The 72,089-nt window shown below is 36.3% G+C and overlaps 1 long non-coding RNA gene across 1 annotated transcript; it reads left to right on the top strand.

Annotated features, from left to right (window-relative positions):
* The first annotated feature begins 33,717 nt into the window (after positions 1 to 33,717).
* LOC122201668 lies at positions 33,718 to 47,322 on the top strand. The gene is made up of 3 exons (XR_006194290.1): positions 33,718 to 33,804; positions 42,827 to 42,915; positions 46,946 to 47,322. It is a non-coding gene; the product is annotated as an uncharacterized LOC122201668 (long non-coding RNA).
* The last annotated feature ends 24,767 nt before the right edge of the window (positions 47,323 to 72,089 follow it).

Below are 72,089 nucleotides of genomic sequence, written 5' to 3'. Positions count from 1 at the left end.
TTTGTAAATCCTAGTCTAAAAAATCTTGTATGGGTGTTCCATATAGGGAATTGTTCTTTTCAAGTCTACATAATAATGTGAGCAAGCACTTAAAGAAATAAATTCAGGTGGATTGAAAATAGAATGGACTTTCTAAAACATTTTATATCTGTAAGAACTTACAATCATATTACTGTAGTGTTTATGCATGTGAGAAGACTTATAAATTGTATGGTAGATAAATGCTGTTTTGATTTTTTTAACCTTAAAAATAAAAATAACAGTTATTTCACTAGCAAAGCATGGGCTATTTGGGAATAAAAGGGAATTTCAGGGCACCTGGATGGCTCAGTTGGTTAGGCATCTGACTCTTGATTTCAGTTCAGGTCATAATCTCACAGTGAGATTGAGCCCTTGTGGTGCATAGAGCTCTGGGCATAGAGCCTGCTTGAGATGCTCTCTCTCCCTCTCTCCTTACCATCCCACACTTGTTCTCTCTCTCTCTCTCTCAATAATAAATAAATAAATAAACTTAAAAAGAGAGAGAAAGTTGCAATTTGGGACAAACAAGCTATGCAAAACCATACGCATGTCCCAGGAACAAAGGAGAGGCATGTTTTTTAAAAAGGGTAAGTTGGCTTTGTAGCCACACGGATGGAACTGGAGAGTGTTATGCTAAGTGAAATAAGCCACACAGAGAAAGACAGACACCATATGGTTTCACTCTTATGTGGATCCTGAGAAACTTAACAGAAACCCATGGGGGAGGGGAAGGGGAAAAAAAAAGGAGGTTACAGTGGGAGAGAGCCAAAGCATAAGAGACTCCTAAAAACTGAGAACAAACTGAGGATTGATGGGGGGTGGGAGGGAGGGGAAGGTGTGTGATGGGATTGAGGAGGGAGGGCACCTTTTGGGATGAGCACTGGGTGTTGTATGGAAACCAATTTGACAATAAACTTCATATATTGAAAAAAAATAAAATAAAAACAAAAAAAAAGACAAAAAAAATAAGAAATAAAAAGGGGTAATTTGGGAAGGCTGTTATAAACTAAAAGTCCATTGGAATAAACTGGGGGTTTGAAGTATGGTGGCTTCTCATTGGCTGAGCTGTTTTCCAGGTGGATAAGCCAAGTGTTTCTTCCTCAGGCTAGACTAATAGAGTAGTATCTGATGCAAGGTCAAGTCCCTGTGAGGTCAAACCCATCTCTTCCTATTGGGTCTGCAATGACTACAAGTAAGAGTGTGAGACCTCCTCCTGCTGAATCCTGACTCCATTTCAGTGAGATTTCCCATGACTCACATGCACAATTTCAGATCAGCTGTTTTATTTTCTCCCCCATCTTCCCCCATTCTCAAAACTATGCTCAGATGAAGAGTTGGTATAACTATTTTCAGTTCAAATATCTGGTGGTCATTTAAATGGAGAGTAAATCAGCTGAGAACAAAAAGTAACTGTGAGATTCTTGTAGAACAAAGATTGAAATGCCAGTTGTCTTCACATATGCAATATGGTGTGTGCGTGTGCACCTAAGGGTGCATGTTAGGAGATAGCCCTTCCTGTCGATGAGAGCTTGCCTTTAGGAGTATGGAATCAGCAGATTTGGATCGTCATCTTCACTTATTTTTGCCCCAATTTAAGTCTGTGTGATATAAGAATTATATCAAGTGCTGAAGTTTCATTGGGAGTTTTCTCCCTCAATTATATCTTCCTTCATAAAATCTTATGGCTCAAAATGTATATGTGAATTTCCTCTCTGATGTTGGAAGAAATTCAGACTTATTCTAACCCTTACTAATAATGCAAGTTGAGATGGTGCCTTTCACACAAGGAACCAAAGGTTCTTATTCAAATTCTAATATATTTTCATAAAATTCCATTGGTAAAGAATAAGCATTTTTCCCAATATAAATTTAAGATCTACTGAGGTATGAGAAGATCAATGGTTGGCTATGAGTTCAAAATAAATTATGAAAAGAGCTGGATTTAAGCCTTAGCATTACCTATCTTGGTGCAATCATGTCATTCTTTAAGGTCATTTGGATGTGCGGAAACCTATTTTGTAGTTTAGAAGGACATGTAAAAGTAAAGAAAAATGAATTTAACTTTGTATGATCTTTAATAATTTCTAAGATCCTTGATTGCCCTCCCACTGGACAAAAATTCACAGTGGAATCCACTTAAAAAGGAGCAAGGGATAGTAATTCATAATTAAATATGACTATTTTCAAGGTTAATTAATATTACTGAGGTTAATTCCATTATAATTTAAGTAGTCAATTAAATAAATTAAACATTTAATAGGCTGAGGGAAATGACAATTTGGGGATGTTAAGGCGTCTTAATATGCATCAGGATGCAGCAATGAATATTGCCATTTATATACAAAATCTCTAAGATGATCTGAATTACTATTCTTATATCATTATTATAGTTAACTGAATTATTGTTTAATGATGTCAAAACTTCACTAAGAGGATTCTGGGAGGAAGATGGTGGCAAAGGAGGATGCTGGGGTCACTGCGTCCTGCTGATCACTTAGATTCCACCCACACCTGCCTAAATAACCCAGAAAACCCCAAGAAGACTAGCAGAATAGATTCTCCAGAGCCAAGCGTAGAGAAGAGGCCCACTGAAGAGGGTAAGAAGGGCAGAGAGGCGGTGTGTGCTACACGGACTGGCGTGAGGGAGCAGGGGTGGAGGCTCAGCCCGCCGGCCAAGCAGAGCCCCCAAGTCGGGCTTGCAAAAGCGGAAGGGCCAGACGGAGTGTGTTGGACAGCTAGCAGGACTTAACATTTGGAAGGTGATAAGCTAATAGCTCTGCTCGGAGAGCAGGAAGGCTGGAGGAAAACGGGAGGGAGAGTTGTTGAGCCCCAGACGACAGAGCGCAGCTTGGCGGGGAACAAAGGCACTAGCCAGCGCCATCTCTCTCGCCCATCCCCCAGCCAAAATCCCAAAGGGAACCAGTTCCTACCAGGGAACTTGCTTGCACCGTGCAAACACCCAACACTGTGCTTCTGCAGATCCGTCCCTCCGGTGGTGTGTCTGACTCCCTCCGGGTGCCGCAGGGCCCCTCCTGAAGCAGATCACCCAAGGAAAAGCGAGCTGAGCCTGCCCCTCCCGCCCCTGTGCACCTTGCCGATCCACCCCAGCTAATACACCAGATTCCCAGCACCACAAGCCTGGCAGTGTGCAAGTAACCCAGATGGGCCACGCCACCCCAGTGAATCCCGCCCCTAGGAGAGGGGAAGAGAAGGTACACAACAGTCTGACTGTGGCCCCAGCAGTGGGCTGGGGGCAGACATCGGGTCTGACTGCGCCCCGCCCACCAAGGCAAGTTATTCAAGACAGCACAGGGGAAGTGCCCTGCAGTTCCGCACCACTCCAGGGAGTATCCAAAATGACCAAACAGAAGAATTCCCCTCAAAAGAATCTCCAGGAAATAACGACAGCTAATGAACTGACCAAAAAGGATTTAAACAATATAACAGAAAGTGAATTTAGAATAACAGTCATAAAATTAATCATTGGGCTTGGAAACAGTATACAGGACAGCAGAGAATCTATTGCTACAGAGATCAAGGGACTCAGGAACAGCCAGGAGGAGCTAAAAAAAATGGTATAAATGAGCTGCAAAATAAAACAGAGACAACCACAGCTCGGATTGAAGAGGCAGAGGAGAGAATAGGTGAACTGGAAGATAAAATTATGGAAAAAGAGGAAGCTGAGAAAAAGAGAGATAAAAAAAATCCAGGAGTATGAGGGGAAAATTAGAGAACTAAGTGAGGCACTAAAGAGAAATAATCTACGTATAATTGGTATTTCAGAGGAGGAAAAGAGAGGGAAAGGTGCTGAAGGTGTACTTGAAGAAATAGCTGAGAACGTCCCTGATCTGGGGAAGGAAAAAGGCATTGAAATCCAAGAGGCACAGAGAACTCCCTTCAGACCTAACTTGAATCCATCTTCTGCACGACGTATCATAGTGAAACTGGCAAAAATACGAGGATAAAGAGAAAATTCTGAAAGCAGCTAGGAATAAAGGTACTCTAACATATAAAGGGAGACCGATAAGACTCTTGAAGCATCTCTCTACTGAAACTTGGCAGGCCAGAAAGGAATGGCAAGAAATCTTCAATGTGATGAACAGAAAAAATATGCAGCCGAGAATCCTTTATCCAGCAAATCTGTCATTTAGAAAAGAAGGAGAGATAAAGGTCTTCCCAAACAAACAAAAACTGAAAGAATTCATCACCACTAAACCAGCCCTACAAGAGATCCTAAGGTCTCCCTAAGGGGGATCCTGTGAGACAAAGTACCAGAGACATCGCTACAAGCATGAAAACTACAGACATCACAATGACTCTAAACTTATATCTTTCTATAATAACACTGAATGTAAATGGACTAAATGCACCAACCAAAAGAGATAGGGTATCAGAATGGATAAAAAAAACAAGACCCATCTATTTGCTGTCTACAAGAGTCTCATTTTAGACCTGAGGACACCTTCAGATTGAAAGTGAGGGGATAGAGAACTATTTATCATGCTACTGGAAGTCAAAAGAGAGCTGGAGTAGCCATACTTATGTCAGACAAACTAGACTTTAAATTAAAGGCTGTAACAAGAGATGAAGAAGGACATTACATAATAATTACAGGGTCTATCCATCAGGAAGAGCTAACAATTATAAATGTCTATGCACCGAATACAGAAGCCCCCAAATATATAAAACAATTACACACATAAGCAACCTTATTGATAAGAATGTGGTAATTGCAGGGGACTTTATACCCCACTTACAACAATGGATAGATCATCTAGACACATGGTCAATAAAGAAACAAGGGCCCTGAATGATACATTGGATCAGATGGACTTGACAGATATATTTAGAGCTCTGCATCCCAAAGCAACAGAATATACTTTCTTCTCGAGTGCACATGGGACATTCTCCAAGATAGATCACACACTGGGTCACAAAATAGCCCTTCATAAGTATACAAGAATTGAGATCATACGATGCATACTTTCAGACCACAATGCTATGAAGCTTGAAATCAACCACAGGAAAAAGTCTGGAAAACCTCCAAAAGCATAGAGGTTAAAGAACACCGTACTAACGAATGAGTGGGTCAACCAGGCAATTAGAGAAGAAATTTAAAAATATATGGAAACAAATGAAAATGAAAATACAACAATCCAAACGCTTTGGGATGCAGCGAAGGCAGTCCTGAGAGGAAAATACATTGCAATCCAGGCCTATCTCAAGAAACAAGAAAAATCCCAAATACAAAATCTAACAGCACACCTCAAGGAAATAGAAGCAGAACAGCAAAGACACCCTAGACCCAGCATAAGAAGAGGAATAATAAAGATTAGAGCAGAAATAAACAATATAGAATCTAAAAAAAAAACTGTAGAGCAGATCAATGAAACCAAGAGTTGGTTTTTTGAAAAAATAAACAAAATTGATAAACCTCTAGCCAGGCTTCTCAAAAAGAAAAGGGAGATGACCCAAATAGATAAAATCATGAATGAAAATGGAATTATTACAACCAATCCCTCAGAAATTCAAGCAATTATCAGGGAATACTATGAAAAACTATATGCCAACAAACTGGACAACCTGGAAGAAATGAACAAATTCCTAAACACCCACGCACTTCCAAAACTCAATCAGGAGGAAATAGAAAGCTTGAACAGACCCATAACCAGTGAAGAAATTGAATCAGTTATCAAAAATCTCCCAAGAAGTAAGAGTCCAGGACCAGATGGCTTCCGAGGGGAGTTCTACCAGACATTTAAAGCAGAGATAATACCTACCCTTCTCAAGCTATTCCAAAAAATAGAAAGGGAAGGAAAACTTCCAGACTCATTCTATGAAGCCAGTATTACTTTGATTCCTAAATCATACAGAGACCCAGTAAAAAAAGAGAACTACAGGCCAATTATCCCTGATGAATATGGATGTAAAAACCTCAATAAGATACTAGCAAATCGAATCAACAACATATAAAAAGAATGATTGACCATGATCAAGTGGGATTCATTCCTGGGATGCAGGGCTGGTTCAACATTCGCAAATCAATCAATGTGATACATCACATTAATAAAAGAAAAGATAAGAACCATATGATCCTGTCAATCGATGCAGAAAAAGCATTTGACAAAATTCAGCATCCTTTCTTAATAAAAACCCTCGAGAAAGTCGGGATAGAAGGAACATACTTAAACATCATAAAAGCCATTTATGAAAAGCCCACAGCTAACATCATCCTCAATGGGGAAAAACTGAGATCTTTTTCCCTGAGATCAGGAACACAACAGGGATGTCCACTCTCACCACTGTTGTTTAACATAGTGTTGGAAGTGCTAGCATCAACAATCAGATAACAAAAGGAAATCAAAGGCATCAAAATTCCCAATGATGAAGTCAAGCTTTCACTTTTTGCAGATGACATGATATTATACATGGAAAATCCGAGAGACTCCACCAAAAGTCTGCTAGAACTGATACATGAATTCAGCAAAGTCGCAGGATACAAAATGAATGTACAGAAATCAGGTGCATTCCTATACACTAATAATGAAGCAACAGAAAGACAAATAAAGAAAATGATCCCATTCACAATTGCACCGAGAATCATAAAATACCTAGGAATAACTCTAACTAAAGATGTAAAAGATCTGTATGCTGAAAACTATAGAAAGCTTATGAAGGAAATTGAAGAAGATATAAAGAAATGGAAAGACATTCCATGCTCATGGGTTGGAAGAATAAATATTGTCAAAATGTCAATACTACCCAAAGCTATATACACATTGAATGCAATCCCAATCAAAATTGCACCAGCATTCTTCTCGAAACTAGAACAAGCAATCCTAAAATACATATGGAACCACAAAAGGCCCCGAATAGCCAAGTAAATTTGAAGAAGAAGACCAAAGCAGGAGGCATCACAATCCCAGACTTTAGCCTCTGCTACAAAGCTGTCATCATCAAGACAGCATGGTATGGGCACAAAAACAGACACATAGACCAATGGAATAGAATAGAAACCCCAGAACTAGACCCACAAAAGTATGGCCAGCTAATCTTTGACAAAGCAGGAAAGAATATCCAATGGAAAAAAGACAGTCTCTTTAATAAATGATGCTGGGAGAACTGGACAGCAACATGCAGAAGGTTCAAACTAGGCCACTTTCTCACACCATTCACAAAAATAAACTCAAAATGGATAAAGGACCTGAAAGTGAGACAGGAAACCATCAAAACCCTAGAGGAGAAAGCAGGAAAAGACCTCTCTGACCTCAGCCGTAGCAATTTCTTACTTGACACATCCCCAAAGGCAAGGGAATTGAAAGCAAAAATGAACTATTGGAACCTCATGAATATAAAAAGCTTCTGCACAGCAAAGGAAACAATCAACAAAACTAAAAGGCAACCAACGGAATGGGAAAAGATATTTGCAAATGACATATCGGACAAAAGGCTAGTATCCAAAATCTATAAAGAGCTCACCAAACTCCACACCTGAAAAACAAATAATCCAGTAAAGAAATGGGAAGAAAACATGAATAGACACTTCTCTGAAGAAGACATCCGGATGGCCAACAGGTACATGAAAAGATGCTCAACGTCGCTCCTCATCAGGGAAATACAAATCAAAACCACACTCAGATACCACCTCACGCCAGTCAGAGTGGCCAAAATGAACAAATCAGGAGACTATAGATGCTGGAGAGGATGTGGAGAAACGGGAGCCCTCTTGCACTGTTGGTAGGAATGCAAACTGTTGCAGCCACTCTGGAAAACAGTGTGGAGGTTCCTCAAAAACTTAAAAATAGACCTACCCTATGACCCAGCAATAGCGCTGCTAGGAATTTACCCAAGGGATACAGGAGTACTGATGCATAGGGGCACTTGTACCCCAATGTTGATAGCAGCACTCTCAACAATAGCCAAATTATGGAAAGAGCCTAAATGTCCATCAACTGATGAATGGATAAAGAAATTGTGGTTTATATATACAATGGAATACTACGTGGCAATGAGAAAGAATGAAATATGGCCCTTTGTAGCAATGTGGTTGGAACTGGAGAGTGTTATGCTAAGTGAAATAAGCCATACAGAGAAAGACAGATACCATATGTTTTCACTCTTATGTGGATCCTGAGAAACTTAACAGGAACCCATGGGGGAGGGGAAGGGGAAAAAAAAAAGAGGTTAGAGTGGGAGAGAGTCAAAGCATAAGAGACTCTTAAAAACTGAGAGCAAACTGAGGGCTGATGGGGGGTGGGGAGGGGGAGGGTGGGTAATGGGTATTGAGGAGGGCACCTGTTGGGATGAGCACTTGGTGTTGTATGGAAACCTATTTGACAACATATTTCATATATTTTTTTAAAAATTGCAGTATAATCATACAGTGGAATTCTCAACAGAATCAGAGTAAACCAAATATACACTAAACCTTGATGTAGCTCACAAATGGTAAATGAAATATATCATTGCAAACTGAAAAAAAAAACTTCACTAAGAAATATGTACAGATAAAAATATACCTTTGAATTGGTCAGAATGCTAGAACATGGCTCTCAAAAACACCAGTTCATTCGATCCCTATGAGTATTTAAAGAAAGTTTTTCAACTTTATCTTTAAATAAAATTTTTTTAATGTTTATTTATTTTTAAGAGAGAGAAAGACAGTGTAAACAGGGAAGAGGCATGAGAAAGGGAGACACAGAATCTGAAGCAGACTCCAGGCTCTGAAATGTCAGCACGGAACTCGACACAGGGCTCAAACTCGTGAACAGTGAGATCATGACCTCAGCTGAAGTTGGATGCTTAACCGATTGAGCCACCCAGGTGCCCCCGCCTTGATCTTAATCTTTAGATATAATCCCTGAGTTATATGTAGCGTACATATAGAGTCCATATATATAGGTGTAGCCTGACTTTTATAAGTGTTATTTCAAAAACATGAAAGCAATCAGAGTGCTATTCTGTATGTTTCAACTCAGGATATATCTCTTAAAGCAAGACATATGATTGGATTCATCCGAAGTTTATAGTCTTTTAAAAGTCATGGTATAGTCAAATGAGTTACTTTCCATGCCCATGTGTAGTCTATTCCTTCACTGATTTTGGGTTTGGCCATGGGACTTCGGGTAATGGTAAATGAGCAGATGTGACACAGGTGGAAACTTGATTGAGCTTATGCAGTCTTGACCTCTCAAAATACTTCCATAAGACCACTATTTAAAGAACTCCCATCTCACCTACTGGAAGATGAGCATTCACCAGGAGAATTGAGGTACTCTATCCAATAGCCAGAAAAAAAAGCCAGTGGCAGGCATGAGCATGATTCTGGATGAAAAGAACTGCTTAGCGAATTCCATCCTGATTGCTGGTTCTCAGAATCACAGGCTAGTAAATGAGTGTTACTTAAAGGCAGTACATTTTGCAGTGATTTGCTGAACCTCAACAGATAACTTATGTAGACTCATACTTTCCTAACTTAACTTGTATCTTTTACATCAATCACTCTAGTTGGATGGTCTGGCTATACAGCTCATTTCCTTTCTTGGATCATAATGGGAAAGAGATTTAAGGCACATATATTGGGAAAGAGAAGATATACTATAAGTAGCAGTATGACAAAAAGTCTGAGTCATACACAGCTTAATAAACTCAGAGATGTTTCAGGATCAGGCAATGAGTTGTAAAGGAAATAAATCTAAGAATCCATGGAGCACAAATCCTGTGTGTCTCTCACTCCATCACCTTAGCTATGAACCTTTTCCTTTATCTATAAATGAGTAAATGATTTTAACCCCCTTTCACTCCCACTTAAGCGATTTTATTTTGTGGAATCACACCATGTATTCTTACTGATTTCTGCTTCATGCTTCAAATTTAATTTGTTATTTGAATGTGAAAATTGATTTTGCATAGATATAGTAAACCATATCTGCTTATAGTGATAAATTTCAAGAAATAATCATCTTAAAACAATCTCCCACAGTCAATTTTCATCTTCTATCACTGCATATTGTAGACATATTATCAAACTGAATCAGCCATAACCAGGCAGTATTTACAATTCAGCCAATTCATCGGCATATAGTTTATGAGATCAGGTAGCTTTGTGTGGGCTTTTTTGCATGATTTAGTAAGGAATGAATGTGACTACATAGAGGCATCACAAAACCTCTGAAAATATTTTAAACTGTCAAAAGAAATTAGAGCTGCCTTTTCTCCCTCATCCTTTCCTACAAGTTCAATATATTCCCTTTACAACTACTAGTAGGAATGGGTAGAAATATACCAATTAATTGGCTTCAGATGAATGAAAAAAAAATCACCCTTAGCTTAGTTTCTGAGTCTCTTGACTAATTCCAGCAATTGATCACCCAGTCAGTGTGGTTTTGGGATCTGGAAGGAAGGATGACTAAGCCAGGTGTCAAGAGGTTTTGATGCATATTAATTTATTCATTCTACAAATCTTTTTGAATCTCGATTATATCTCAGCACTGTCCTATCATCCTGAGATACAAAATTGCCCAAAATGGGTAAAAATTCGAATCTTTCAGAGTTTATATACTATTTATATTCCAAACAATAAGTTGTCTTACAGCTGCCCCACAGAAAACAGGATTAATAACCCACCAACCCTAAATTGGTTCAATGATGATCCCACACATTCACCAAGAGACATAAAAGATTACTCATATATTGAGACCCTCTGGTTACAGCATGGCAGGCATCCAAGTTGGTACAAATGGTTTCAATGAAGGGAGAAAGATGTGTGGTTGCAGTTAGGGGATGCAGCTGGAGTGAGGGTGCCCCCTATCACCAGGGATGGTGTTTTTATAGTTTCAACTTGCCCAAGCCCAGGAAAGGCACACATGGACTTTCTTATTGGCTTTCCCAGATGTGGGGCAAGGAAAAGGGGAGCAATGGGGTCTGAAATCTATCAGGGGTCAAACATCAAAAATGGAGTCAGATTCTATTAAAATTCATCTGTGGGGCGACTGGGTGACTCAATCAGTTAAGAGTCCAACTTTTGATTTAGGTTCAGGTCATGATCTCACAGTTGTGGGATCTAGCCCTGCTTTGGGCTCTGTGCTGGGCATAAAGCCAGCTTGAGATTCTCTCTCCCCTTCTCTGTCTGTCCCTCTCCCCCACTTGCTCTCACTATCTCAAAAAATAACAAAATAAAATACAATTCATCTGTGATATTAGACTGATAACTAAAATGTGTGATATTTTTTTTTTAATTTTTTTTTTTTCAACGTTTATTTTATTTTTGGGACAGAGAGAGACAGAGCATGAATGGGGGAGGGACAGAGAGAGAGGGAGACACAGAATCGGAAACAGGCTCCAGGCTCTGAGCCATCAGCCCAGAGCCCGACGCGGGGCTCGAACTCACGGACCGTGAGATCGTGACCTGGCTGAAGTCGGACGCTTAACCGACTGCGCCACCCAGGCGCCCCTAAAATGTGTGATATTTAATTTAATTATGTTTGAATTCACTTATGTAAGCCAATATGGTGCTCTAAGAAGCCCATAGCCTAAAGCTGATAAGGGAGGTGAAAATTCTATTCAGTGCTTTCTTCAAGAGCCCATATTGTGCCTTGAGTATTTTGAGAAGGGAAATGAGTATCTTGGTCACTATCAATAATGTCTGGAACTTCAAAAGAATTAAGAAGTATCTATTGAAGCATTGAATTGTGGCTTTGGTATGCACAGAGATAAATGTGACTTTGATTTAGTTTTTGGTATTTATGATGATATTACCAAAGTTCTTTATCTTGAAGGGGGTAAAGAATTGCTTTGACTGGTTGGACCAGACAGTGAGACCATAAGCAATGGCTCAAGAGTCCAGGAAAATGTGAACATGAAAGGTGTATTGTACTGAGGTATCATACGGGCATTGTATTGAGATATCATATGGGCAGCCAGGTAAGGATGTATTGTACTGAGATATCATATGGGTATTATAGTCAGATGTCATATGGGTAGTCAGCTAAAGGTGTATCGTACTGAGATATCATTATCTCAGACAAACTGGTTGAGAAGCTACTGACATAGGCACTAAATGAAACATATTACTCAAATCTATAGAAAACTAAATATTTTCTACTTGATGATTGTATGGAACCAGTGATTTCAATAATGGAGGATATGAGAAGCTTTAATTGAAGAAACTATAGTATTAAGGATATGATAATCCACTGTTAGATACCATTCATTTTTAAATTAATTTTTTTTTAATTTTAGAGAAAGATCACACAAGAGCAGGGTAGAGGGGCAGAGAGAGAGAGAGAGAGAATCTTAATCTCCACACTCATCGTAGAGCACAATGCTGGGCTTGATTCCACAACCCTGGGATCAGACTGAGCCACCTACGTGCCCAAGATACCATTCATTTTTATTAGGTTTGATCACCGGCAACACTGGCTCATTCAATGATTACTAGGGGAAATGGTGCTTGCCTTATGTAGTTCTATGTGATGGGTGGGTTTTGTATTTATTGCAGGTGTTGGTTTTTGTTTTAATCTATGTTCAGGCATATTTAACTAATTCATCCTAGTTTCTAAAAAAAATGTTTGACACTGAATATACCCAAACTACTCAGCTGGTAGCATATTTTTTGGCAATAAAATAAGGACAGTTTTCATATTTCATGTGCCCCACGTGATTGTTCTGTTTCAAAGAGGAATGAAGTTGGAGAGAAAGTATAAAAATAATAAAATTGGGGGGTAATAAATGGAAAAGATGGACAAATCAAATATGATCAGGAAGCTATAAAGAGGCATGTGAATGACAGAACAGTTGATAGTACATTTCTTTATTTGACATGTTTAAGGAGAACATGGCAGTGATGCGGTGGTAAGATATCTCAAAGTAGTCTTGTTTCTGCAAACTGGAAACTCGTAGTTGAGGACATCATTTAAGCCCTCACAGGGATCTAAATATTAGGCCTCACTACTTGTATGACTCAGCACTAGTAATTAAGAAATGGCACTGGGGAGCCTGGGGGGCTCAGTCAGTTAAGCATCCGACCTCAGCTCAGGTCATGATCTCTTGGTCTGTGAGTTTGAAGCCCCACATCAGGCTCTGTGCTGACATCTTAGAACCTGGAGCCTACTTCGGATCCTATGTCTCCCTCCCTCTCTGCCCCACCTCTGTTCATGCTTTCTCTCTCTGTCTTTCAAAATTGAATAAATGTTTAAAAAATAAGAAAAAAAGAAATGGCATAAATGTCTTAATATTTCTCTTTGATCTTTCACCACCAAGAAAACAAAGAAAAAGTTATAATTTCTTATTTTCTATTCCCGTCCCCATGTCATAAAGGGCTTCTATTGTTAATAGAGTGCAAAAAATTTAATATTAGCACGTGCCAAATTTAATTACTTCCTAACCTCATTAATTAACTTTGAAAAGCCTTGGTTTTCTTCAGTGTGCTTCTTTTACCTCTAAATTCAGAGAGATGAAATGTTTTATGGAGTTGTCAGTACTGATAAATCTCTGCATTCCTTTATTGTAAAAACTATGAAGACATATGGTCCTCATTCTTCTCATGAGTCATAAGCCTCCCTGAGAAGAAAATCTGAGTATGGACCTACTGTGATTCAAACATTGAACAAGACATAAAAAAAAAAAAAAATTAAATGTAAGCACTACAGGACACCTTTTGTATGATCAGTAAATCAAGATTCAAAGAACTTTGTTACTTAGGACAGGAAGTGCAGCTAGGAGTGGGGATATAGGCTTTGGGGGCATACATTTGAATGATCCCTCATCACCTCTTTTTTCCTCTCCAAAGTGCTACCTCCACTTAGTGACTCACTCTTTGTCGTATTGCCAACAGATAATAACAGAAGTTCACTAATAGCATACAGAGTAATCTGTCAAATTATTTGGAGTTTTATTTTACCATCATAATTACTCATACTCTGAGCTATGTCAGGAGATGTAATATAAATATAACTAAGGAATAGTCAGAAAAGATCCGCATTGCAAAAGCAATTGTCTTGGAATCAAGATACATAAAGTCCTGGCTACACCACTAGCTTCATGACCTTGTCCAACTTATAAGATCCCTCTGGAATTTAGGTTTCTAAAGTCACTTCCTGTCCTAAAATTTTGAGTTCTTGTCTGAAATTTACTAGACTTATCTATGATTACTCAGCAATGAAGTAAACTTAAAAGCTAGCTCAACTGAATATTTTTGAATAATATTCAATAATTTGTTTTTATAAATATCCAGTAAACACATTTTCAGTAAACACATTTTTTTCCCCAGGTGGAAAAAAATGGCCCAAACCTAGAAGATACTTTCAAGTCAGTTTCCTATCTCTGTGTTAAGTTCTCTTTGAGATACTTGTTTGTCATATTGTCAGATAAAGACAAGGAATGCTTTGGAAATTATAATGCTCCTCAAGGGTGAAGCCACAAAATTTAGATATAGGTCAGAAATGCCATGTTCTGAAGTTCAACAGACTAAATATAAAATGAATGAAAAATAACTCATAGCAGATTTCTTCCAATGAGATAAAATAAAGTGGTGAATCATAAATGTAGCTGAAGATAATGAATTCAAAAAGATTAATATTTACAAAAATAAATGGACAATAATATTAATTTTAAATATTGAAATCACACTAATTTTAAGAGGCACAATTCAAAGTAACTTGTGAGTGCAAAAACTTTTGATTATTAATAAGTTAAAAATATCCACTAAAGGTTTCTAACATAGAATACATTTTTACATGCGATTAGCGAATTTTGTTTTTTTTTTAAAGTTTATTTTTATTTATTTTGAAAGAGAGATAGAGAGCAAGCAAGGAAGGAGCAGAGAGAGGGGAGACAGAATCCTAAACAGGCTTTGCAATGTCAGCACAGAGCCCAACACGGGGCTTGAACCCACGAACCATGAGATCATGACTGAGCTTAACTGACTGAGCCCCCCAGGCACCCCCAATTGTGTTTTTAAGAACTGAAGGGTGTTGCAATCATGGTTGGTAACAACACAAGTTAGGCATGTTTGGCTCTTAATTAAGTTTTTATGGCAGATATTGATCAAACTACTATAATAATTTTTAACACCATTCCTTAAGAGCACTAACGTTCTGTTATTTGTATGTTTTATTATCAAAGGTTTTCCTCACATCAAGTTGGACCCTAATTAGATTTTTTTTTATTAGATGGTGAGCATGCTGATTAGCTAACGTAGCAAACCCCTTGACAGAACTCTAAGAATAAATTGACAAAATAAGACAATGGCTCCTCATTCAGTAGTAATTAACCCTCCAGTATTTTTCCAGTCTAGGTACACAAATAAAAGTATACTCACCTTCAATTTATGATGATATCCCCAAATCACCGGCACCCATGATACTCTCTCAGAAACAATCTGTTAGCTTCCTTCTACAAGTGCAAATCTTTCAAGGCTTAGAATGAGAATATGAGAAGTCTGTGATTTTTTTTTTTCTTCATATTCTCTGCTCTTTGCCTTCCGCTCACAGTTTATATTCTCCCACCTAGGGGAAAGCTGTGTGAGGAACTTGATGAGTTCATTTTACAAATCTACAAATTAATTGTTGTCCAAGTATCTAGTGACAGGATGATGGAAGCAAAGTGGTTCCCTAAGACATTTTATGATTCAAATGGTCAGGACTGTTTAACGTGTCTTGAATTTTATTTGTTAGAACAAAAGCACTCTCTCAATTAGCTGAACTTTAAAAATGACTGTCACTGTGACAACTGAGTGGGTAAAGCAACAATTCTATAGTAATCGTCCTTTAAGGAAGACGTAGAAAATATTTGATTAGGTAGCTTAGCCATTGTTTAAACGGGAGTTGTAATTAGGCAACCTTTACTTATTCAATATGTCATCATTAATTATAATCAGACATATTTGTTGTTGTTTGTCTCTTACAAGAGGGGGAAAAATCTAATTACTTTCTAATGCAATATTTACATATATATCTGCCTAAGACCAGATGAAGTGTTACTCTAATGAAATAGCAATCTTCCCGACATCCTGATAATGAAATGACCCAATATCGATTGACTTTTGATACACAAAGCTGTTGTTGATGCATTTTTGCATAGTGATCATGTTACGTTAAATTGCAAGTCGCTTTTCTGTTGCCGTATACTGAGAAAGACTATGCTCAGATGAGCTGTTTTGAATTCAGAATTAAAGATTCCATTTCTATATTTGACTCGAGACAAAATTATCATAGGTACAGTAAGACAGCACTTAAGTGGGAGAACATTTAGGCAAATCATAACCTATAGTAATAATTTCTGTACTAAGATATGTTAACCAGTAGCAATATGCTCATAAAATAGTCAATTGAACGTAAATTTTTAAATTATTTTTTATATTGTGGTATACTTGGCATGTAACATTATATTAGTTTCAGGTGTGCAACATAATGATTCAATATTGGTGTTTATTAAGGAATGATCGCTACTATCCGAAGTAGGCTCCAGGTTCTAAGATGTCAGCACAGAGCCTGATGTGGGGCTTCAAACTCACAGACCAAGAGATCATGACCTGAGCTGAGGTCGGATGCTTAACTGACTGAGCCCCCCAGGCGCCCCAATCCCATTTCAGTAACAAGTATTCTTGTTACTGAAATTGAGCATAACGCTTGTTGTGTGTGAGGAGACATTTTTTAACGTTAAAATTTAGAGTCTTCTCTAGTGGCCCACCACTAGTGCTAATACCAAGAATAAAATACCTATTTTCATATTTAGAAGGAATGTTCATTGTTCACTTAAATTGGAAGAAGATATTCCTTTTAGGATAAAACATAATTGTTTTGAGGTTGGAGAGATCGTAGGGCATGCACACACACACACACACACACACCCACGCACACACACACATTAAATGTTTCAGCTTCATTACTATCAAATAATCTTTGTAATTTGGATCCCCTCCTAGTCCAAGATTCATATCTCAAACCTGGCACCAACCCTGTCCAGGAGCCTAATTCTGTATTTCATAGTCTTCTAGTTCCCTGACCTTCTACACCTTCCCTGACTGTGCCCTGTCGATCCATGAGTCTTACCTGTCTTCCTTTTGCCCCTGGAAACTGACGTAGAGAGATGATGTTTAAGAAATGAATTGTGCACCTGAAACTAATATAACACTATACGCTAACTTTTCTGAAATTAAAGTAAATGGATTGTGGGGTGCTACTTATTTAGAGACAGCAAGGAAAGAACTTTGGAAGTGTGATGATTTGTTCTGTAGGGGCACAAGAGACTGGCCCAACTGGGAGAACTAATGCAGCTAAGGAAGAAAACACACATCTGAGCATTTGGGGAGAAGGATTTGACAGGAATTAATCCCTTATTATTGATGATGTATAGATGGGGTGAGAGAGAAATTATTTCTATTGTTAGCACTGATAGTAATAAAATTGCTAACGTGTATTGGTGCTTCCTGTGTGCCAAGCAGTGTGCTAAGCAACATACTTGCCCTGTTTCATTCAAACTTCACAAAGCACACAAAAGCCCATGAGTTCAGGAACCAAATTACCTGGGTCCAACCCAGCCTTCCTACTTAATAAATACGTGACCTTGATCTATTGTTTAATCTCTTTTTACTTCCATTTTCCTTCTCTAAATCTTTAGCCTGCCTCATATATTTTTAGTAAAAGTGAAATGAATTAATATAGAGTTAGTTGTTACAAAATAAAAACTCCTCTCATTAAAACGCCAAAAATGATTGAGCACCTAATATGCGGCAGGTACTATGCGAAGCACTTAAAATGTGTTGTTAAGCAAGTGGAAACCAATTCCTGACCATGTGATTGCGTTCATGAGAGTAACACTCGGTGTGCCCACTACCGTTATCGTTGCTGCTATTAAATTCATTTCCCAGATGACACTGAAGCTTAGACATACTTTGAAGGAGGAGAGCTTGTCTTCTGAGTATGAGGAAATTTTAGCAGAGTCATGGAGTTTTGAAATAGTCATGGTAGAAAATAGGAAAGATAATGGACTTGAGATATGAAGAAGCAGTTGTGCCCAGTTAAGGGTGAAGACCATGGATGCATTCTAATATGTATAAAATGATCTTCATGGTTCTATAATTCTTCCAGTCATGTAGGTCCAAACCTTGGAGCTCTCCTTGACTCTTACCTGCATCTCATATTTCACATGTAATCCATCAGCACATTCTGTTCGTTGTTAATTTAAATATGTCTACAATTTGACTATGTCTTCTAAAGTCCACATCCACCAGCTAATCTGAATTTACGATGACTCCCCTGTATGTTATTGTAACAGCCCTTCGCTCCTGCCGTCCTACCACATTCCCTACAGATGGAAGTTATATCATGGCCCCCAATGCTCACATCTTTCTCAGAATAAAATAATACATTCCCTACCATGGCCTACACATCTCTCCACAAACTCTCCCTCTTATTTTAGCTTTTATCATTGTAAATCCACTCTGCTCTTTTCTTCCAACACACCAAGCGTATTCGCACCACAAAATTTATCCACTTGCTAGGAATGCCCTCTTTTATGTACCCCTATGGATCCATCACTGCATTTAGCTGTCAAATACCACTGAAATTCTTTGCCTTTCACTCTATTTGTTTTTTCTTTTTGTCACTTGCTTTGGACTGACAGCTTTCTGTATTTAACTGTTTCCTTGTGAATTCCCTTTATCCTACTAGGGTATAGAGTCCTTCAAAGCCTTCAGGGACCTTGCTTTCTTCAGTGACATTTCCTTTCCTCAACATCAGTACCACGCCTAATCTGTAGATCTTCAATCAAAACTTCATGAAGAAGTGAATGCATGAATGAACGAATGAATGAATAATAAATGGAAATAATTTTCTTTAGCAGTATGTGGTGTGGTAAGTGTGAGAGCACAGAAGCAGATTGAGTCAGGGTTTTTTCCTGTTTATTCAAATGTATACAATAAAGGACCAAAAAGCTTGATATTAAGGGTGGTATTAAGGGTACTGGTAATTTGAAGAGATGAATCATTTGCAGAAAGTTAATAAAACTGAAGACAGAATGGGATTGACAGTTCAGAGGAAATAGGTAAGCCTCAATGAGATGGAAAATACTTTGTAGGAAGGCACTAAGAGTTTAATGGCAAAAAAAAATTGTTCTGAATTAGGTGAAGAAAAAAGTATTCATATTAACACATGTGCCATATGGACTAGAAATTATTTATGTGGAGTTCACGTTCAAAATTCTAAACTTATTAGCTCCAAAAGTTATCTAAATATAAAAACATAATTTCTATAAACAAGGTTTCTTGAATTAAGCTAAGTGTATTTAGAAATGTTAATTGATTAGTATTGTTAATTGATCGGCACCAATGTGTCACTGAATATAGGAGGAAGTGGGTGACAGATGCCCAGGTTCCTTTTGCTCTGCAGAGAGCTCTACATGCTCCCTGTGATTGTAGACTTTGGATGAGTTAATGTGCTCCAGATCTGAGTGCAAGGTCTAGTACTGTGATGGCCGCCAGTCATATATGGCTATTTAAATTAAAATTCACATTAATTAAAATTAATAAAATTTAAAAATTGCACTCCTCACTCAGGATAGCTACATCTTAAGTGCTCAAAAGCCACATATGACTAGTGGTTACCATACTTGGTTGTACAGATATAGAATGTCTCATTTACTTCATGGTGCCTGGGTGGCTCCGTTGGTTAAGTGTCTGACTCTTGATCTCATGGATCATGGTATCAAGCCCCAGGATGGGCTCTGCACTGACAACACAGAACCTGCTTGGGATTCTCTCTCTCTCTTTCTCTCTATCTCTCTCTCAATAAACAAACAAACGAAAAGAATTCCCATTTGTCTCTAAAATGCTATTAAAGAGTACTGGTCTAGTAGTCCATCACCAAGGCACTTGGGGAGCTCAGGAGAGCTGCTGAAGATTTTATTTCTATAGCTATACTTAAAACTATAAATAACCTGTTAGTTTGCTATTGTTAACACACTAGTAGGTTGTTTATTTACATGACATATAATGAACTATCTCTCTTTTCAAAAAGTGGCAATTTTTTCTGGAAAGAATTCATAGTTTTTCAGATAAGATATGGTAATTATTAGAGATATGGAAGACTTCTGGAAGCCCACATGGAGAGATATATTTCCCTGAAATCCACTAACCAGTGAACTAAAAAAAAAAATGTTGACAAGATTCTCTTCATGAAAGAAAAATACACCTTGTATTTGGGCATTTCATATTAGAAATGGGACATAGCAAACAATGCCATATGTATCTTACTTTTAGTTAAACAACATTTGTTTTATTTTTGCCATTTCAGAAGTGTTTAGAATAAAATGGGATATCAAAGGAATATATCAGAGAATAGGATGTACAAATATTGACATTCTTAGACATAGATGAATTTATTACACAAGGTGGTTATGCTCAGCAGGAAGAGTTTGGGTCACAAAAGTATGAATTAATCTGTGTATCAAATTCAGTGGTTATGGGATTTCCCACTTACACCTCAATTTATGCTGCCTTTTCATTCCTGACGTATGCTTCAAGACCAAAGAATTAGTCTACCTGTTTTATTTGATTGGTAAGGCAATTAGTAAGCAATGGACCAAAAAGGAGAAAGTGTATGAGAAAAGGTAGAGTCATAGGCTCATGTCTAGAGATGCTTGAAGAAGAGCCACTTTTAGAGAAATTCCATAAGACATAATTGAGGGTGTACCACCTAAGTACCTAGGTACCCACATGCCTTTATTGCAGAAATGGCTGATTTCATTAGGGAACACTTCATTAGTCAGTAAAAATAGTTAAATATTGGGATTCTAACTGATCATTCATAAGGTATTACTAGGACTTATACTTCCTAGACGGGGGTGTGAGGACAGGGGCCATGGCTCTGTCAGATCTACAATTCTGTGGGTCACCCGAGGATGTGGAGAATGATTAATAAAAGGACCAGAAGCACAAGAAGCATACACTTGAAATAGTATTTGAAAGTAGGGAAAGAAGTTGACATTTTTCTCTGATCAATAATTATTTTAGAATGAATTTCTGAAACTTTGACCACATTGATGTTTAGTGCTCCTGCAAGGCCTGTTAGGAACGTTAATGACAACTGATGGCTCCCCAATATGGAGCCATTAGTCCCTGTTGCCACTGAGTACTTGGAACATGGCTAGTCTGAAGGTGCTCTAAAAATAAAATGCATATCAGAATCCAAAAATTTAGTAGGGTAAAATTATGTAAAATATCTCATGAATAACATTATATTGGTTACTTGTCAACATGATCTTTTAGATATGTGGATGTGTTGTATTGAGGGGGTGATCTGATCAATAATTTATTTTATATCCCATTGGATCAATGCCTACCCTAATCTGCCTCCCTGAAAAATGTGCAATTGATGATATTACTACTGGTCAATAAAAAATGTCCAGCACTATTCAGTGTGCCAAGATCTAGCTAAAATCCAATAGGCTTTCTTTTCCTTTATACCAGTGACATTATTGTAATAAGGCATCATAAAGATTAATGCTTTTAGATAAAGATTGGATAATAATTTATATACAGAAATGTGAGTGGGAAATTAACCCCTAAAGTATAAATTTCCACCTCCTGGAAAAGAAATTCTGGGGGGCAGAATCCAGCATTCTGTGCATTAACAAGCTTTCCAGGCTTTCCAGGCAATCCGTGCATTAACAAGCGTTCTCTGAGGGCTACTAGCCTTTGAGAATTTCTGCTCTCAAAGTAATTTCAAATCATTTCTCCTGGAGGAACGATGTCAACCTTTTGGATATGGCTAGATAATCGTACAATTGTTTCACCAGAGATTTCCATCTCAGGAAAGTTTCTTTTTAACCAAATTCCACACTGGTCATCATAAGAAGGAGAGGTTAAGGGAATTATATTCGTAATTATAAATTTTCTCAAACCAGTTATGAGTATATTCATATGTCTATCACTAAGTTGTGGGAGGGAACGAGGTAGTCACTGCAGGGCTCAATGGCAAGGAGAGAAATCCTAGAGATCGGAGAAGAGGAATATCTTGGGCTTGTCCATCAAATTCTTTTCCTCATCTAGCTTTGCGCTACAGGTATTTGTGGGTGAGGTAAGTATTATTGCCCTGAATGATTAATAGCAAGGTGATCTATAGCTCTATCATCAAGGTGGGTAGTACTTGTAATTGAAAACAAGATATTGGATAACCAAACTTCTAATATTCCCTGAAAAACTATTGTTTGTAAATGACTACATCAGAATAATGTAAAAATCAGTTGTCTTTAGTTGAATGCTGTTACTAAGCCAATCATGCTGAGATGTTGCATTAGGACAATTATCTGACAATCACACGTAGGGAAGTGCATCTGAAGCTTCAAAGTTCCTACCAATCACCTGAGGAATTTGCTAAGTTGCAGATTCTGATCTAGTAGATCTGAGTTTCTGCATTTCTAAAAGGATCCTAGCTAATGCTTGTCCACCAACTGAACTTTGAATAATGAAACAGCTTCACACCAGACTTTTGGAATCTAAATCTGCGTTTTCAAAAAAGTTTATTTATTTTGAGAAAGAGAGTGAGAGTGTGCACACGCACACGCACGTGAGCAGAGGAGGGGTAGAGAGAGGGAGAGAGAATCCCAAGCAGGCTTCGTGCTGTCAGTGTGGAGTCTGATGCAGGGTTCAATCGCACAAACTGTGTAATCACGATATAAGCTGAAATCAAAAGTTGGACACTTAATTGACTGAGCCACCCAGGTCCCCCTAAATCTGCATTTTTAACAAGCTTTATGGGTGATTCTTAGGGCACACTCAATTTGAGATACTCCGATAGCAATGATGCAGTGATTCACGACTCTGGTTCTGCCTTATAATCACCTAGGAAGTTTGCATAAATCTGATTCCTTGGGTCTAATCTGGAACAAATAAATTAGAAATTGTAGGATATAACCTAAGTAATTGTACTTTGAGAAGTTCCCATGGGTGGTAGGCAAAACAATAGCCCTTCAAAGATGTTCATGTCCTAATGCTTAGTACCTGTGATTATCTTACATGGAGAAAGTGACTTTGCAGACGTGATTAATGTTAAAAGAGTCTTGATTATCGTGGTGGACCCAATGTAAATACAAGAGTTCTTAAAGCAGAAAATGTGTCCCATGTCAGAGAGATATGATCACAGAAGGAAGAGAGATACACAAGAAAAGGACTCTCTTCACCCCTACTTTGCTGGCTTTGGAAATGGATGAATGGGGCCATCAGCCAAGGAATGAAGGTGGCCAAAGATGCTGGAGAAGGCAAGAAATGGATTCTTTCTTACAGTCTCCAGAAAAGAACTCAGCTATGCCAATACTCTGATTTTTATCTCTGGGAGACACATATCAGACTTCTGGCTACAGAACTATAAGATAATACGTTTCAAGACACTGTGCCTGTGATAATTTGTTGCAGCAGGAATAGGAAACCAATACCAGGTGATATGAATTTGCAGTCACTGCTCTACGAGTCTGTAGGAAGAAGCCAGCAGATGGTGTCTGGAGTTCCCTATACAGAACAAGGATTCCTTATGTCTGAGTGTTACTCCGCTTCAAAGAATTTCCTGACCAGCCTAGCCACCCAGTTCAGTGTCTGCCATATGGGGATCCCTGAAAAAACTGGGGAACCACTTTGTACCTATAACCTTGAAACTAAGTACAATTTTTCTAGTGTTGTTATATTGTCCCCTGAATCATTTGTGTGTAGTGTGCTACATAGATCACTTATCCATGTGTGTGAGTATACACACATACATACACACACATTCATGTTTACACACACATATGTATGGATTGTATATATTCCTGTATTCTTAAAAAATTTACATATTTACAAAAATAACATCTTTAGGGGCCCCTGGGTAGCTCAGTCAGTTAAACATTGACTCTTGATTTCAGCTCGTGTTATGATCTCACAGTTTGTGAGGGCTCCACTCTGGCAGCATGGAGCCTGCTTGGGATTCTTCCTCTCCCTCTCTGTCACTCGCTGGCTCACATGTGCACTCTCTCCTTCTGTCTCTCAAAATAAATAAACTTAAAAAAAGAAGAAAAGCCCTCAAAAAATAAAATCTTTAAATCTATGTGTAAACAGCAAAACATGCCAGAATCTAAAACAAGTCACTATAGCAACCAGTGGGTTAAACGATGCCAGATAAATGATCTGGATGTGATAAATCAGAATGTTTGGCTGGCTCTTAGAGGTTGAACAGAGGCATGTTGACTTGGCTGTATAATAAGCGTCTCAAACTTAATATGCCTAAAACATTTGGAAACTCATATTCTGGTTGCTCAGGACACAACTGTGGCACCACTTTGCTATCTCTGTTTTCTCGCCCCTCACATCTCTTCTGTCAGCAAATCCCATCGTTTTTCTCTCCAAAATGACCATGCACGTCATGGGCTTTTAGACCCGGTCTTCACCTGAAGTATACACCAATTATCTCTATTAATAGCTGTCCTTTCTGCAGATCTTGACTCATGCTGGTCTGTTCTCTAAGTAGCAGCCAAGAGGATTCCACAAGAGCTCAAGTTAGACCACACCCCTCTTCACACATGGCTCTGGTGGCTCGCCATTAAACCGGAGTCCTCCCTGTTACTCCTAGAGCTTCTCGAGATCAGGAGTCCTGAAAAGTACCTCTGTTCAGCTCCCCTTTTGTTCCCTTCTTATTACCCATAACTCTTGTCAACCTTCACTCTTCCTCAGCCACACAAGCAGATGCCTGCCTCAGTTTCCACACTTGATCGCTCTGCCCTAACTGATCTTCTGTATCTGTATGACTCACTCACATCTCTTACAAATTTATCCATTGTGGACTTTTTTTCTGCCTTACGAGAAATCTTCACCCCCACCCACACATACATACTTTCTATTCTTCTTTGCTTTATTCTTTTGTCTTTAGCTCTACTGCCGGTGTGGCTCTCTCTATTTATTATTGTCTTCTCTATTGTTATCTCCCATGGTGGTATGCAAACTCCATGAAAGCAATGGCTGTTTTTCTGGCTTCGATCCTGTTGGAACCTCAGTAGCTCAAGCAGTGATTTGCCCACTGTCAGCATTCGGTAAATATTTGCAAGATGAGTGAAATAACAATAATCATGTTTTCTGAAGAGATAATAGTCAGTATTGGTTTACCACTTATGAGGTATCAAATACTATGTTGACTGCATTGCATACATGATTTTACGCTTTCAACACATCTAGGAGAGAGACGCTAACACTAGACTATTTTTATAGAGGAGGTAATAGGCCAGAGTGGGTAACATCTCATAAACACAGTCATGAGGCGGTGTTGGTGATCCAAATCTAAGTCTTCATGACAGAAGAACATTTGTCCTATGGTTGGCTAGTTGGACTCAGCCAGGGGTGCTCTGAAAATTTTGCTGATCTATAAATCAGGAGCTTTTAATACAAATCATTTTTATTATAGGACAAACCATTTGATAGAATTGTACACAATATTCTATAAGCAAGCTGGCAGAGTTGAAAAATAGTTTATAACTATAATATATTTACTGTGTCTCAGCACCTAACGTGAGAGCAAGATTTATCTTTCTGAGAGAACAGAATTCAGCCAAGTTTGGGCTTCTCTCTCAGGAAACATTATTATGTTACCATTTCCCCCTGGAGAGACTCAGAATCTGTGTTTTGAAGGAACACAGGACCCAGTAATGCCCTTCATGGTATATTAGCTGATTTATAAAGAAGAATAGAAAGAATTACATCTGTTCTAAATTGTATCAGAATCATATTTGACGCATTTTATAATTTTAAAATGTGCCAGAATTGATAAATACACTACAGCAAAGAAACAGAATTATCCAAGGTCTTCATATCCTTGTAAATCATTTTATATTTTCAGATTGTTTTTTTCTAGTAAATGTGAGTGGTATTTGTCTCCTCAGGAATAAAGTATCCTCCATTACTCAGAAATAGAGGTCAAGGTGATTTAGATAGAACATTATTCTATTTCAAAGGGAATTGTGTGCTTATAATTCATTTCTTCTGCTGTGGCTGGTATCTATGACAGAAAAAGGAATAATATTTGGAGAGTTGGAGGAGAAAAATTAGTGGAAAGCAGACTAGTGATTTAAAAATAATTACTGAGATAGATGCCGTCATACTTTCCATACCTTGTTGATGACTCATTACAATCCTCTGATCACAAAAGTGCAGCTGGCTAGCCAGCAGTCACATTTGTATTACTACTTGAATGCTATCACTCGGTAGCAGGCTGTGTAGGATAGTAATCAGAAGTAGAATTTTATTCAAAGTATCAATTAGGCACCAAAAGAAAATTGAATTTTTATGTCAAATTTGTAGACAATAGCATAGAAGCTATTCCACAATTTGAGCACAAAAATAAATGAACAACGTTCCTTTTCCCTGCGAACCTGGGAAGAGTTCTATTTCCAAATCCTCTCTAAAATATTTCATAATTTCATGTTTAAGCCATCGAATCTCCAATTTTCCAAGTTGATTGATCTTTCCTGTAGGATGAAAGAATTAAATAATCCGATGTATAGTTGCCCTTCAATATCAATCTAAAATCCCATCAAGATCAATGAGAAAATCCATAGCTTTCGATGAGATACCAGTTAAGAAACCAACAGCTATCTATGGAAAACGTACTCTGTTCTAGCCATAGGGTCGCTATAGCTAGAAGCAGCTAAAAGTGGGAAGTCTACCACTTAAGTAAGACATACCTTATTTAAAATATCCAAGTATAAAATACAATTTTGTAACAACATTGTTATAAAATTGAGTGTTGGATCTGACAAAGGTTTTGATTCCAATGTTTATACGGAGGTGATTAATAATTTAAATGTAAATAATTCTTTGTGTGTAGCATTAAGTTTTGGCAGAAGGAAAGAAGAGGGATCATAACAGAAACACTGGATTTGTATAGTGATGGGCCATAATAAAGTTGAAGAGGAGAAATCATGTAGAGGCCATCAGAGACGTGATGAATGAGCTGTTAATATATGCTAGTCTGTTATTGCAAATGCGTATTATCGGAGTAAACTTTCTGCATTGTGTTCTTAGTTTTCCAGTCGCAGATACAAATAACAGCATAAATCCACATGCCATGCTACTAAATCTAACCCTATGTTCCCCTTTTTTTCCACTCAACTCTATGTTGTGATATTTTGAAATGCAAAATTAAGTTTTACTTTAAATAAGGCTATCTCTAGAATGTAAAATGGCAGCTTTCTTTAGATTCATGCAAGTAAGGGCCTGTGGGGACAGGAACAGAAATATATGCACAGAAAATGTTAATTCCAAATAAAACTACCATGTTACGATCTGTGGACCTTGATGTGATAGAACATAAATATACAAAGTTTGGGAAAAATTAAAGAAAACCATACTTTTGTTAACTTCTCACACATGTACATACATTTTACGTGGGAGTAGCTTTGAAGATCTTTCTTTTATTTACTGCCATCATTATCTAAACTTGACAGGATTATGGAATCTATGAGTCTGAAATAAGAAACCAGTCCCCCAAAAGAAAAGCCATCCCACCTTTCAAGAAGGTAAATTTTATCACATAAATTTTTCACATTTATAGTGAAAAGCTGTATGTTGCATTACAATTTATTGATATTGCAACAGGCACCTATTAGAAAAGGAGCTACAAAAATTTGGAAACAAGTCATGTTTCCCTACTTTACAGAAAAGTGCAACCTAAACTATCAGCCCACACAAAAATTACACCCTAGATAGATAGATATAAGCCGACCCAACACAAATGACTTTGATAAAGATTTAACGCTCAACTACATCATACTAACAACAAATTCAATTCAGAGGAGATTATTCTTAGTGGAGCAATTTGAAAACACTTAAAAAAATAAAACTTTCAGGGGCACTCGTGTGGCTCAGTAGGTTGAATGTTTGATTTCGGCTCAGGTCATGATCTCACGGTTTGTGAGTTGGAGTCCCATGTTGGGCTCTGTGTTGACAGCTCAGATCCGGGAGCTTGCTTCACGTTCTATGTCTCCCTTTCTCTCTGGCCCTCCCCCACTCTTGCTGTCTGTCTCTCTCTCAAAAATAAATCAACATTAAAAAATAAAGAAATAAACAATAAAACTGTAAGAAACTTGCACCAAGGAGAGATTGAGTGGGTGGAGGAAGGTGTGAAGAAGTAATCTAGTGATATTAAATAATAATTATTATTCCGAATATAATTATTAAATGAGTACTGCCAAAATGATGGGACTAATAATTATTATTAAACTTCTACTTTACTTAAGGTAAGTAATAAAAATTAAATATTCCTTCAAAAATGAATAGTTGAAATATCTACAAGTGTACATGTTATCTCATGGCTCTTTTATTTCTAGATTAATGATACAAGGAGTGATTTTCACCTGCTTCAATTCTATCCACAATGAATTTGTAGAGAAAGATAATATTCTTATGCACACAGATAAAAATCCCGGGGGGCGCCAGTGTGGCTCAGTCGGTTAAGCATCTGACTCTAGATTTCGGCTCAGGTCATGATCTCATGGTTCGTGAGTTTGGGCCCCACATCGGGCTCTATTCTGATGGCGCAGAGCCTACTTGCGATTCTCTCTGTCCCCCTCTGTGCCCCACCCCAACTCATGCTAGTTGTCTTTCTCTCAAAAATAAATAAATAAACTTAAAAAACAAAACAAAACAAAAAATCTGACTCTGGATTTCATCCCAGGCATGATCTCACAGTTCATGAGTTTGAACCCTGCATCGGGCTCTGTGCTGATACTGTGGAACCCGCATGCGCTCTCTCTCTGTCCCTCCCCCACTTGTGCTTTCTCTCTCAAGATAAATAAATAAACTTCCAAATTCCTATATAAAGCAGGATAAAGTGATGGATTAGCACCCAAGTTAGACCATTGAAGTTCAAATCCTAGTTTTATTAATCAGAAGATGTATATTTAACTACCCTGTGATGAAATTTTCTAAATTGTAAAATGAAGGAAATAATCCATATAAGTAGTTTGTTCTGATCATTAAATGAGTTAATACAGGCAACAAAATATACAATCTCTGATTATTGCTGAAAAAGAAGTTCAAAAAGCACCAATTAATATTATATGAAAAAATATACATATAGTAGAGATCCAAATGATAAGAAAAATTGTACTCATAACTTTATAGTTATTAGATGTAATAGAAAATTCTATAATCCTTCATAATCCTATGACTGTGACAAATTGAAGTAATTTATATTGAATTATATTGTGCTTTATTGAATTATGAATTGAAACCATTATGAATTGAAAGGGTTATTAAAATTATCCTCAGAAATCACTGGTTTAGACTGTTTTATAGAAGAGTTCTGCCAAACCTTCAAGTAACAGATAATCTCAATGCTTGATAAGCATTTTCAGAATTAAGTCTATGCACTTGGTAAAGTCTGTCTATCTGAAAACTACTACAGTAGTATACACAGAGAAATATTTGAACAACCTCCTTTCAAATTAGAAAAAAAAAAAACGCTCATTTTCACCAATTCCATTCACATATTATTCATTTACAGCATAAACAAAAATAAAAGAAATCATATGCATAGAAAGGACAATTCATTTGTTTCATATTTATAGATAATAGAATTGCCTATATATAAAGCCAAAAATAATCCATATACTGATTGAAATTATAATAAATAGTTGGATAAATAAAAGAGCAATATGTATAATACTCTGCATTTCTATACAACCAGCATAGAAACAGAGAATATAATTTTAGTATAAACTGCTCTGATGATCTCTATAAAAACTAAATGAGCTTGGAAAAGCTCACTGTGTTTTCATTCACATGTATATTAAATTGTGTAATAAAAATAAGGCTTTTCACTGATTTTTTTTTAATTTTTTTTAATTTTTTTTTTCAACGTTTATTTATTTTTGAGACAGAGACAGAGCATGAACAGGGGAGGGGCAGAGAGAGAGGGAGAGACAGAATCTGAAACAGGCTGCAGGCTCTGAGCGGTCGGCACAGAGCCCGACGCGGGGCTCGAACTCACAGGCCGTGAGATCATGACCTGAGCCGAAGTCCTGAAGTCGGACGCTTAACCGACCAAGCCACCCAGGCGCCCCTGATTATTTTAAAGAATGATATAAACAGATTTTATTCCCATTGTATAGATCAGTTGTCCTAACAGACTGATCTTTTGATTCAATGAGATTATAATATGCATCCTGATATTTATTGTTGTGACTTTTGAAAGTTGACTCTAAACGTTATATAGATCAGCAAAATATCAAGAATAGCAAGGACATTGCTGGAATAGACAAAAATGGAGTAATAGCATGCCATACCTGACGTACATTTATGTGGATAAACCAGTGAGCTATATTGCCTTCTCAAGAAGCAAACTGTTCAGTGTAAGAGCTCAGAAATAGACCATCCGTGTGCATACAGAACTTTGATTTGCAACATGGTTTACCAATGAGAAAATAAATAGACTAATCACTAAATGGAATTGGAAACATTGTTTTATCTATATGGGATAGGTGCTTTGCAATCTCTATAGTACAGTACTCACAGCACTAATATTTTCATAGGGAATACATGGCAAAAGTCAGTATTGTATTAGTACTTGTTTAAAAGCTAGACCTTGGGTGGGTGGGGGAACAACAATCCTGATTTATAGCATTTGCTACAATATTCTCTGGCCAATTTTTTCTTATTTTTTTTTTAACATTTACTTACTTTTGAGAGCCAGAGACAGACAGCACAAGTGGGGAAGGGGCAGAGGGAGATGGAGACAGAATCCGAAGCAGCTCTAGGCTCTGAGCTGTCAGCACAGAGACTGACGTGGGGCTCAAACTCATGATCCACGAGATCATGACCTGAGCCAAAGTCGGACGCTTAACCACTGAGCAATCCAGGCACCACTTCTCTGACCAATTTTAAGTCACCAATGTGAGAACACTGGATGAGGAGTAAAAGTGACAATTTTCTCTTCATGGGGTAGAGGATCAATCTTTTTCAAAAAAAAATTTTTTAGTGTTTATTCATTTTTGAAGGAAAGAGAGACAGAGCATGATTAGGGGATGGGCACAGAGAAAGGGAGACAGAATCTTAAGTGGGCCCCAGGCTCCCAGCTCTTAGCACAGAGCCTGATGTGGGCCTCAAACTCTTGGACTGTGAGATCATGACCTGAGCCAAAAGCTGGATGCTTAACTTACTGAGCCGCCCAGACACCCCTAGAGATCAATCTTAAGACACAAATAACACAAATAATAAAATAAAATATTCAGATTAAAGATTACTTTTTAAAAAATATTTCAAAGATGGTAGAATTAGAAAATCTACAGATTTGGAAATGATCTTTGCAATTCAGAAAAATAATAAAATATGACAGAATATGTCCTAAAAATCAAAATAAGTAATCACTCAATAGAAAAAAAAAAAACAAAACAATGGCCAAAGACATAAACATATATTTCAGGAAATATGCATGGTCAGTAAACTTAAGAAAAAAAATGCTAAGATTTGAGAATACATAATTAGTTTTAACATGTGCATTCCCTGTGGCCCAAATAGAACGGAAAGACTGGCCTCCCAGAGCAAGAGGGAATTCATCAACAGACTGCCTTTTTACTTTATCTGCACTGTTGGCTTTCCTGAGTCTCAAGCCTGCCAGCCCACACTTCAGAGTTTAGACTTCTTAGGCTCCATAGCTGCATGAGCCAATTCCTTATAATAAATCTCTATCTATCATCTATCTATCTATCTATCTATCTATCTATCTATCTATCATCTATCTATCTATCTACCTGTCATCATCTGTGTATCACCTATTGGTCTGTTTCCCCAAACCCTGATTAATGAGTATAGGAGCAGTCATGAGTCAATGATTAGAATTAATACAACTCTGAGCACTAAGAATGAGGAGAGATAAAGAGAGACAGAGAACAGAGACAGAGACACTGACTGCCTTCACATAAGGGACAAGATTCATTTAGACCAGCAAAGAAAATGGGGACAGAACCAGTGAACCCAAATGGAATATAATTCAATTCTTTATTACACATCCAGCTATATCTATGACTTCTCTTGAAGAGGTAAATGTCTTCAGTAAATAAGAATTTTGTTTTTTAGAGGGAGAGAGAGCTCGCACAAGCACACACGAGAACTGGGGGGAGGGCCAGAGGGGGAGAGAGAGAGAGAGAGAGAGAGAGAGAGAGAGAGAGAGAGAGAAAGAGAGAAAGAGAAAGAGAGAGTCACAAGCAGGATCCACACCTAGTGAGGAGCCCAACCTGAGACTCTATCTCACTGCTGTGAGATCATGACCTGAGCCATAATCAAGAGTCTGACGTTCATCCGAATGAGCCATCCAGGCATCCCGATATGAATTTATTTCAAAATGGTCATGTTTTATTTGTAATACACTTTAAAGATGAGGGGACACTATAAAATGGACTTTTTAAGCTTTCTCTTTGTTGTGTCATGGCTTAATTCTCAGGTATTGGTTGGTATTATGCAAGAGGTAAAATTTTGCATTTTAAATTACACATAATAAACTTACGATTATGCCTGAGGTTGTTTTCCCCTCTTCTTTCCAAAAATAAGTGTGAGATCCAAATGATTCCATTTTAGGTTTGATACTTGGGTTTGCAATGTAAATACTTCCAAAGTTCTTAATAATCATTAAAAAGTGCTGATACCTAAATAAATATTTTCCAAGATTTGAGTTTGAAACTGAATGTCACTTGGTGCTTTTCAGGAGGAGAGAATTTCTGTATAGAAAACTTAAAAGTCGTTCTTCATCCATTTATTTCAAAGTTGATTGTATTACTCATACAACATTTAAAAAGAGAAATCTAGTCGAAACATTCTAAAGAGTGTTTCTCTTATGTGTGATACTGAATATATATATTTTTTATTATTAAATTACCCTAGAATTTCTGGAATGTACCCTGTTTTTCATAGTGTGATAGCCTTTTAAACTGTTAGATTCAGTGTTCTAATACTCAATTCACATTACTAAGATTGACCTATTGTTTTAGAATTTTTTTTCACTGCTCCTTACTACAGTATAACATACAAATTTTTAAAAAAGTAGGTGAGTAATGTTTCATTTTTCTCTTATCAAAACGTATATACTAAAATAATTAGATTTCAGATTTTTGTTTCTGGTAATCAGTCTTAATTTCTTCCAATATTATTCATAGCTTTTTATCTGCTGCTAAAGCCCATTTTAATAATTTATATTTCTTTTTTGTTACTGTGTACAAATTAATTCGCTTAAAGGGATAGAGTTTTGTCCTAACTGAAAGTGTTTGTTATACTCTTCCTATGAATAGAACTTTGTTTCTATGATGTCTCATTTAAATCTATAAGTGAGTAATCACAGAGGTTTAGGAAGTTCATGATTTTACTCCCATTTACTCCTCTGTGCAGAGAATAGGATTTCTGGCTTCTTCAGAGTAACGAGGAAATATTAAACACCACTGAGATGGTAATGAAAAGCCATTGTCAAGGGCACTTAGGTCAAATATTGGCTCCGTTTCCCACAGCTTCCCAAATGTCCAGTAAGTGTTGGGGACTCAGCTCCTGCCACCCCGGGGCAGGTGCGCCTTTCCCTGATCTATGCTGGTGAACGGACACGGTGAGTCACTGCAACTGTGGGCTTGTCACTTGAGCTCATTTTGTATGGAACTGTCCTTCAAGGGAACTGAGCGTGTTTCGTTTCTTTGACAGACTCCATGACAATTCAAAAGGTGAAGGGACTTCTGTCACGTCTTCTCAAAGTTCCTGTGTCGGAACTTCTGCTGTCCTACAAAAGTCCCAAAGTAAGTTGCCCAGCAAAACACAGAGTCAAGCTTAGGTCCCCCCAGGAAGACACGTTTTTCAGCTGGGGCTCTTTATAACTCGGCTGGATTCTAAGTGAAAAACAGACATCTCTGACTTTAAGGGGAATCTGCTTTTTGGGGGAGGTATATCTGACATGGTTTGTTAGATCTGTCTTATTCATTCCCCTCAATATTTGTTCTAATTTTAGGTGCTAGGCAAGTTAATTTTTGACCCAAGTGCTTTCTGTGGATACCTCAGAGGGGTGCAAGACTTTAATATCTTGAAAAGTCCTAAACAAAACAGTTATTTGGTGGTGAACCATGATCCCAGCAGTATGCATGTGCACGTGTGTGTGTGTGTGTGTGTGTGTGTGTGTATGGGACGGACCCTTGGAAGCCAGCAGCTGAGCGTAAAATCATAAGTAGCCCTGGATAAGAAATGTTGTTGACCTCAGGAAGTGCAATAGAAAGATTCTCAGTCACAGGGCTTTGAAGAATCCTCAAAATTGCTTTAAGAAGGAAGTAGAAATTTATTTCAATACACAGAAGACTCCAATTCCAGATTGCGACTTTGGAACAATGAACACCACCCTTCCTAACTGGTAACTTCTGAACTGAGCTGAGAAGGGAGAAAATTTATGAATGTGCATAATAGAACGAATCTGTGATATGATAACATTGCTTAATTTTTAATACCTGAAGAGACTATTTGTATTTAGAAGTGATCAGAAAAGCTATGGGGTTTGCTACTTTCCAGACAGTGGGTAGGAAAATAAAGTTATTTTATAATATTTTAAACCTAATTAATTGAAGACATTCGTGTATAGAGCACACCCAAACCTATATTGAGAATGTATGTGTATCATAACTCAATAGCTGCTTATTATTATCATTTATGAATTTGTTGTTTATTTAATGCCACTTCAGCAGTCATTTGCTGACATTTTCAATGCTCACCGTTAAAAACTAGACAACTTGTACCAGTGTTCATGCTGGCACACTAAGTATGAGAGCATCTGTTTCCATAAACCCTTAAGAATACCAAGTATTGGGGCACTTGGGTGGTTCAGTTGGTTAAGCGTACGACTTCAGCTCAGGTCATGGTCTCACAGTTCTTGGATTTGAGCCCCGCATTTGGCTCTGTGCTGACAGCTCAGGACCTCGAGTCTGCTTTGAATTCTGTGTCTCCTTCTCTCTCTGCCCCTCTCTTGCTCACACTTTGTCTCTTTCTTTCAAAAATAAATAGACATTAAAAAAATAAAAATAAAAAAGAATATGAAGTATTATCAATAGTCATTTAAGGATGACAGAGTCATTCAATAGGTTAAAATATTCATTATATTTCTGTTGTGATTTAAATGTCTTTTATTATTAGTGATTGTAAGCTATGGTATATCTTACAATAATATCATGCATATATATATATATATATATATATATATATTATATAATAATTACATATATTGACCCTCTATTCTTTTTTGAATCATCTATGTATTAATTTGTAAGCTCTTTTTTATTTTAAATGAATTAATCTCATGAATATATCTATGTTGCAAATATGTAATTCAATTTATCATTTGGTGTTAATTTTGTCTTTATGATGAATCAATACAATGCCATATCTGTTACCTTCATAGTTTCTGCCCTTGGTGGAAGGCCATTTATGCATGGAAGGCATTCTTTATTATATTTTAAAGTATACTTTTAAATTTTCTTAGTGTTCATATATTTAATCTACCTGAAATGCATACTGTGCGTTTTGAGCTAGGACTATCGCTACTTTTCTTTCCCCATGAGTAGTCAACTATTTCATTCATTTAATAAAGAATATATATGTTTCTTATTGCTAAAAAATATCTCCATTACTAGCTATTATATTAATGGCTGCCTCTTCTAAGTTGGTTTTTTGTTTGTTTTTATTTTCTATTTATTTAGACTAATTTATTAAAAAAAATTATCCCAGTAACCTGGAGGAAAGGGCTGAGGATGTCCCATACATTTTGGGAGTATACAAATACATTTTGCACTGAAGGTCAACAAATGAACTATTGAATCATAGAATGAATTCACCTACCAACATGTTATGTACAAAGGGTACTTACAATTTATTTAAGTAAATTGATGAGTCAAACGAAGCTGACTTAGCTGACACCAAGTTAACATATATAATTTTATCAGTAGAAATCCAGTATTCAGAATAATGAGGAAGATTGGTCTTCTAACTTTATGCGGATTATATCAAAACTAAAAGTTATGTCCATGGTGAGTTCTGAAATTTATGAGAATGATTATGGAAGTCTTTAGACACATTGTCCAGTGGTAAGAAAACTGGACAATATGTCATATGGGCATATGAAAACTCAATTGAGATTTTTGGTTAGTATGGTGGTGGGAAAACAGCTCCACATGCTAATGGGAAGGAGAATTTATATTCATTCTGTGTGAATTGCTTTGGTCCATCACGCATATGAGGAAATTTTTATGCAAGGAAGCACTGCCTTCCCTTGGCTCCTGTTTAGCTGCCAAAAGATTAAGTTTGTGCTCTGCTGACTGATTTATTCCCACTCTGCTTTAGGTTGTGTGGGATGGCTCACATTCTCAGTCAAGGAGGTAAAGAGTAAAACACCCAAATTCCTTTTATTAGTTTTATTTATTTATTTATTTATTTAGCTAGTTAGTTAGTTACTTATTTACTTACTTACTTACTATTAGATTGAGCTGAAAGTCTGTGCTACCAGAAATTAATTTCAAGAGCTGGTTCCCGGTTAATAACCTGATTTTTTTCGTTTCTCTTTTCTTTCTCTTTTGCTAAAATTAGAGATTTCATTTCCAAAGTGAATCCCAGCAGTGTTCAGTTAATTAGGTGCCAAACAGAACAATATCCTGACCCAGCAACTCCATAGTTTTCTTTGCATGGCTTAGTGTGCGTGTGTGAACAGGCGCGTGTGTGTCTGTGTGTCTGTGTGTGAAGGGCAGAATCTGGAAATTTATTGCTAACCAGAATTACTTAAAACGTCAGGATTAGAGGTCTGTTTAAGGATGTAGCTGTGCTCTTGGATTAGTCACAATTCAAGAGAGATCACTGAAGCCAGATGGGGCAATGCTGCAGAGCACACGTTTTCCCCCTATTTTTGGTCTTATGTCATGGGCAAAGAGAAAATGTAGGTATATAGAAGTGAAATCAGGCACGCCTGGGTGGCTCAGTCAGTTAAGCGACTGACTTCAGCTCAGGTCATGATCTCATGGTTCGTGGGCCCGAGCCCCATGTGGGGGCTGACAGCTCAGAGCCTGGACCCTGCTTCACATTCTGTCTCCCTCTCTCTGCCCCTCCCCACTCACACTCTGCCTCTCTCTGTCTCAAAAATAAGTAAACATTATCGAAGAAAGTCAGAGATTAGGCTCTCAGAGTTAAACTGAAAGCACTGATTGTTATCACTCACCTTACTTTGAAATTTTGCTTCTGTATTTCTTTGTTATTTGGGGTCTGCAGCCAATTGTCTGTGGAACAGAAGTCAACTTGTTTATTTTAAATAAGACAGGTTTTTTTCCCCTTTAATATCATTTAGAGAATAATTTGAAATTGTCTTGACTAACACATAGCTCCAGTAATGGAAACCAAGGCTAGTGGGTAGAAATGATAAGGAAACAACAAAGTTCTGACAATCCGATTTGTCTTTACAAAGTAATAATCCTCTATAATTTCCCTCTGTCTTCAGGGTCTTGTGTTACAGGGTTTTACATTACTCATAAGAGCAAAACTGTAAATATCAGAGAGAGAGATAACATATTTCAATATGCAATCATAATAAACACTATAAGAGGATAATAATTAGCTAAATATGCATTTAGTGAACAATTAATTGATAATTCCTAAGAGCAGGTTTGATGATGTGACTACTCATGGTTTAGGTTTTTCAGAAAGAAAAGAAACACTTATGGAGAAGGAAAATATATGAAGAGAGGAAAAATGGGTTATATATAAAAATTTTCTTCGGTTTGGGCCAAATCAAATTAGGACTTTTAATTTAACTTTATAAATTAATAGTTTTAGATCACACTCCTAATACATCTGTTTTGACTCCATTTTATCATTCTGCGGTGCAGAAGGGGTGGGAAAGGAATGTACTTGGGATATTTTCAAAGTAGAATGGTGCAATTTGCAAGGCAAAGATGAATGAGACTTGGTCATAAAAATGGTGACCATCAATACCTATCTGCAAATCAAAATGTATTGGTAACATACCTGAAATCCCAGATGTATAAAATATCTTATATATTCTGATGATGCCAAGATAAATGTGAAATGATAACTTCTCTATCCAGAAAAATGAATTCTATACAAAGCAGAATTTTCTCTCTCCAATTGTGCATCAAATATATGGTCATGTCTGTTTTACTTACTTTATATAATACTGTGTCACAAATGTAAATTGATGGCTCTATTAAAACTGTCAAAGAGATTGGTGAAATTTATTTGCTAGTTCATGTTTCATGCACAACTGTTTTTCATTTGTTGGACAATTCATTTACCCTGACAGCTCTAATTTTACAGAACTGCTCTTTGAAACACAGAGTTGAGGTTGTTCTTTATATCAATATTCTATAACCTTCTTCATATTTTCTGCATTCACTATCTAGACATAACCCTCACAAAAATTACCCACTTTTGTTATTGTTAGTGTTCCTGCTGTCATTGCCAACATGCAGAAAAAGTTAGGGCTTGATCTCTAGAGGCAAACTTTCTGGCAGCAAGCGTTTCAAGGGTAAAGTTCATAACTTAAATAAACATTGTTCTAGAGCAGTAACGAATTCCCCAAACAAGCAGTGAGCATGTTGCATATTCTTTAGTCTATGAAGTCTGTTGTATGCATCAAAATGTGGATAAAAATCCGTCCCTCTTTCTACATAAGGAGGAAGGCAGAATAATTATGTCAGTCTTCTGGCACCAGTATTAATAGAATACGACCAATTTCTTTCTTTTTTTTGTGATAAATTTAGCAAAGTTACTCTCTGTAAATAACATTGCAGAAAAAAATTTTTTTCTCACTCTTCTTTATATATACTCTGTCAAGTCTGTGTCCTGTGAACAATCTAAATTTACAGTCTTGGGTTTTTCTTTCTGTATTTTAGCCAATCTTCTCCTCTTTGTTTGTATGTTCCATTTGTTTAAAATTCCAACTATTTGTTTAAAGTTTCATCTTTTTCCTGAACTGGTGGACTTTAGACATTAGTTATTATTTTTTCTGAATAACTCTTATTCTTATATCCAGCGGTATGCACATGTATTGGGTACTTCTGGTCCCTCCTTCTGTATTCACAAGTGTTGGCCACAAAGACACCAAGGTAATCTGAACATAGACTAAGGTGACCCATCCATTTTATTTTCTAGTTAGTTTGACATAAAAACAGGAAAATCCGCATACAGGACCAACTAATATATTGATTTCACATATACATATATTTAGCTCTGCTTTTCCTCTTGGGCCAGTTATATTAAGTACACCCCAAAACATAGATGATGGCTTGGACCTTCTTGCCCAATATTCCAGAGAAGAATGTTCCTGACTGGTGCAGTTTCAAGGCTCTGCAATGTTGGCTTTTGCTTTATTTAAATTACCCAACGCTGTCATGCAGACACCGCTAGTAACAGCTATGGGCAAAGCAAGAGCTGAAGCTCTCTCTATACATTAAAGTCTTTTCGCAACAACCCAACTTTGTTCTTCTTCAGAGTTGTTTGGCATTTTGAACTCCTTTGTATACCCATATAAATTTTACAACCAATATGTCAAGTTTTTCAAAAAATGTGTCTTTCGATTTTGAGTAGATTTGCATCGAAGCTAAGAATCAGTTTAGAGAGAGTATCCATCTTTGTAACACTTGATATTTACACAAGCATGAATACAGTACACTTCTCATTTATTTAGGTCTTCTTAATATGTCACAACAATGTTTTGCTACTTTTAGTCTACAGGTTTTTCGTATCTTTTTATCAGACTTATTCCTAAGTCATTCATACTCTCATGTTATTAGTTATTATACATTCAAAATTTCAATTTATGATTTTTTTTTAAGTTTACTTATTTATTTTTGAGATAGAGAGAGCACGAGCAAGGGAAGGACAGAGAGAGGGAGAGAGAGAATCCCAAGCAGGCTCTGTGCTGTCACTCAGAGCCCAATGTGGGGCTCCATGCCACGAATGGTGAGATCATGACCTGAGTGGACATTAAGAGACAGATGCTTAACTGACTGGACCGCCCAGGCATCCCTCAATTTCCAATTTTTTATTGCTGATATAAGGAAATTAAAAACAATTTTTTAATGTTTATTTAGTTTTGAAAGGGAGAGAGGGACAGAGTGTGAATGGGGGAGGGGGGGAGAAAGAGGGAGACACAGAATCCGAAGCAGGCTCCAGGCTCTGAGCTGTCAGCACAGAGCCCAACGTGGGGCTCAAACTCACTAATGGCAAGATCATGACCTGAGCCAAAGTTGGACACAACCAACTAAGCCACCCAGGTGCCCCAATATATGGAAATTTTTGTACAGTGATCTTGTATCCTGATCCCTTGCTAAATTCACTAATTAGTTCTAGTAGCCTTTTTGTAGATGCTCAGAATTTCAACATAGACCTATCCTTGATAGGACCATATATGAGATATTAGACTTTGCACGCTGTAATGTTTCTTCCAAGCTGCTCAGTTCCACCATTGTCGTGTGAAATATGGTAGACACAACACACAAATTAGTGGTTGTGTTCCAATATCACATTGATTAGTTTTTGGATATTAAACGAATCATAAATTTCTGGGATAAATCCCACTTCATCATGATATTTTATTATATTTATGTATCATTGGGTTCCACTTGCCCAACTCTTATATGAAATATTAGCATCTATGTTCTTGAAGGATATCAACCTGTAGTTTGCTTCTAATGTTTTTGTCTAGTCTTAGTATCAAAGTAATGTTAGTATCATATAATGAGTTAGGAATGATTTTGCTTCTCTTTAATTGTCTAGATGAGTTTGTGTGGAACTTTTATTATTTCTACCTGAGATGTTATGTAGAATTAGCCAATGAAGACAGCTGGGCCTTAAAGTTTCTTTGTGGGAAGAATAAAAAAAAAACCCTTTTTTAATGTTTTATTTACATTTAAGAGAGAGAGAGAGAGCACGAGTGCAGAAGGGGCAGAGAGAGATGGAGACAGAATCTGAAGCAGGCTCCAGGTTCCAAGCTGTCAGCACAGAGCCTGGGGCTTGAACCCACAAACCGTGAGATCATGACCTGAGCTGAAGTCGGATGCTTAACCAACTGAGCCACCAGGGCGACCTAAGATTTTTTTTTTTTTTTAATAAGCAGTACATAGTTTGGCTTTACACTTTTATCAAGCCTATAAATCTTGATCTTTTAATAAGCTATAGTTAACATGTTACTGTTAAAGTTACACTCGAATGTATTGTTTATTATATATATTGTTGGCTCAATCTCTTTTTTGTCTTCCTTCCTTCCTTTTTTGTCTTCTTTTGCATTAATTGGATTTTTTTTATTTTTCCATTTTCTCTACTTCACCAGTGAGTTAGCTCCTACTCTTTATTATTTTAGTTCTTCTTTATGTTTTATAGTATACACATTTAAATTGCCAGTCTACTTGCAAGTGATATCATACTTCATATGCATTATAAGTGTCTTAAAATAGTTTATTTTTATTTCTCCCATGCAGACTTCTGTACTATTATTGCCTTATATTTATTTTTTACACATGTTTTACATTCCATGGTTATTTTTTTAAAAAAATTTTAATGTTTATTTATTTATTTATTTATTTATTTAAATTAAAAAAAAAATTTTTTAACGTTTATTTATTTTTGAGACAGAGAGAGACAGAGCATGAACAGGAGAGGGTCAGAGAGAGGGAGACACAGGATCTGAAACAGGCTCCAGGCTCTGAGCTGCACGCACAGAGCCCGACGCGGGGCTTGAACTCAACGGGCAGTGAGATCATGACCTGAGCTGAAGTCGGCCGCTTAACTGACTGAGCCACCCAGGTGCCCCTAAATTTTTTTTTAACGTTTATTTATTTTTGAGACAGAGAGAGACAGAGCATGAACGGGGGAGGGTCAGAGAGAGGGAGACACAGAATCTGAAACAGGCTCCAGGCTCTGAGCTGTCAGCACAGAGCCCGACACGGGGCTCGATCTCACGGACGGTGAGATCATGACCTGAGCCGAAGTTGGATGCTTTACCGACCAAGCCACCCAGGCGCCCCAATGTTTATTTATTTTTGAGAGAGAGAAAGAGAGAGACAGAGCATGAGCAGGGGAGGGGCAGAGGGAGAGGGAGACAGACTCCCAGATCCCAGAGCTCCAGGCTCTGATCTGTCAACAAAGAGCCCAACGAGGGGCTCGAACTCATGTGAGATCATGACCAGAGCCAAAGTCAGATGCCTAACCGACTGAGCCATGCATGTGTCCCCTATGGTTATTTTTAAAGAGTCTATTCAAAGAATAAGAAACAAATTTTGTGTGTAGTTACCATTTCTGGTGCTTTTTATTCCTTTGCACAGATGACTATCTCTTCCTGGCATAATTTCTCTCTGTCTGTAATCCGCTATTATTCTATTATACTAGAAGCTTGTGGAAATGATGCTAAGGTGTGGGAGAGGTGAAACACTCTGTTATGTGTACATGTCAGTCTATAGCGGTCCTGGGTCCCTGGGTCCTCCACAAGTGTGAGTCAGGAAAACTAGTGGGGCTGGGGCTGGGTAAAGTTTTCTTTAGAATAGACTTTTGCTCTGGACAACACTCTAGGCATAATTCAAGTTGGTTACTTTACCCTCCTCCTGCCAGAGCCATGGGGGATTGTTCTTGGCTCTTCACAATGGGAAATTGTGTTTTACTGGAGGTGAAAACCATTCGAAGTATGGTGCCTCCCTAAGACTGCAGCCCTGAAGAGTTTCTGACACTGGTTTATCATAAACTTGACAAAATTATCATGTAAGGTTTCCTACCTGTTTATTGTTCCAGTGGCTTCTGCTCAGGATGAGATGAACTTGGCTGTGCTCCATATTTGCCCTGCTCTTCAGAAGCAGCTTCTCCTGCTACTTCACCTCTCTGTAAGTTTCAAGAAAAATCATTGATAATTAGTTTGTTCAGTTTTTACTTGTTCTCGGGACATGAAAGGCAACTTCCAAGGTCTTTACATATTGTACTTAAAACCAAAAGTGGAAATCATTTTTATTAACTGGTTTAATGTATTTCACTGTGAATTCCAATATCCACACTGGGTTAAATAGACTAATGTGTCCTCTTGTTATTGATCTTATTTTCCTTGTATGCCTGGTAAACTTTTGCTGGATACCAGACATTGTAAATCTTACCTTGTTGGAGTCCTGGATGTTTCGTATGCCTAAAAGTGTTGAGCTTTGTTTTGGGGTGTAGTTAAGTTACTTAGAAGTAGTTTGATTCTTTTAGAATTGGTTTCATGATTTGTTAAGTAAAACTAAAGCAGTGTCAGTCTAGGGATGATTATTCTTCACTACAGAAGCACCCCACTGTATAACTCTCCCCAGTGTCTTGCGGATCATCAGGATTTCCAGTCTGGCTACTGGGAACAAGCACTATTCCGGGTCTTGTGTTAGATCTAAGCACTGTCACCTCTTAGATTTTTGGCTATTCTTTCCAAGTCTCTTGCTAGCCAGATGAACCTTTTAATCTTTATCATTTGGATAGCCATTTTTACTCCAAGGGTATAGAAAAATACCATTTGGAATTTCTATCTTTACATGTGGATAACAAAATCCATGTTTTAAAACAGTTTAATTAGGGGCACCTGGGTGGTTCAGTCGGTTGAGCATCTGACTCTTGATTTTAGCTCAGGTCATGATCTCACGGTTCATGAGTTTGAGCCCTGGATTGGGGTCTGAGCCGACAGTGTGGAGCCTGCTTGGGATTTTCTCTTCCCCTTCCTCTGCCCCTCCCCTGCTTGTGTGCTGCCTGTCTGTCCCTCTCTCTCAAAATAAATAAATAAACTTAAAAAAACAATTTAATTAAATGGAATAATACATAACATGAAACTAGTTTACCTGTAAATCTGCTACAAGTAAACCTAATAGTTGAAAGTTTTTATTATAACATTAACCTCAATTAAATGACAGCTATTTTTTACAGAAAGCAAATACCATCAGGATTTCAAACAAGAAAGAAAAAAGGAATTATATGAGGGGTAGGAGGGTCATATAAACTTTGTAGAACTAGAAAATAAATTGAAGCAGGAAGAAATAGTTAATCTCAAAGGCAACTCTGAAGGAAAAGTACAGAGAGGTGGAGAGAAGTAGCAGCCTAAGCAAGAAGGGGTTTGATGGTTTGAAGGGATAGATATAATGTAGATTTTGATTCATGAAATACCATTTTCACCTCATAATGACTATTTCTCTCTCATTATTCTGACTGGGGTAAGGAGAGTAATAGATGAAATTCTACAATTTAAGACATACATACACGCGCACACACACACACACACACACACACACACACACACATGCATTCACAAAAGACTAGCTAACATCACATATATAAGTCCATTGGCTGCTGAGGATAGAAATTTCTAACCAAAACCTGGTCCATAAGTAGTAAGCTATGACTAGGCTAATGGTCATGTGACAAGGCATAACCTATAGCTAATATCTACTCAGAGCCATTTACATAAGGTTTATTAGCTCTGGCTACTGTTCCTTTTATTTGTCAACAAGAGGAACTATTTTTCCAGACAATAGGGAAACTTCAGAGACAGAGTATAAATAAATCATCTCAGGAATATAAACATTTTGGTGAATTATAGTCTCCCTAGAGCCAAAGGGAATCTTGTGGCCACATATCTCTTAACATTGTTTTACCTTGAGTTTTTAAATTAAAGATTGGAAACTTGTGTTTTTACTTCCATTTTAAAGGGATATATTCTCAATTGGTAAGTCAGTTTTTACTTGATTTGTGTAGAAAGATCATATTCCACATAGCCAATAGCTATGGATATAGATAAATATAAATATAGAAAGATTTATTATAGGAATTGACTCACACAAAGATGGAGGCTGAGAAGTCCTAGGATTTGCCATCTGCAAACTGCAGAACCAGGAAAGCCAGTGGTATAGTTCAGTCCAAGTCTGATAGGTTGAGAACCAGGGGAGCTGATGTCATAAGTACTGGTCTGAGTCTGAAGCCTTAAGAACCAGGAACACCCATCTATGAGGGCAGAAAAATATAGACATCTCAGCTCTAGCAGAGAGAGAAAATTTACCCTTCTCTCACCTTTTTGTTTTGTTCAAGCACTCAAGGGTTTGTATGATGCTCACTCACATTGGTGAAGGAAATCTTTACTAAGTCTGCTGATTCAAATGCCGATCTCTTTTGGAGACACACTCACAGGAACACCCAGAAATTGTGTTTACCAGCTCTCTGGGGATCATTACCCAGTCAATTAATGATCCTAATAACCTAGATATTGCAGAATGTAATTTTGAAAGGTAGCTGCACAAATTTTTATCCAAACTCCTACTTTTCCATTGAGAGGTAGATCTATGTTTCCTCCCCCATAAACTGGATGGATCTACTTAAATGCCTTAATCAATAAACTCCAAAGGAAATGACACTGCATGGCTTCTGTGGCTAGGTCATAAATGTCAACAGGTGTACTCAAAGCTAGTGTCTTTCTTGATTCAAGTGCTATTATAGCCATGTTGGAACATCAAAAATTAAAGGCAGAAAATTCTGCAGAAGGTATTTCCATGGAGAAAGGTAAACTAACCTGCAGGTACTTTTCCATAAGAGCATTGGCTACTTCTGTGCACAAGGCAAGAGACTGAGTTTCCCAAGGTTTGGACAAAGGCTTTGAAATAAGAAGTGACTAGGGGTGCCTGGGTGGCTCAGTTGATTAAGGATCTGACTTTGACTCAGGTCATGATCTCCTGTTCATGGGTTCAAGCCCCACATTGGGCTCTGTGCTGACAGCTCAGAGCCTGGAGCCTGCTTTGGATTCTTTGTCTCCCTCTCTCTCTGCCCCTCTCCTGCTTGCACTCTGTCTCTCTCAAAATAAACATCAAAGACATTTTTTTAGAAAAAAAGTGACTAAATTAGCATAACTTTCAATACTCATCAGAGGCTCCAGAGAATATGATAATAACAGTAAAAACAACACAATAAGGGTTGAACAGCCAGAATTTTACTGAGAAAAGAAGAGCAGTGAATTGGGTTTTCAGGCTGCCAGTTTCCACCTCAAATTGTTTGTCAATTTCAGAAGTTTTTTGAGACAGGAAGCTAAGGGACAAAACAAAAAGTTTCCAAAACTCAGAGTTGAAGGTTTAGCATTAAGACCTCTGTGGCAGGGAAAACCCCAGTGATATCCTCAGTCTGAAATTGGATGGCATTCTCTGTTGATGAAGTTACAGCATTGGAAATTATTTAGAGGTAAACAGAACTCTAGCCGACAGGCAACCTTACCCATATTTGAGTTAGTCCATGACTGAATCAAGCCAATCACTCAACCTGCCTAGGAAAATAAAAACTGACAAAAATAAAAAGTGAAGTAGATAGATGTGAAAACAATATAGGATATTTTAACATATTTTTTCAGTATCTGAGAAAAAAGAAAATGAAAAGAATGTTAAGAAAATTATCTGAGGTAATTCTAGGAAGATGTAGTAGAAAGCAGCAGAAATCTATCTCCCCCCCTAGACAACAGTTGCTCTGGTAGAATCTGTCTGCTGTAACTAGTTTGGAATTCTGGAGTATATTGAAGGCTTGCATCTTCCAGGGGAAAGCTTGAATGAAAAGTTGCAGTTAAATGTGGTCAGGTTCAGCTCTTAGCACACTAATAGCTTTCTGTCTCCTATGGCAGGAAACTACACACATTTTTTTGGAGTCAGCTTGCAAAGAGCATGTGGTAGCCAGGATGGGAGACATGTTGGGAATCTGATAACTAATTGTTGTTTCTGATCACAGACTTGCAACAGAGAGGGCAGCCATTATTGTTTAACTTCCAAACATTTTTGCAATCCCCTTTCCCTTCTATAGGATTTAAAGTGACTTCCATAAGATTTAAAGGACTAGCATCTTTTCTCCATCTTCATTTTTCTCTTTTTTCCCTTTGAGAGCCAGACATTGAAGACTAGGACATCCAAAAGCCTCTTCATATGCAGGGGAAATTAGAAAGACGTTGTGCATGACTATGGGAAAGTACAGGCTCAGAAAGACCTGAGAAGATACTAAGTTTGCACTTAAGTCTGATCCTCAGTACAGACTCAGAGAAAGTCTACAACAATAAAACAAACAAAACCCACAGCAAACCCTAGGGAAGATGGGAGTGGGGGGGATCTGATTTCCAGAGTTACTACACTATTAGATTCAAATGTCTAGTTTAAAACCTAAAATCTCAAGGCAACAGGAAATCCTGGCCTATTCAAAGGAAAAAAATAAACCAACATAAAGTGTCCTTCAAAGACTTGATGGTGACTCTACTACTTATCAAACTCAACACCCCCGAAATAGACAAATATTTTAAACAATTATCTTAAAGACACTCAAAAAACTAAAAGAAGTCATGGAAAAAGTCAAGAAAATGATGCATGAACAATATTGAAATATCAATAAAGTAATAAAAAACATAAAACAAACCAAGAAGAAATTATGGAACTCAGAAATGCAATGATTGATATGAACAAAAAATTGAAGAGATTCAAAGGCAGATTCGAACATGTAGAGGTAGAATCAATGAATGTGAAGATAAGACAATGAAAAGTGTGAATTCTGAGGAATAGAAAGAAAAGAAGACTAAAGCAAAGTGAATAGAGCCTAAGAAACATGTGAGATACCATCAAGTAGACCAACATATGCATTGTGGGAGTCCTAGCAAGATATGTGAAAAAGAAACAGAATATTTGAAAAAATAATGGCTGAAATCTTCCCAGATTTGAAGAAAAATGTGAATATATAAACATCCAAGAAGGCTGATGAACTCCAAGTAGTATGAAACAAAGAGACCCACAATGGGACACATGATAATCAAACTGATAAAAGAAAATGACAAAGAATATTTTGGAAGGATAAGGGAGAAGTGGGTCATCTCATACAAGGGATCCTCAATAAGATTATCAACAGATTTCTAATCAAAAGCATTAGAGACCAGAAGGCAGTGAGTTTATATATTCAAAATGCTAAAAGAAAAATATTAATTGAGAATCCTACCTCCAGCAAAACTGTCATTCAAAATGAGGGAAAAATAAAGATATTCCCAGATAAACAAGAGCTTAAGGAGATCATTACCATTAGATCTTCCCTGCAAAAACGCTAGAGGAGGTCTTTCAGGTTTAAAGGACACCATACTGTATATTGAAACCATATAGATAAATAAAGATTTCAGTAAAGATAAATAAATGGGCAATTATAAAAACTAATATTGTAACCATGGTGCGTAACTTCTACTTTTTATTTTCCACATAGTTTAAGAGACTAATACATTAAAAGTAAAATAAGTACTAATCTAAAAAGGTAATATTATAAATTTAGTTTATAACTCCTCATTTTGTTTTCTAACATAATTTAAGAGATTAATGCATTAAAATTATTAGTGCTTTGAGAAAAAAGTTATAAACATATAATTTTGTGATACCAACAACTGAAAGGAGTAGGGATGGAGGAGTTAAAGGAGCAGAGCTTTTGTATGCTGTTGAAATTAAGGTGGTATAAATTCAAACTAGTGTTATAACCTTCGGACATTAAATGTAATCCCCTTGGATGGGGTGACTGGGCGGCTCTGTCAGTTGAGTATCCAACTTTGGCACAAGTCATGATCTCACAGTTTGTGAGTTTGAGCCCTGTGTCAGGCTCTGTGTTGACAGCTCAGAGCCTGGAGCCTGCCTTGGGTTCTGTGCCCTTCCCCTCTCTGCCCTTCCCCAGCTTGTGCTCTGTCATTCTCTGTCTCTCAAATAAATAAACAAGACAGAAAATAACAAGCATTGGTGAGGATGTAGAGAAATTGGGACATTTGTGCACTGTTGATGGGGTGTAAAATGATATAGCCACTTGAAAAACAGTATTGCAGTTCCTCAAAAAATTAAAAATAGAATTATCATATGATCTAGAAATTCCATTTCTGGGTATATACTCAAAATGTTAGAAGCATAGTCTTGAAGAAATATTTGTACACCTCTATGCATCATAGCAGCATTAACTAGCAATAGCTACAACATGGAAGCAATACCAGTGTCCATTAATGGATAAATACATAGGCAAAATATGGCAGATTCATACAGTAAGATATTATTCAACCTTAAAAAGTAAGGAAAACCTGTCATAGGCTACAAAATTGATGAATGTGAGAACATTATGCTAAGTGAAATAAGCCAGTCACAAATAGACAGATAATGTATTATTCCAATTACATCAGGTACCTACAGTAGTCAAAACCATAAAGACATAATGTAGAATGTTGGTTACCATGGACAGGGGGAAAAGGGAATGGTGAGTTATTGTTTATTGTACAGAGCTCTAGTTTTTCAAGATGAAAAGAGTTCTCAAGATGGATGGTCATGATGGTTGCACAAAAATATAAATGCACTTAATATCACTTAACTGTACACATAAAAATGGTAAAGATAGTGAATTTTATATTATGTGTATTTTTACACAAAAATTAGAAAAAATAAATAATTTGAATATTTAAATTTCATATGAAAAAGAAATCCAGCGTATATATAATCAACAACTGTGTAGTGCACATTATTTTTAATTGTACATGAGCCAATTATCATGAATATTATGTATGAACCATAAAGCAAATTTCAACAACTAATTTTGAAGAATTGACATATAAAGTATATTTTCTGACAAGAGAAATTAAGGTTGAATTCAGTAACAGATAAAACCAAAGAATTCTCAAATATTCATCAAAACATTTCTCAATAATTCATAGTAAAAGAATAATATTTTAAGAAATATTTTAATTGAATCTTTCTAAAAATAATGCATGGTATACAAATTGCATCCAAAGCAGTGTTTAGATGACAATTATAGCCTTGAATGCATATGCTTTTTAAAAAGCCTACAAATCAATGACTTAATAATCCACCTCAGGAAGTTTAAAAGAATAAAACTATTAAATTACAGCCAAATAAATGGGAAAGAAGGAAACAACAAAGAACAGAATATTTTTGTAAAAAGAAATCAACGAAATAGCTATATATTAGAAAAAAATTTTAATAGGAAAAAATTGGCATAGTCAAAATTTTATTCTCAGAATTGATAATACCCTAAAAAATTCAGAAAGAGAAAGAGAGAGAGAAAGAGAGAGAATATATGTCAGGAATGGAAAAAGGGGCATCACTACAGATCTTACAGATATTAAAAAGAAAAGTAAGGTAATACTAGGGATACATTTATTCAATCAAATTTGAAAATATAGATGAAATTAAAAATTTCTTGAAAATAAAAAAAATACTTAAAGAAGGAGAAAGAAAATCTGAAAATCCTTTATCTAAGAGAGAAATCGAATTATGTCAGACTTTTCCACAAAGAAAACTCTGATTACATGCTTCATCAATGGATTTATAAAAGAGACAATACCAACACACAATTCCCCGGGAGACCAGGGGAAAAAAATCATTATTACTTAACAATTTATTTTATGAGTCCCACAGAATCATGATACTAATACTTGTTAGTAATAAGTAGTATTAGTAATAATACTGCTTGTATTAGTAATAATACAAGGAATACTTGTTAATACTAACAAGTATTAGTATTAGTATTACAAATACCTGACAAGGCTCTCAAAGGAAGAAGGGTGTTTATAAAACTTCTCTCATAAGCATAAATACACATATCTTAAAATATCAATAAGTTGAATCAGGCAATATGTAAAAAGGAAAATCTGAAGCATGGACTGAAATTTGACTATGTGTGATTTAGTTCAGGACTACAAAGCTGGTATAACTTCAAAACTCAATTATTTCCTTAACAGAGTAAAAAAGAAAAATTACACAATCACTTCAAATAGAAACACAAAAGGCATCTGATAAAATACAATACACATCAATGACAAAACTCCTGTCAAATCATAAGTCTCATAAATATATCTTAAAACAAGCAACAGTGAATTTTATACTTAATGGTGAAAATTTTATATTTTCCCTCTGAAATAAAGAATAAGATAAAAATATTCATCATTACCACTTCCATTCAAGTTGGACAAAGTCTCTAGAATTTTAGTAAGAAAAGAAAAAGAAACAAAATTGAAATTGTCTGAAAAATAAAAGGAAGGTATTTTTATTTGCTGTCTTTTAATGTAGAAAATTAAAAAGAATCTGCAGATAAAATATTAAACATAATAAATGAATTTAACAAGCTCACTGAATAAAACAAAGTCACTGTAGTGTCAAATAATTAAAGTATACAATTTAAAAAGAAATCACTTGTAAAAACAACTGAAAACATCAAATACATAGGAATACATCTAAAATTGTGTTACTCCAAAAAGTACCAATTAAAGATGACCTAATTAAATGGAAATATATACCATGTTCAAGATTTGTATGACTCAATATAGCTAAACATCTCGTCTTGCCAAATTTACCAATAGTATTAATTCAATCGTAATAAAAATCCCAACAAAAAATCTTTGTCAAAATTGAAAACTGATTCTTCAAATTGGATGAAAAATGAAAATTACCAAGACGAATCCATATAAGCTTAAAGAAGATAAAAATTGGAAGATGTATATCAGACATCAAGACTCATTATAATACCATAATAGGTAACACAAATTGGTACAGGTGACAGAACAGACAAACCAACTAATGGGAAAAAAATAAATTACTGATACATTTCAACACAAATATGGTCACTGGATTTAAAAAGCTATCTCTGGGGCGCATGGGTGGCTCAGTCGGTTAAGCGGCCGACTTAGGCTCAGGTCATGATCTCGTGGTCCTTCGAGCCCTGCGTCGGGCTCTGTGCTGACAGCTCAGAGCCTGGAGCATGTTTCAGATTCTATGTCTCCCTCTCTCTGACCCTCCCCTGTTCATGCTCTGTCTCTCCCTGTCTCAAAAATAAATAAAACGTTAAAAAAATTTTTTTAAAAAGCTGTCTCTGGCATGTGGTTGGAGAAAGAATCATCTTTTACTAAATGGTGCTGGATTTAACTGATACATAGAAGAAAAAAGATATTGCAAAATACCTTACAGTATAAACAAATATCAATTCCAGATGGACTACTGTCCTGAATGTGAAAAGTAAAACCATAAAACGTATTAATGATAACATTACAGAATATCTTCATAATCCTGAGATAAGCACAGATTTATAAAAGGACATGAAATCACACTAAACATACATGAACATTTTATTTAATAAATTTGACTTCAGGGACACCTGCGTGGCTCAGTCAGTTAAGCGTCCAAATTAAGCTCAGGTCACGATCTCACAGTTTGTGAGTTTGAGACCCACATCGGGCTCTGTGCTGACAGCTCAGAGCCTGCAGCCTGTTTCAGATTCTGTCTCCCTCTCTCTCTGGCCCTCCCCAGCTCTCTCTCTCTCTCTCTCTCTCTCTCTCTCAAAAATAAATAAACATTAAAAAATGTTAATAAAAAATAAAATTGACTTCATTAAAATTAAGGACTTTTGTTCCCCAACTAATTTTCATATATCATATAATATGTAATGATATGTAATAGTTTTGAACAGATAATTCAATGAAAGTGATGCCTACCCTCTTCATAATGATATAAGAAAGGACTTTGTGTTATTTGTTTTCAGTGCTATTCAAATGAAAATCAAAATGAGATCCCCCTATATACTTACAGGTATAGAATAAAAATCAATATAGAAAAAAACTGTCACTAACAAATGAGAAACAAACTCTCAAACACTGCTAGCAAGCTGTTTTAGGAAAGATGGCAGTTCTACTAAACTGAACATAAATATCTTCTAACACCAGTCTCACTTCCAGCAATCTACCGAATGGAAATGAGGCCATACACCATTAACAGACATGCACATTAATGATTATAGTGGCTTCATTATTTAGACACAAAACCTGGAATCAATTAAAATGTGTATCAACAGTAAAATGGATAAATTCATTTTATGTGCAATTTATTGTATCATCAAAAATATTAAAAAATCATCCTAGTTTGCATTTTTAAGCTATGTTTTTGGTGGAAGCCATGAAGGCAAGTATCTACCAGTGCTCACAATCCAACATGTATCATCTAAATGAGACCTACCATGTGTACTTCCAGCACAATGCTGTCATGAAAGATTGTGAATCTAGTGTGGCCATATTTTCTAATATGTTAAACTAGAAACTAGAATTGTTTTATTCTAAACTGTATTTTCTAATACACTATGAGAGCTAGATGTTTTCGTGAAATTTTCTCATTTGAAGGGTCTCTTTTATCCCCTCAAGCAGTATTTGAGCATAAAAAACGTAAAGTGTGTTTGATTTAGGGGCAAATGTTTTGTGCTCATTGTGATCTTGGTATGGTCATTACTACTGGGTATTTACCCAAAGAATACAAAAGCACTAATTGAAAGGCTATATGCACCTATATGATGTTGCAGCATTATTTACAATAGCCAAATTATGGAAGTGTCAATCCACAAATGAATGGATAAAGAAGTGGTATATATATATATATATATATATATATATATATATATATATATATATATATATCTTAACTACAGAGAACAAACATATGGTTACCAGAGGAGATGTGGGTGGGGTGATGGGTAAAATAGGTGATGTGGATTAAAAGGACACTTATCTCGATGAGCACTGAGTAATGTATGAAATTGTTGAATCACTATATTTACACTTGAAACTAATATAACACTTTATGTTAACTACACTGGAATTAAACTAAAATTTTAAAAATCTTAAAATAGATTACTGTATTTTATAAATTTTGTGGGAGGAAAGGTATACTTGTCCTTTTGTATTTGCTTAGGCAACCTCTGTGCAGTGTTAGGGTTAGGGTGTTTTGTGTGTGTGTGTGTGTGTGTGTGTGTGTGTGTGTGTGTGTTTCTTTTTTCTTATCATGACATATTTCCCTCTCAGATACCTCAGCTTTCACAAGTCACTTTTATTCTTTCCCCCAGATCAGCTGACCATCAACAAACCATTCTATATTGATGATTCAATATTGAATCATCAATATAGAATGGTTGCAATCCAATTACTTGTCAGGATGTATAACCTCAAACCTGCTATAGCTCAATATTTATGAAAAGCAAGTTGAGAGGCACAATATTTATGGGAAAATTTCTGAATGGTAAGCATTGCACTCATATCTCTAAATGCTCTAATAGCTATCCGTAAATTAATTCAGAGTGTAAGTGTACCAGCAGCCCAGACCACATAATTTTACCACCTCCTAATATAAGAGCATTTACAGAATTGCATTTTGGCAAGATGCCATCATCATGTGATGAGGGATAGTATAAAAAACATCCTTAAGGCATTTGCTGCTTTTAGGCCACATACTGCTTTTCCTATGACAGATCCCCAGAGAAATATCTCTCAGATCTCAGAATCAGAAAAAGGCTGTGCATGTTATTTGAATTGCTTTTGTTTCATGGACTATATGATTTATTTGCTTCCCTGCTTCAAAAGCAGGGGACCTGGAACTATATCCATGTAAAGAAAACTAGAGAATGAATGTTGAGTATGGATAGTTTCTCTGGAAAATTAATTTCACTCAAATGTGTAGAGAAAACATGTTGAATTTGGGGACTCTCCAAACACTTTGTCACATAGGGGCATAAATAAACTCATCTAAATTCAATGTCTTCATTTTGATAATTCAATATGTTTAGCTTTTAGTTTATTTTGTTTCACAAACATAAGTTCACAAAGCATACATTTGAGCATAAGCTTAAAGCCACTAAAATGTGTGAGAAAATTTAGAATATAAAGAAGATATAAAATAATTAAGACTATGACAGACATAGAATCCCTTCTGATGTAACCCCCAAAGATCTTTGACAACAAACATGAAAGCATTCGTCAATTATACCAAGATTTTGGTAGAAAACATACTCAAATACTTACATAAAATATGTACTGAAATAAAAATTAACTCTGACTCCTTTTATACAAAAAAAAAAAAAAATCCTGAAACGTGACAACCTGAATACATGACTTTTATGTGATTCTCCATATATATTTAGTACTTCTTGACTTCTGTGTAAAGAAGGACTAAGCAAGTATATTCGTTGTAATATTAAAGGCAGACTTACAAAATTGTCATTTTACCATATACTATTTTGGGAACGAAATTTTACTTAACCGCTACAAAACAAAATGATGAATGTTGTGAATTCACAAGAAAAGATTTCTGAGTTGAAACAAGTTGCAAGGTGAGGACAAGAGAGGAATACTCAAAGTTTCAAAAGGTAAAGAAACAGGATACTAACAAGAATCATACTAGAATCAAGCATTACATTAACAGTACTAAATATAAATAAATAAATAAATAAATAAAACAGTACTAAATGAAAGATCAGTATCTCCAGGTTTTTAAAAGGCATGTGGTTATGGAGACACAGTTCCAAATCAAATCAAAACAGGCAAATTAAACGTTACCATATATAATGCTTTTCAGAAGTTAGCCACCTTTCCAAATGGTCCTTTAAAAAAAGGCTCAGGATCACTAATCATCAGGGAAATGCAAATCAAAAGCACCATATCACCTCATTGGCTAGAATGGTTGAATAAAAAAGACAAGAAATAACAAGTGTTGGCAAGGATGTGGGAAAAAAAAAAAAAGGAACCCTCGTACACTGTTGGTGGGGATCTGAATTGGTGCATCCACTGTAGAAAACATTATGGAGCTTCCTCCAAAAATCAAAAATAGAATTACCATAAGATTTAATAATTCCACTACCAAGTACTTATCCCAAGAAAATGGAAACACTAATTTGAGATGATACATGCCCCTCTATGTTTATCGCAGTATTATTTACAATAGCCAAGATATGGAAGCAACTCAAATGTCCATCAATAGGTAAATGGAGAAAGAAGGGGTGATGTATATACAATGGAATATTACTCAGCCATAAAAAAAAAAGTTACTTGCCATTTGTAACAACATGGATAGGCCCAGAGGGTATGATGCTAAGTAAAATAAGTCAGACAGAATAAGACAAACACCATATGATTTCACTTATATGTGGAATCTGAAACACAAAACACAAAATAAGTGAATAAACAAATCAGAAACAGATGTATAAATACAGATAAAGAACTAATGGTTGCTAGAAAGGACAGGGGTGGGGTGAGGGCCCTGTGGGTGATGGAATGGGACGTACAAGCTTCCAGGTAAGCAATGAATAATGGGGACAAAAGCTGTAGCACGGGGAATGCAGTCAGTTTTTGTAAAAGTTGTATGGTGACGGATTGTAGCTACAATTGTGCTGAGACACCCAAAACTAATATTACACTGTATGTTAGCTAACTGGAATTTAAAATAAAACTTAAAAAAAAAAAAGAATGCAAGATAGAATGCATTTAAATTTCCCCCCTGAATTATTCACCTGGAGAAGCAGATTTAGTAGATTTTTGCTAAAATCTCTTTTCTATGGTTTTAATATCATACTTTGTGCATATATAGATATTTAAATAATCACAATAGTGTATATGCTGTTCACTAGTTTTCCCTTTCGAATGAACCTACAGGAAAAAAATGGAAAAGATTAAATTTTAGTTACTGATCAGAATATAAATGTTATAAATTATATATTCAATGTTCTTGAAATAATATTGTAACAGCAGCTGGTAAGTGAAGAGATTGCAGACGGTGACCAAATTGTAGGCTCAATAAAACACTAAAATATAATTTCTAATGTTGACAGATTCAGATATAATTGTAAAATATATAATATAAATAAAAATAAACACAAAACACAAAACTTGAGAGTAGTGAATGAAGAAATGGAAATCGTTTCCATAAGCTAAATTCTTTGTTATTAGTTAACAAATATCTGAAATTAAGGAATGAACATATATGCATGGTGTGTAAATTTTATCAAGAAGATTAAGATAATAACTTTTAAGAGTGATTTCTTTTGGGAGGCTTGGCTGGCTCAGTTGGTAAAACATGTGACTCTTGATCTTGGGATCATGGGTTCCAGTCCTTTGTAGGATGTAGAAATTGCTTAAAAATAAAATCTTTAAAAAAAGAAAATAAAAGTGGTTTCTTTTAAGAGGATGTAATTTAAGATGATATAGAGAAGACATTTTTGTTTTAAATTTTATACTCCACAGTTCTGTTTAATCATTTTTTAGCCATCCGAATATGTTAATCAACATCAAATTATTTTTATGAAGCCTGACAATTTTGTTTTCCATGCAATTTTTACAGCTAAAAATAGAGAATTATCAATAATACAACAAGCAGTAAAGAACAATGTGTCTATGTTTTATCTTTCAATATGCTTATAAAAGCACCTTGACAGATAATGTTACCACAGTAAAAGAATAGCTGGTCAAATCTTGGGTTATGAATATAGTTAAATGGAATATGAATCAAAAAAAGATTGTAAAATCTATGCATAATGTTATCAAATGCTTAAAAATTGTTTTTAATGTTTATTTATTTTTGAGAGAGAGAGAGAGAGAGAGCGTGAGAGAGGGAGGGACTGATAGAAGGAGACACAGAATCCAAAGCAGGCTCCAGGCTCCGAGCTGTCAGCACAGAGTCCAACATGGGGCTCAAACTCACAAACCATGAGATTATGACCTGAGATGAAGTCTGACACTCAACCTACTGAGCCACCCAGGCTCCCCTCAAATGCTTTTTAAGGTACTTCTGAGACCTATTTAGGTCATTGCTTGGTAAATAACGAACAACTTTTTTATATTAAAGTTTACGAAGGCATTAGCAATGAGACAATTTTATATATCTTTAATGAAGATACATTTTATATAGAGTGCTTGATTGTGAAATCACTGATGAACACATTTTCAAATCAAAATCAATTTTAAATCACTTTGAAAATAATATGTGAAATGTCTGTTGACTCGATTAATACTATGAGTTATATAGTATATTTCATCAGCATTTTCAGACCAAATGCCCCATGCACCTCTATCCTGTTGTCTCAACAGCTCACCTCCAGGTGAGCTCCAAGTCCTCAAAATGTGGAAAATATCCATGTTACTGGAAAAAGGATAAAGTTTCTTAAAACCGTTGACTAATTCACTGATCTTTGTGGAGCTCTTTGTGAAGAAATGTGAAACAACTATGATGACTTATTCTATTATAAAGTTAGCATACCTTCCTTCCATCACGGTTTTGCAAATTCACCATCTAATTGCACCTGACAACATCACAGCAAAGAAATTTAAGTTTGATTGGTAGATAAAGATAGTTGATTGCTTGAGGCTTCTTTTCATATGATGAAAGTTAAAAACTTTAGTTACAAAATAAGTAACATCATCAGTCATTTTTCTTGACAGTGAAATTCCTTTGATGAGTATTTCACTAAGATAAAAAACAAAACAAAACACTTGGGGCACCTGGGTGGCTCAGTCAGTTATGCCTCCGACTTTGGCTCAGGTCATGATCTCATGGTTCATGGGTTTGAGCCCCAAGTTGGGCTCCGTGCTGACAGCCCGGAGCCTGGAGCCTGCTTTGGATTGTGTGTCTCCCTCTCTCTCTGCTCCTCCCCCACTCACACTCTGTCTCTCTCTCTCTCTCTCTCTCTCTCTCTCAAAAATAAATAAACATAAAAAAAAATTGACTATTGTGTCATGGAAACTTTGGCTCAGTCATATAGCAGAAAGAATTTGATATCCAGTCAAAAAGATGTATTGCTTACTACTTTGCTAAAACTGAGTTTCTCTTTCAAGAAGTATGGCAAGTCAATTACTCCAAGAAGCCTTTCTCATAATGATCAACTATAATTCTGGATGGAAATGTTTTTAACTTTATAAATGGTTGGTATAACAGAGAATATCAGAAGGTATTCTTAGAGGCAAAAAAAAAATAAAGAGAAAGAAATGGAAAGGAAGAAAGGTAAGATGGGAGGGGGGGAAGGTCAGATGGAGGAAAGGAGGAAAGGAGACAGACATGAAGCTAAGAAGGAAAAAGTGTGAATTCAGAGAGATAAATAAACATACAGACCATTATACCCTGAGGTTACCAGCTAAGGTAGAGTAGACACCACGATTCAAACATTAGCTTAAGATACAGAAGACAAAGGCTGGTGACTAGTATTTGGGAGGCTCAGATATGATATTTCTATATAAAAAACCTGCTATCTCAGAGTGTGAAGGCCTCAATGGAGGAAGTAGAAAACAGCAGAGGGAACAGCGTATTCTAGACTTTCTCTACCGGTTACTTTCCCTTTGGTGCTTTCGGGTGTTGGCTTGATCATGTAAGTTTTGAAGTCATCTATGAAGATGGTGAACTTTTTATCTGATTTTGGTTTACCAAGCTGTGACTTCCTTTGTTCCAAGATTTTCCTTTTTAGTAACCAGTCTCCAAGGCAGCTACAAACTCTACCTCCTCAGGCAAGTCAGATGGCTGACTTTTATATAAGTGCCATGTCTCTGTGGGCCTATATTTGGGAGTGCTTTCAGTGAAACAATCAGTTAAAAGAAGGCTTTACCTTGAGTGTTTCTCTTCTTCCAAGAATCATATTACCTTCAATTCTTGCCTTTTTTACTTATCCTCAAATGTCATCAAAGAAGTGTTTTTCCCCCTCATATTTTCCTCCAAATTTATAATTTTTTTCTGAAATAAGATACTTTACCATGCAGAAATAGAATTTTATTTCTTTTTTAAAGCATATTGTCCTTCTTAGAATAATGTAATATAATTAAATTACTCTCATTTTAAACATAAAGACTGACATAATTTCAATTACTTAAATATGTATTAGCAATAGTACATATGATTTTAAATTGCTTTTTGATACCTAAAGAAAATAATACAGAGTAAACATTTGGTCCTATATCTTGAGAACATAAATACACACATAGTGTAGGAAATTTGTCAATTGCTTAAAATATCAAACATTTGTTCTTCCCTTAATTATAAAGAATCTTCCTCTTTATCAGAATTTGTTTTGCTGAAGGATGAGTGAATCTTGAGGCAAAGTACATCTGTAAGATCATTATAAATGGCAGCTTCCAGAAGATGGCAAGGGGGGCAATCTATCTAGATAAAAGAAAATTGCTGTTTTTTTTTTTTTTTTAATCATTGAAAATCATCTTCTGGAACATGCTTCTCAGGAAAAAAAAACATTTACTTTCCTCTTATAATTTTCTAAACAACATGCTGATTTTACATGGTGCTACTGATGCAGAAGTAATTGGCAATTCAGAAGAATATATCATACACTATTCTTGAATATCTTAACATTTTTGTCTCAATTTGGTAATCACTTAGCTCTTTTTTCTTAGATTATGGTTCTTTAATGTGGATTAAATAACTGAGTCTTTCAGTGATACTCTTTTTAACCATATAAACATACACTATTGATTAGTAAAATATATATTCTGAGAAGTCCTCCTATATACCATCCAATATAAAATTCAGGAAACAGTGTCTTCTGTAACCTAAAACACTTTATAATACAAAAACATTAATCAATCTTAGAGTTTCAGGATGTAGAATCTCCTGTGAAAATCTCTTTTTTCAATTTTTTGTTAATGAGTAATAAGGTGGAAATTAATATGAACAGCGATGAAGGGAAAAGATAGTATAAAATAATTATTCAAAGTCTTATAGATTAGAAAAGAAGCATTTGCTTTGGCAATGAGGGGAAGAAGATGAGTGGTATGATTTTTATTCTAATGTCAACTCCTGTTTAGATTTTGTAAGCACAGACATCTTCAGCTAAGGCTGGCTGTGCATTTACAATTACTTTATCAGAGGCAATCCTCTTGGAAGTTGTCATTATTAGTCAGGGTTCTTGTTTCCTTATCCACTGTTCCATCATATCCAGGAAGACTGAGAACAACATTTCTTAGACGTGTATCCAAAAATAAATAAATGAATAATCTCTGTTATATTCTGTAGAATTTGCCCTTGAAAATACCCCTTGCATCATCTTTGGCCAGATATGCCACAGAGGGCATAGCTTATATGATGAACGGGAGCCACTGCCAGGATTTCTATCATTTCCACCCATAGGAATCTGAAGTAGCCACAGACACCATTCAAGATATCAAGTAGTAGGTGCTGCATTGTAGAAATTCAAACTGGGGAGCAAGAACACATGATAGACTAAGCTTAGGTCACATGATGTAGGTGTACATCATCAGCACAAGGCTGGGAAAGTGAGGTTTTGACTTTTTAAACTTTTACTGTAGAAGGCAGGACTCCCTTCAGAAAGTGGGGACTTACCAGGACACCTGCGCGGCTCAGTTGTTCGAGCAACCGACTTTAGCTCAGGTCATGATCTCTCGGTTCGTGAGTTCAAGCCCAGTGTCAGGCTCTGTGCTGATAACGCAAAGCCTGGAGCCCACTTCGAGTTCTGTGTCTCCCTTTTGTCTCTGCCCTTCCCTTATTCACTCTCTTTCTTTGTCTCTCTCTCTCTCCCTCTCTCAAATATAAATAAACATTTTTTTTAAAGTGGGGACTTACCAGAGCATAAAATTTTAATTTTTATGCTAAGTGGTCAAAAAGAAGAGTGAATCTCCACTATGGATGGTCTAGATAAAATTAAATGCGCCATTGACAAAACTAATGAGAATAATAAATTCTACAAGCTGAAAATTAATTTTAAAATTCTAATTGCATCTAATTTTGTTTTAAAAGACGTCCATTGACATAGTTTTCCAAAGGTAATGAAGTATCATTCAAGAACACTTTGAAAATAGTAGTACTTTGGTTTGCAGGAAAACAAGTGTTATTCACAGAGAAGTAGTGGGGCACCTGTGTGGTTCAGTCGGTTGAGCATCCGACTTTGGCTCCGGTCATGATCTCGCGGTGAGTTCGAGCCCCACGTCGGGCTCTGTGCTGACAGCTCAGAGCCTGAAGCCTGCGATCCCCACCTCGGGCTCTGTGCTGATAGCTCAGAGCCTGGAGCCTGTGTTGGATTCTGTGTCTCCCTCTCTCTCTGCCCCTCCCCTGCTCATGCTCTGTCTCTTTCTCTCTGTCAAAAATAAATAAAAATGTTTAAAAAAGAGAGAGAGAGAAGTAGTTGTTGGTTTTTAGGCAATGATTCTCTCATGAAAGTAGTCTTTTTTTCCCCCTAAATGCAGACACATCTGTGAATTTCTATATTTCTAGTTTTGTTGGGTTAATATTATATGTTAGTTCTTCATCAACACAGTCACCAATATGTTGGTCGTAAGAACATGCAACGGGTTCCCTTACATTTAATCCCCTGCCAGTCTGTTAAATCAGAATACTATCTAAGGTCTGTACCTTCAACTATGCCTATGTAGACTATCCTTGTGTGTATGAACTCCTACTTCGTTACATATGGTGGAAAGTACCCTGTTTTGCAGATGTCCAAATTAAAATATTGTATTTTATTGAATCTGCTGGATAATGATGATTTTTCTTTGGTTATTTAGAGGCATGCTAATTAATGAAGAAATTACCAGAAAATTCTCTAGAAGATGCAAGTATAGAACCTATCATGTAAAAGTCAGTCAAATATAAAAGACAAGTTATTTTATGACTATTTAAAATGACTATTTGTTAAGCACTACACCAATTTATCTTGCAGTTCCTTGTATTGAATCATACAGCTCTAAAATAATTCCAAATTGGCAATAGATAGCACCTGACACTAATATAACTCTGTATGTTAGCTATACTGGAATTTAAAAAAAACTTAATAACATTTTAAAAAGTAGGTATACTTTCATTTAAAACAATGTAAATATAAATATTTTATTCAAGGAAATATTCAAGAAGAACTTATAAAAGGCAGTAATACTCCCAAAAAGAGATATAAGACATAAACTCTAAATACAATATCCGCTAATGTATTCTAGAAACAAATGCTGCTGATTTCCTCTGATACATAATAACATTGGCTCAAACTTGTCCTAAAGGGTTTCTTCATTGAATTTACCTTCTGTGCTGTCCAACTCACCTTTACAGCCCTTGTCCTTTGCTGTTAAGCCTAATCAATATTTTCAGTCCCATATTTTTCAAATTCCTCATGTTTACCCCAATCGCTTAAATCATGGATCTCATTGACTTCACATTCTCATGATGAAGATCTCCCTTCAAGCCATATGAAACTTCATTATAGGAAGCACTGTCTGAAATACTGATTATACCACTGAAATAGCCAGATCACAGTGCAGTTAAAAGGACTGTTTTCACAATTCTCAGAACTTTGTTCCAGAAAGTCAAGACTGTTTTTTTGTTGTTGTTGCTGTTGTTTGTTTTGAAGATGGCTGAAAACATTACATCAACTATATTCCTGCCACTTCATTCATGGAATAAAATAATAAAAGCTTTGTGGATTAGCATGGGATATTTACAAAATATAGAGAGATAACACAAATATCAGAATCCTGGCATCCTGGACTAAGAGAACTTTAAGGGAAATGCTTAAACATTAAGTAAAAGAGAGTAGGGCACAATGGTAATCAATTTTTTACAATTTGTCCAAATTGCCTCCTTTTACCTTATATATTTATTTTATTTTGTAACTAAACCATAAACTCTTAATACTTTTGATTCTACATAATGCCTGCCATATTACTGATAATGCAATAAGAAAAATGTTTGCTTATCATCTTATTTATTTATTTATTTTAATATTTATTTTTGAGAGAGAGAGAATGAGTGGGGGAGGGGCAGAGAGACAGGGTAGACACAGAATCTGAAGCAGGTTCCAGGCTCTGTGCTGTCAGTACAGAGCCTGACATGGGGCTCAAACTCATGAACAGTGAGATCATGACCTGGGTGGGACACTTAACCCACTGAGCCACCCAGGCACCCCTCATCTAATTTATTGATACTTGAGGAAGCAAGACATTTTTTCTCTTCTTCAATTTTACCCAAGTCCATAGCCTGGCTCATTCCACTAGGAAGGTTTGGGTATTGTATTGTAAACTTTGGAATTATATTTACTTAGACTCAGTCTCAGCCTCAACATGGCTAGATGGAAAACCTTGCACACATTGGCAAACTTCCGTGAGTTCCACTTAGAAACTGAGGATTTCTGTATATATTTATGCAGGAACCTTATTTAGGAATCATTAGAAAATGATTATACTTTTTATAAAATGTTTATTTATTTATATATTTATATACTTATTTATTTTTATTTTGAGAGAGAAGAGATAGAGGGAGAGAGAGAATCCCAAGCAGGTTCCATGCTCACCACAGAGTACTGCCTGGGGCTTGAAGTCACAACCATGAGATCATGACCTGAGCTGAAAGCAAGAATCGGTCAAGAGTCGGTCACCTAACGCATTGAGCCATCCAGACCCACCCCCCAAATGATTACATTTTCTTTGCAATATAAATTTGAGGGGTAATTGAGATATGATATGCTCTGCTAATAATACTATTCTTATTATATAGTATGGTACAAAAATATCATTTTGGGGATTAAGCTAATAACCAATTTGTGTTATTTATTGTTATCTGAACAAATACACATGGCGTGGGTGAATGATAAATTCTTTAAACTTTCTTTTTTAATTATAGTACAGAGTTAAATATTTCCTGTCAGCATGTCAGAAAAATTCTCTTATGTAACCAAAGTACAATAACCAAATTTAGGAAGTTATACAAAGAGTTATACTATTATCTAATAAAAAGCCCATATTCAAATTTTTCCAATTGTTTCAATAATGTCATTTATAGTGATTCAGTCAAAGGAAATATACTTTACTTATCATGTCTGTATAGTCTCTGTTAACAGTGAACCAGTTCTCGCCCTTTGCCTTCTATCATTGCTATTATTTGAAAGAATGGGCTAATACTTTTGAAGCATGTTCTTCAACTTAGGTTTGTGCAATGGTTTCCTCATGATTAGACCCAGGTTATGCAGTTTTATCAGGAATATTGTATGAATGATTTCATGTTGATTTCATTATGTCATATCAGGGGCACATGGTGTCCACCTGGTTCTTTATCAGTGATATTTATTCTGACCACTTAACCAATGGGGTGTCTATTCAATTTCCCCACTGTTAAAGTAGTTTTATCCCTTTTATGATAAATGAGTAATTTGTGTTGGGGATGTTATATGCTATTACACTTTAATTTTATCAGCCATTAATGATTCTAGCCTTACGTTGGTTATTATTAGGATGATTGCACAGTTGGTTTTTTTCTAACTTTATTACTCTTTTTACATGTATTTTTAACAATCCCTTGTTATTTATGATGTGTGTACTACATGTGCATGTATGTATGCATATGTTAATACATGTCTGTTTTCCTGTACCAACACCATAGTTTACTATATTTTGAATTTTTGCTAAACTAAAAGGTGAAAAATTATGATACAATAGTTTTATTTGCTTTATTTATTAGAGTCAAGTTGAGCATATTTTCCTAAGTTCAAGCATCATATTTATACATTTTTAAAAAATTGTTCATATTTCCCCATTAGTGTTTTTACTGAATTTCTGGTGCTTCACTATGTTTAGTTTTCAAATTTTTAATATTTCAGGTATATTAATCCTTTTTTTGTGATAAATGCCAGAGATAGTTGTTCCTCTTTGCCATTTGAGTTTTGAATTTGCTTAGAGTATTATTTTTTTCTATCCAGAACTTTTTCCCCTTTTCTAAGTAGTTGAACTTCATCTTACTACATCTAGATATTTGAGTCATAGTTACAATACTTTTCACCACACCTATGTTATTTAAATAGTTTTTAAATGTTTATTTAATTTTGAGAGAGAAAATGCCATCAGCCGAAGGGCAGAGCGAGAGGGAGACAGAGGATCCAAATCAGGTCCCACACTGACAGCCGAGAGCCGGTCGTGGGGCTCGAACTAATGAACCCTGAGATCATGACCTGAGCCCAAGTCGGACACCTAACAGATTGAGTCACCCAGGCACCCCCACCATGCCTATGGTATAAAGGAATTGACGTATGTTTTCTTCCAATACTTGGAAGACTGTAGTGTTTGTATTTAGATCTCTGGTATATTTGGAGTTATTCTTTTGTGTGTTGTGTGAGTGATGGATCAATTATGCCTGATTTTGAACATCTACTACAGAAAGATTTTACCGTGGAGAGATTTGGAATGATATTATTCTCATGTCCAGATCAGATTATTTTGCCATTTGTTTTTGCCAGTAGTTAGTACTCAAAGCCCTTTTGAAAATGTGATCACATGAGCTGTCCAAGATAAGAGCATGCTCAGAAAACATTTCTACATGCAATTTCAGGAAGTTCCCTTTCAAGTTACTCATGAATCAGAGAGATCCTTGAACTCTGTTGGCACGGGAAAACAGGGGTGGGGGGAATTATTTTAATCTTTAGAGAGTACTTGTAGAATAATCTTCTATAGATGGGTCCAGAGCACACAGTCCCATGCAGTAGGGAAAATGCCTCATCTTCCAGTGCCACATGTTTTCACTGAAGATGGGAATAGAAAAGTGACAAAGTTATAAGGACATGATCGCCACTAGAAAACTGAACTCAGGGGCGCCTGGGTGGCGCAGTCGGTTAAGCGTCCGACTTCAGCCAGGTCACGATCTCGCGGTCCGTGAGTTCGAGCCCCGCATCGGGCTCTGGGCTGATGGCTCGGAGCCTGGAGCCTGTTTCCGATTCTGTGTCTCCCTCTCTCTCTGCCCCTCCCCCGTTCATGCTCTGTCTCTCTCTGTCCCAAAAATAAATAAAAAAACGTTGAAAAAAAAAAAAAGAAAAAAAAAAAGAAAACTGAACTCAGATATTTTGCTACTGAGTCCTGAGAATATTGTTAAAGTCACTTTATTTATTTTTTAAAATCTATTTATTTATTTTGAAAGAGACAGTGTGAATGGGAGAGAGGCATCAACAGGGGGAAAGAGAGACTCCCAAGCAGGCTCTACACTGGCAGCTCAGAGCCCGGAACGGGGCTCCAACTCAAGAAACCAGGAGATCGTGACCTGAGCCGAAACTAAGAGTCAGTCGCTTAACCGACTGAGACGTTCGGGTGCCCCTAAAGTCATTTTAAATGTTTTTCATTAAAATCCAACATACGGGATTGTGTACATTAGAGACAAAAGTGCTTTACTATAAATTTGTGGTGGTTCTTGCAATCTGCATGTAAAAGTTCTGAATAACATGTATTTAAATATTAAAGTAAATCTAGAAATAAAAACCAGTCAATTTTGGATTTTAGTTACATGTATCTACTATTTTTGAAATTCAATTTTAAACATTTCTGCGATTTCTTTCTGAGTAGAATATCTACCTTTCCAGGCAAGTAGTGCCATTTATGACTTACTACTTTTTACTTTTGGTTAAGTAACCATATGTTAAAACTAGTCCTTGACCAGTAATTTGTGCTAAGTTAGTGAGTTCTGTGATGGATAAGAGAACCAATCAATCAAAAACAAATATTCACAGTATCAATTTTCCTATGTGGATGTAATGGCTTTGTCCTGTGAAAGTAAACCGAAAGCTAATCAGCCTAATTGTATCATGTATGCAATGGCCTTTCAAATAATTTCCATGAAGCCAGGCCTTCATGAAACGGAAGCTATTTTGCTCAGTAATATAATGTAATTTATCCTTCAGGATCACCTTCATGGGTAAATTGAAATCCAACAAACAATACATATACAAAAAGGAGAATTTTTTTCTCTTTTTTTCTGCTTAAGTATAATAGAAAATAAAAAGTTAACTAGATCAATTATGGTCTGAACAACATTTACTAGAACCAGACGATCAGTTAACTTTGGCATCTGTCTTATTTCGACAGTGTGAGTCTTAACACTGCTCTCTTATTTGGCTCCACAGATTTTGTAATACAGGTCCAGAAAAATGCACTTATGTTACAGTAAGCAACTGTTGATATCAGAAGAACTTCTAACAATTCACCCCTTCTGTGTTAGGTAATAATGCCTATAATTCTTTTTTCTTGTAATACATTTTTGTGGGTTTCTAAAATAAAAAATCAAGGGGCGCCTGGGTGGCTCAGTCAGTTAAGCGTCCGACTTCGCTCAGGTCATGATCTCACGGTCCGTGGGTTCGAGCCCCGCGTCGGGCTCTGGGCTGACAGCTCAGAGCCTGGAGCCTGTTTCGGATTCTGTGTCTCCCTCTTTCTCTGACCCTCCCCTATTCATGCTCTCTCTCTCTCTGTCTCAAAAATAAATAAATGTTAAAAAAAAAATTAAAATACAAAATCAATCTGTGAAAGTGTCTGGAGACACTGATTTTCATTTTTGTTATATATTTTTTTCTCCATTAAGTGGGCAGGAGCATCTTTCTCCTTTGATAATAGAAGTTATTTGTTTTTGTATGTTTTTTAAATTTTCATTTATAAATTAGGTCTCTTTGGGTTGCTCAAATAATTTTGTCTAAGCCTCATTATGACTTACAATAACATGGACTGTTAGGAGTGAAAATTGCTTGATTGGTTTTTATTTCAAGCACTAAAATTAAGTAGAATTAACATTTTGTAAACTTGTGAGCAAGACATCAACAAAACCAAGCTTAGACTTCCTGAGTTGGACTTCAATACTTTTCCCACCAAAATTACATCTTGGTGAAGGTGTCTCTAAGGGAAACTATCTGCATGTAATAATCATATAAACTCAAAACCTGAAAATTTTCAGATTCTTAAACATCACCCAAAATCAACTGAAGCACTTTTATGAATCAAGGACCAGTAACCTGAACTTAGAAATAGTTCTGTCATGTTCTTTCGCTTCCCGTGAAGGATCCTGCTTCCTGAGTGGTCATTTGGTGCCCACAACTTATTCTTACTCATCTTCAAAACATTTAAAGGAAATACAGGGAGAACTTACAAGGCAAAAATACAGTAATACTGGCCTGGTATTAGCCTTTTGTAGTTAATCTTACCAGAATTCTGTATTTCTTCACATGGTTTTAAATTATTGTCTTATGTCCTTCAGGAAGGACTCCCTGTAGCATTTCATGTTCAGTAGGTCAGCAACTCATGAACTCAGCTTTAGTTTATCTGGGAATGTCTTAATTTAGGTGATTTATCCCTCATTTTTTAATATTTATTTTTGAGACAGAGAAAGTGAGCAAGGGAGGGGCAGAGAGAGAGAGAGAGAGAATCCCAAGCAGGTTATGCACTATCAGCGCAGAGCCTGCTGTGGGGCTACAGCTCGTAAGTCGTGAGATCATAACCTGAGCCAAAACCAAGAATCAGACACTTAACTTACTGAGCCATCCAGGCACGCCATATCCCTTGTTTTTTTAAGGATAGCTTTTCCAGGCATAGAATTCTTAATTGACAAGTTTTTTGTTTTGTTTTGTTTTGTTCTTGTTTTCCTTCAGCACTTTAAATATGCCATTAGACTGCCTTCTGACCTTCATAGTTTCTGTTGAGGAACGAGCTTTTAGCCTTTTGAGGATCCCTTAAACTGACAAGTTGCTTGCCTCTTGATATGTTCAATATTTTTTTTTTTGTCTTTGCCTTTAGATAATTTGATTATGTGTCTCAGTTTGATTCTTTTAGCATTTATGGTTCTTGGAATTTATATGAGTTTCTCTAATGTATATATTTGTATCTTGTATTAAACTAAAGAAGAAAGTATATGCAAATGTATATATTTGTATCTTTCATTAAGCTAAAGAAGAAAGAACCTTTTCACCATTATTAATCACCTGAGCTTTCTATTGTTTTCTCTTTCTCCTCCTCCTCTTTTTTTTTTTCAAGTTTTTATATAGATTCTAGTTAACATATAGTGTAATATTAGTTCCAGGAGTAGAATTTAGTGATTCATCACTTACAGATAACACCCAGCGCCCATCCCAACAAGTGACCTCCTTAATGCCCATCATGCATTTAGCCCATTCTCCCGACCCACGTGTCCTTCAGCAACCCTGTTTGTTCTCTATAGTTAAGAGTCTGTTTTATGGATGGCTCACTCTCTTTTTTCCCCCTAAGTTCACCTGTTGTGTTTCTTAAATTCCACATATGAGTCAAATCTTATGGTATTTGCCTTTCTGACTTATTTTGCTTAGCATAATACACTCTGCCTCCATCCACGTCATTGCAAGTGGCAAGTATCATTTTTTTCCATGGCTGAATAATATTTCATTGTATATATACCACTACCTCTTTATCCATTCACCAGTTGATGGACATTTGGGCTCTTACCATAATTTGGCTATTGTTGATAGTACAGCTATAAACATTGAGATGGATGTGTCCCTTCAAATTAGTATTTTTGTATCCTTTGGGGTAAATACCTATTTCTCCTCTTTTTCTGTTAATACCATTTATGTATGTGTTGGTATGCTTGACATTGTCTCAGAGGTCTCTTCGGTTTTGTTCACTTTTCTTCATTGTTTTTTCTTTCTGCCTCTTAGAGTATATACTTTCAACTTACCTATCTTCATATTCATGGGTTCTTTGTTCCTGTCTATGCAAATCAATTAAAATCCCCCTTCACTTCAAATATTGTACTTTTCAGCAAATTTTTATTTAGTTTCTTTTTATATTTTTTATCTCTTTGTTGAAATACCCTATTTGTTCTCACATCATTATCCTGGTTTCCTTTAATTCTTTGTCCATGATTTCCTTTAGTCTTTGAGAAAATTTAAGATAGTTGATACAATGTTTATTTCTTCAGGGATATTTTGGCTTTTTTTCTTTTTCTCTGATAGGCCATATGTTTTGTTTCTTTGAGTGCTTCCTATTTTTTTGTTGAAAATTTGACTGTTTGAATATTATAATGTGGTAACTCTGGGAATCAGATTATTTCCCTTCCTTGAGTTTGTTTTTTATCTTGCTTTCTTCTATGGCTCTTTGTTTCCAAACTATTTTTATATACAGTGTATTCTTTGTCATGTGTGTTCTCTCAATTTTCTGTTTCTTAACTTATGTTCAGCTAGTGTTTTGACAAAGATTTTTGTCAATTTCAGGAGCCAAAAAAAGATAAAGATAGATATATATACAATAGATGATAGATAAATAGATAGATAGATAAAAAGAAAATTAAAAAGAAAGGGGGGGGGGAGAATTGTTCTCTAGTCCTTGAGAACCAACTCTGTGCTTGGCCACTCCTTCAACGCTTAGCCATTCCATTTACATATCTGCCTCAATTTTCAATTCTTGCTTTCGCTGAATCCAGAGGTGAGCCATTAGTGAAAATTTAGTGTCTTTCAGGTCTTTTCTGATCAGGTGTCCTAGCTTTGGCATGCATGTAGCTCTCCAGTATACACAATGCTTTTGAGAGCCTTAATTTCTCAAAGATACCCCTTCCTCAACTTCTCTTCTTAGGTTTTCAGTGCTCTCTTCCTTGCCTCAATTGCGATATTTTGCCTCAAGTGGTTGCATGTTGGTTGTTTGTCTTAAAGTGTTCAACCAACTCTTTTACAACCTCTTTTCCAAACTCTGTGAGTTTTGAGTTAGTCAAAACAAAGACGAGTGCTTTGTATCACCACTTTAGGCAATCTCCAGAGTAGGACAGACAAACACAAATCATTGACCATAATGTCAGCTCTGCTCCCTTCAGAATCAGAGACCAGAATCCCATACTGGGATCACAGGCTTCCATCTTCAAAGTGACCAGTGAGCCAGTGATGGGGATGAGGCAAGGGTAAGCTCAAAGGTCATAGAAATTTCCTACCACCTACAAGTTGCCTTTGTATTGATCCAACGTTTGCTTGGTTCCTGTAAACCCTTGATGGCTTTCCAGAGTTTTGACAAAGTTTGTTCATAGAATTCTTGCTACATTTTTTGGTGTTTCTGTGGAGGGATAAGCCAGTGGAGCTGCTTAGTCTGCTATTTTCTATAGTGTCATCCACCCTGTAGACTTTTAACTCAGAGAATACATTTTTCTTTTCCCTCTCTTTGTGAAAATCCTGAATAAGTAAAATTCTATTTTTTTCCTGGGGTTGGCAAGAAATAGAAGTGGTTGAGTTCAGGTCGCGCCCTATGCTGGCCCCCTGTCTTTTGTCATCTTGAGGATTATTTGTGACCTTATACTTACTTCCCCCTTCACCCACCACTCCCCTTACCCCTTATTTGATACACACACTATTTATCCGTAAGTGGCTATGGTTAATAACAATAGGGAAATGTTCCTAATTAAGCCTACTGGACTCCAAAAATCTATTATACTCTTTTGGAAATATAGTCTCTAATTTTATAGAAAAAAATAAAACT

This window comes from Panthera leo, chromosome D2 (assembly GCF_018350215.1).
Source record: "Panthera leo isolate Ple1 chromosome D2, P.leo_Ple1_pat1.1, whole genome shotgun sequence".
NCBI classification, from domain to species: domain Eukaryota; kingdom Metazoa; phylum Chordata; class Mammalia; order Carnivora; family Felidae; genus Panthera; species Panthera leo.
The sequence above is the reverse complement of the archived record's forward strand: the minus strand, read 5'-3'. Positions and strand labels throughout refer to the sequence as shown.